This window comes from Lathyrus oleraceus, chromosome 2, assembly GCF_024323335.1.
Source record: "Lathyrus oleraceus cultivar Zhongwan6 chromosome 2, CAAS_Psat_ZW6_1.0, whole genome shotgun sequence".
Lineage (NCBI taxonomy): Eukaryota > Viridiplantae > Streptophyta > Magnoliopsida > Fabales > Fabaceae > Lathyrus > Lathyrus oleraceus.
This window is the reverse complement of record NC_066580.1, coordinates 402,844,335-402,916,423: the sequence shown is the minus strand read 5'-3', so window position 1 is coordinate 402,916,423 and position 72,089 is coordinate 402,844,335. Positions and strand designations below refer to the sequence as shown.

Below are 72,089 nucleotides of genomic sequence, written 5' to 3'. Positions count from 1 at the left end.
AAAATAGATGGATTTCATGCACTGTTCACGCATGCACTTCATGCATAGAGTGAAAAAGCCAATTTGCACTTACACCTCATTTTTGCTAATTCCATTTGCATTTGAGCTAAACATGATTAAAGAGTGATTAGCATGGCATATATAAACCAAAACCCTAACTGTTTTGCAGCATTAACAACTCATTTTTTCAGATCTAGAAAATTCTCAAAACTTTTTCTCTCAAATTTTCTTCAAATTTCTTCACACACAATCACTTTCTCTTGGTTGATTCATGCTTCTGAAGTGTTCTTGAGCAAGTTTGGACGTGGAACCAAAGCAAATCGTGCCTGTTTTGTTCATACTCAAAGCTTGAAGCATTAATGGCAATGTCAAATTCTGTTGGATTCAAGAGCAATTGAGCTTCAATATCTCATTCAATCATCCATACAAGTGTCATAGAGAAGCTGTTGATCATCTAAAGCCTTGAACCACACGAATTCCAGTTCTGCTCTTCAAGAGGTTACAGAATCGATTCTCTTAATTCTCAATTATGTTATGATGTTGTTATAGATCTCTTTATGCTGATTATTCTGAGCTTTGAACCACGAGATTTCGTGCAATATTGACTGAGATATGCTAGTTTGAAGTTTCATGCATGATTTTTAATGTCTTCGATCCGTGCTTGTTTTGGTGTTTTATGTTGAAATGATTATGGATTTTGAATTTGCATTGCATGATGAATCGATTGGTATGCTTTTGGATGATTTCTGGAACATTTTTTTGGATCTGGAAATTTCCAGATGAAGATCTTCATGATCTTCATCGTGTTCATGCATTTTCCAGTTTTCCTGCGAATTTAGCTAGGAAACACTTAGGTTTTGTTGCGGATTTTGCCATGAGTTCGTGTGATTTCCTGCGGATTCTGGAATGCGCGCCAGGCTAGCGTTTGGTGGTGAAACTACGTCGTTTGGCATGTGGCGCACATTTTGATTTGAATTGTTACCTAATTCGATTCCCAGCCGTGCCATATATTCATATGCTTCATTCATTTTCTCATATATTCCATGCCATGGCTTCATATGTGTTTTTATTTTTTCCTCATCTTGCAAAAATCATATCTAATTGAAAATCAATCCAAAAATTACCAGGTTTTTTGCATTGTGTTTCTTTTTCTGTCTATTATTTTTTGATCATTAATTCCAAAATTGTGCTTGGCTGGATTTCATTTTGTGCTAGGGTATGTGAGCATGTATCCATTTTGTACCTTGCCATGCTTATACATTTGTGAAATGCTGGTCTTTGATCCAATTATTTTGAAAATCTGCATGATGAAACTAGACACATTGCTTGACATTTTGGTGTTGATTTGGTATTTTTACCATTTATCATTTCTGTCTTATGATCATGCTAAGTTGGTGTGACAATTTGTGTCACACCTTTTGATGTTCAACTTGAATGATGTGTTTGCCATGCCAAATGATCTCCAATTGTCCTGATCTTTTGTGTGATGCATGTTATGAATGTTGTGATTACTCATGATTTTTGTTGGATTTATTTGAATCATTTCTGATTTAATTGAGATTTTTCATTCTGGTTGGTCACATCTGAGCTTTAAAATTGCATTGAACTTCAATTGATCATGAAATGCTTTTGGTTAATGATATTGATGTGAGACCTTTTGGATTGTTTCAAGATGTGTTTGAAGTTGATTCATGTTAATTTTCAGCTTCTGTTTTGAATTTTTTCTCCACCTTTGACCCTAGGCTTTGACCTAGTGGTTTGCCTCTCATATTTGAGCTTTGATTTCAGGTTGAACATCCAAGTTTCCATAGTTGTTGATGCTCCATCATTTGAGCATTGATGTTTGCATTTGATTACTAATCTTTGTGTGTTTTGTAGGTTGATGTTGACTCATTTGAGTTTGACCTTTGGCTTACACATTGTGTACATTTGGGATTGTTTGTTGCTTATTGACTGTTGTTTGGTTGTCTGAGCATTGTACTGATTTGTTTGATGTTTCCACAGGTACATAAGTTGCTTTAAGTTCATCTTGAACTTGCTTTTGCTTGGTTGCTTAACCGCTTAGGTATAACCTCTAATCTTCATGTAGTCTGGAAGACCTACTGTTATTGGTAGGCACCTGTCTGAAGTCCTCCTTAAGAGGCAATGCTTGTGTTTGTTTATCTTTGTGCCAAGCCGGAAAAGTCCTCTTATGAGGAAATTGGCAGATAAAAGAGATGTGTAATCCATCTCCTGCTATTCAGTGAGTCATTCACTTTGCTCACACAATGTGTTGATGCATTGTGGATAATAACCCAAGATCTTATAGAGTCAAATCACTTGTGGAGAAGAGTTCCTACTTTCTGAACTCCCACACCTTCTAATGTTTAAAACTCTCCCAGGCCAGGGATAAGAGCTATGAGGCACACCCCTCATCTCCATTTCATCTGCTTCACCCTAACTCTCAATGTTAGGGTTAAGAGCACAAATTACCCCATTCCAGTTGGCTGTAAAAGCCTAACCTTGCTTGAGCCTAATTGCTTGTGTATAGTGTGTGCTAATTGACTTGTTTGTCTGCTTACCCGATTCATCTGTGCATATTTGCTTATGTGTGCCTCTGTGCATTTATCATCATTAATTATACATCATTTCATGATAATTGTTCATATCTTTGTGACACCTTTGTTTGTCCATTGAGGAGTCAATTGTAAGTACATTTATTGGCAGTTGTTTCCTATGATCTGGAAGGAGTTGGGACTAAGGCCATTGATTGGCATCCTATTTCCTTGGAGTCGAGTGTAAGACCATTTATTGGCAATTTGTTTCCTCTTGCTTATTGCATTTGTTTTGCTTGTTGTATGTGAGGAGTCAATTGTAAGTCCATTTATTGGCAGTTGTTTCCTATTATCATTCTTTGGAGATTGGTATAAGTCCAGTTGATTGGCATCTGATATCCGTGTGTTGTTTTATTTTGGGAGATTGGTATAAGTCCATTGATTGGCATCCGGTATCCATGTTTGTTTTAGGAGATTGGTATAAATCCATTGATTGGTATCTGGTATCCACCTTTGTTTGTGAGATTGGTGTAAGTCCATTGATTGGCATCCGGTATCCATGTTTGTTTTAGGAGATTGGTATAAATCCATTGATTGGTATCCGGTATCCACATTTGTTTGTGAGATTGGTGTAAGTCCATTGATTGGCATCCTATATCCATTTGTTGTTGATCTGTTATTGCTCATTGCCTATTCCAAAGGAATCACTTGGATCATCTACATATGATCTCAAGAGGTGAACATCTAAGAAGTTTTACACTCCCTCACCTTCCATCCTTTTGTTCTAAACCTCCATTTGCATGTTAACTCAAACTTGAAAACTATTGTGCAAACATTTTGACATGATTTCAAATTAGAAACCTAGGCCTTAAGCTTTTGATTTTTTAAACTTCATTTTCATAATACTTCTTTTGAATTGAATTCTAATCATACTTTGACCACTTTTGTGAATAAACCCTAATCGGTTAATTTCACTCATTCAATTGTTTTGTGGCTTTGTCCATTCTTGATAAGTTTTCATACATTAGCCATAGATCTCAATTATCTTAGTGGTTGATGTTAATCTCACCTTTTGTCCTTAGTGATTGAATTGTAAGACTTCCTTGCTTATTATAGGGTTAACCCCTCACTAGCAAGTTGAACCTTTTCTCACATGGTGGACTTGTTGTTTGTATAAGGTTGAGTTTTCTCCCGTGGATAATTAAAGACCTTAGGGCTTTTGTTTAAAATGAACCCACTCATATTTTGGAAATCTTTTAGCCGAACTACGGGGTTTTGATCCTGTAAAGGTACGTAGGCAATGGTTATCCATCCAAACACAAAAATAATAACTTGTATATTCTTTTCTCATCCCTTTAATCATGTTTGCACAATAAATATTTCATAAACAAATAACATTTCGTACAACAAGTGTGAAAAGGGCTCCCTAGGAGTACCTAGGACGTTTTGGGTGCCTAACACCTTCCCATTGCGTAATTTACCCCTTACCCAGATCTCTGATCTTTTCATTAGTTTTCTATGTGTAAAACTTCTTAGGCTTTTGTTCGCTTTTTAGCCATTCCTTTGGATAAATAAAAGTGCGGTGGCGACTCGATTCTTTGTATGCTTTGCTTTTGGTTTAATCAATAAATCATAAAGTGACGAATACACCGCTACACACTAGATAAATTTCGTTCTTACTTGGTCGGAGCTAAAATAATCGTTTACACTGACCACGCCGCCATTAACTACCTCTTAACAAAAAAGGATGCTAAACCTAGACTCCTAAGGTGGATCTTGTTGCTACAAGAATTCGATCTGGAAATCAAAGATAAGAAAGGAACTGAAAACGTAGTAGCAGATCACCTCTCTAGACTCGAAAACCTGGAACCGGAAAGAACTTCGATCAATGATGATTTCTCGTACGATAAACTTATAGCTACTTTGGAAGAAAATAAAGCTGATAAACAGGTAGAGACCACCTTAGCTATATGTGTTACACCATGGTACGCTGACTTCGTCAATTATTTAGCTGCCGGAATAGTTCCACCTAATTTATCTTACCAACAAAAGAAACGATTCTTCCATGACATAAAACATTATTACTGGGATGACCCTTTACTTTTCAAAAGAGGCCCCGATGGTATTTTCCGTCGATGTATACCTGAAGAAGAGATAGAAAATATAATCCAACACTGTCACTCCCCTCCTTATGGTGGACATGCAAGTACATCCAAGACCTGCTCCAAAATCCTACAAGACGGTCTTTATTGGCCAAACATATGGAAGGATGTGCATGCGGCTATCAAGAAATGTGATAGATGTCAACGCACAGGAAACATATCTAGACGTGACGAGATGCCACAAAAGGGCATTTTGGAAGTAGAGATTTTCGACGTGTGGGGAATAGATTTCATGGGACCTTTTCCACCTTCTTTCGGTAACAAGTACATACTCGTAGCGGTTGACTACGTATCAAAATGGATTGAAGCTATAGCTTCTCCAACAAACGACACACGAGTAGTAACTAGACTCTTTAAGAATATAATATTTCCGAGATTTGGTGTCCCAAGAATAGTAGTCAGTGATGGTGGATGGCATTTCATATCTAAGATACTCGAAAAACTACTGTTTAAGTATGGTGTAAGACATAGAGTAGCGACACCTTACCATCCTCAAACCAGTGGACAAGTGGAGGTGTCTAACAAAGAAATCAAACAAATATTGGAAAAAACAGTCGCCACCTCAAGGAAAGACTGGTCATCGAAACTACCGGAAGCTTTATGGGCATATCGAACCGCTTACAAAACTCCCATAGGGACAACCCCATTTAAGCTTATTTATGGAAAATCTTGCCACCTCCCGGTAGAATTAGAACATAAGGCCTACCGGGCTATTAAAAATCTAAATTTAAACTATAAGTCCGCTGGTGAAAAGCGAATTCTTGACATAAATGAATTAGAGGAACTTCGACAAGACGCCTACGAAAATGCCAGAATCTACAAAGAAAGAACGAAAAAATGGCATGACAAACGTATATCTAGAAAAATCTTCAAACAAGGCGATATAGTCCTTTTGTTCAACTCTAGGCTTAAATTATTCCCGGGAAAACTACGATCTAGATGGTCAGGCCCTTTCCAAGTTACTAATGTTTTCCCTATTGGAGCTGTGGAAATTAAAGGCAAATCTATGGAACCATTTATCGTAAACGGGCAGCGTCTAAAACATTATCAATATGCAGAGAACAATGAAGATTCGCAAGTCCTGCACTTAGACGTAATGCCTCCAGAATTTATAGACTATATTTGATAGTTTTTATGTCGAGCTTGCAACATTAAACAAAGCGCTTCGTGGGAGGCAACCCACAAATATTTTTATTTTTATTTCTTCTTTAATTAGTATTCATTCTTAATTTATTTTAACTTATAAAATTTTTCTTCTTTTCTTCTTTCGGCATTTGGCCAAATCCTGACTAAAACTTTTGATTTTCTTTTCTCTAGCTAACACTAACCTGATGGGACAAATTGATCGTATGGGTATCAAATTCAGAGGGAAAGCTCAGAAACAAAAGTTTGAGGAACTAGCAGAGAGAGAGATGCTACCTAGTTTGTATGCTGATGATTGGGCAATGACTGCCCTTGGACTAAGAGAGAGTGTCCTGTATTTGCTAAGTCAAATAGGGTGGGAAACCACTCCTATCCGAAGACAATTCGTTACTTACCGGAGACTAACGTTAGAATTCCTTAGCTCCCTGATCTATCTACCCAGCCTTGGAAAAGGAATAAGCAGAGGTTTCATTCAGTTCAGAATGTTCAACATGGAGTATCAATTTAACATTCAAGATTTTACCAACCTTTTAGGTTTCCCTACCTCTTTTGATATATTCACAGTGAGCCAAGAAGACCTTTTTGAATATAGAGAACTTGAACATTTTTGGGGAAGCTTGACTGAAAATGACGACCCCGAGGAACATGAGTTTCTCTCTGGAAACATACATAACCCGACCTTTCGTTATTTTCATAAGATCCTGGCCCACACCCTTTTTGGGAAGAAGTCAAATATTACTACAGTATCACGTGATGAACTCTTCATCATGTTTTGTTCTTCCCAGAACCGTCCTATGAATGGTGCCACTTTTATGTTGGCGAACTTTGACCGCCTTATCCAAGATGAACGAGCACCAATTCAAATAGGCGGATTGATAACCATGATTGGTAATGCTATCGGATTACGTCAACCTATGCTTGACCTAAGCCCTTTCTGTGGCATTGCGACTATGAGTATACCCTTCCTCTTCAACATTATGTTTATAGCAAACCTCGGGCCTGAAGAGTTTGAGCTTATAATTAACAACCAAGTTCTTTGCCTATTCACCTTGCCTAGTCCGAGGACTAGTGTTCATAACCGCAATAACTGGCTCTACAATCTGAACGGAATACCCTCTCCTGCTAGATCTACTGAATCCATCCAGGACTATGAGATTTGTGACGACCAGATTCCTTATGATGAGTCTGACCCTCAGACACCATCTGGTTATTATAATATTGACCCTCCTCCTCAACCCATCCCGACCGAAGAGTTGGCAATACCCGATCCTAGACATCATATGCCCGAAGATAATTATAACACCATCATTCAAGTCTTGATGTCAGAACAAGACGCCCTCAGAGAAGAGTTAGCTAACATGGGACAAGAATTTCTGGGATACATGAGCAGTATGACAAATCAATTCCACGAGTTGCTAAACCGTGTTAACTCCTTTGCTCCTCCAGCCAGAGATCATGCAAGTGGCTAGAAGTTGTTTTTCTTAGTTACTTAGTTTTAGTTTAGGCTATTTATTAATTTTGTTTCACATTATTTTTAATATTAGTATTTGTTTTTCTTTCACATGTTTGCTTTTGGTCTTCCAATGTTACATTATGATTATTTTATGAAGCTATTGCATTATTGGTTTATTTTATTTTGATCTATGCAATTTCTATAATGACAAATAATGATATCCACTATATGCTAATAATTACTATGCCTGTTAAAGAAATACACATATTATGGTAGTAGAATAGCATGAAAGGAAATTTAAAAGTATCACAATAGCAAAATAAAATAAACAGAAGCAAAACAAAATAACAAAAAATAAAATATAATAGTAAAAAAACAAATTATGAAGAACGCAAGCAGTGACCGTTGCGAACGTACTGTGTGACGAGCGTCACACACACCATCACGGTCGTCACACCAAGTGCCTGTGACGCCCGTAACACATCTGTCACGAGCGTGACACCTTCAGACTAGGTGAACGTTAGTAACCGTTGGAGACACGACCGTTGCACCACCCCACTTTTTACCTTCCCCATTCATTCACCCATTTACTCACATTTACCCATATTTATTTATTTTTCACCCACTCCCTTTCCAACTTCCAAATTTTTTCCTATAAATACCCACCATACCTTTCTTCATACACCACAAACCATTCTATAAAATACATTTCATTTTCTTTCCTTTTACTTCTTTCAACCCACTTATCAGTATGGCGGGAAACCAAGAATTCGGAAATATCATCTTCCGATCCGAAGATGATAATTATCAAAGGGAGCAGTTTGAGCGGTTCCAACAGCGAGGTGTCGTATCCACCAGGTATCCTGATTCAACTTGTTTACAAGAATTAGGATTACTTCAAGGTATACAATGGATGCTCCGCCTTGCTGATTTAACCTTTCTATGCACACACAATTAACCTACCTACCCATCTCTCACCTCAGAAGTTTTAAGTTCTTATTCGTACAACACTCCTACCGGTGAAGACGAGTACTTAACCGACACCGCAACCTTCCGCATGTTCAACACCGAATACTCACTATCCCAGGATCAGCTGAGTGTCATGCTGCAGTTCCCTGTAGAAGACCGCGTCCACCCAAGAATCCCTCTGAACTCCTAGTGGCAAATAAACGCCTTCGACCTCTTTAGGAAAATATTCGTTGTGGAAACCGATAATTGGGATGCACTACTTGCTTCCCATATACATAACCCAACCATCCGGTATTTTATCCGCATCCTGCAAAACACAGTTTTTGGAAGACCGAACAACAGCAAAGTCAACGCCAAGGAATTATTCTTCCTCCACCGCGTCTTTGAAATGGATACAAAGGTAAATGCTGCTCCTTTCTTATTTCATCATATCCGCACCCTATGTGCTAGAGGCCGCCAACCTTTTGTGATTGGAGGATTAATAACCTCCATAGCACTTGGTTTGAATCTAGGGGACCGACTTCAAAATTTACAAGCTCTCCCACCTCTATTTATGGATATAAGCTATTGTCGGTCCAGCCGCCTAATCAAAAACAGGGTAGGCGGAAGGTATTATCTTATGGTGAATAATCACGAAGTCCCAAGCATTGTTTTACCCAACATTGCCCTCACAGATGTCACCAACCCCAACCGCTTCATCTACTATCTGAGTGCTCCCGAAGCTACCGAGCCTTCACACGCAAACCTGACTCCAGATGAGTTTGAAGAAATAGAGCAAGGTGATCAGGTTCCTGCACAACAATCAGTCCCGCTCAACCCCTCCGATAACGCAGCTGGTCCATCCTCACGACGTCATCGACGAAGAAGGCCAGCAACCAACGACGACATCATGGATGCTATTGATGGTATGCAAGCGCAGAATCTCGAAATGATGCAAATGATGCGCCAGATGCAACAACAATAGGAAGCGAGAAATGCCATAACCGACCAGCGGTTCACTGAGTTGCTCAGCAGGTTTGACGACTTAGAAGTACGTCAACGATCACCAGGTCCAAGAACAAGAGGCGGCAGACAACATTGACTTTAGTTTCTTTTCCTTTTTCTATTTCTTTTGTTTTCTTTGAAACATTGGGGACAATGTTTCAGTTAAGTGTGGGGGGGAAAACCTTGTTCTTTCAACCTTCCCTTTTCAAGTATGTTATTTTCCGTTTCATTGTTATTTCCTTTCCTTTAAAAAAAATTTATTATCTATTCCCCTTAATTTTCTTGAGCCATAACAACAATTTAATACACTCAATAAGTATAAAGGTTGCTTATTTTACAAAACTTGAGTAAAATTAAGACAAAAATTATTACCTCCCCAACGCTCTAAACAAACCTCAACATGTTAGATCAGGAAAAGTACCTATTATACCAATCCCTTGAACTTTTAGTTTTATAGTAACCCCGAGAAGTTTATACAAGAAGTCAGCACCATCTTAATAGCAAACTACGTGGAGAGCCGATGAATATAAGTGAATGATTCCCAAAACAAAAAAAATATATATATATATATATCAGGAAATGCACTAATTAAGTTAGGTGATCCTTACCAGATCATTTAATCTAAAGGTTACAGATCATACAAAAGCATGATACGAAAGATCCATTATGAGTTGGTTCAGCAGGTATCTGGTGCTGAACTTGGTAGGGCGGACTACGGTCTGATCCCCCGCAATTTGCAATGGACTAAATAACGAAGTTATCCAACTTATGTACCAGAACTTCAAGCAAAAAAGAGGATCAGAATCACTAACCGGTCACTCCACTATGTGCGCGAAATGATAAAGGGCTTAATGTGATTTCGCTAGAATGAAAACTGGTGAAATAAGAGTAAAGGAACTAGGCTAGTTATAATAGCATGACTCGAACTGGTTTGCATATGGTGAGGTTATCTGAGGTTGTAACGGTAGTTGTTGATGTCAAGATTAAACCCATGTTACTTCTAAACAAGGTTTACTTTCAACCTAGTACGAATTGATGTGTGTTTTGAAATTTCATTTGGCTAAATTTTTAAACGATTTCTATATTGTATCTTGCTTGAGGACAAGCAAAGGTCTAAGTATGGGGGAGTTTGATAACATGAAATAATATCACATTTTTGGACTCGATTTAATTAAATTATATTATTATTTGTTTCGATTTATTTCATTTTATTCGATATTACTTGGTATTTTTCCTTCTATTTGTCTCAGGTAACTTATTTGAAGCATAAGTGAAAAAGGAAGAAAAGGGGGTGCAAAAAGATAATGAGAAGCAAATTTCACTAAAGCCCAGCCCACAATCACAAGCCAGGAGCGTTGAAGCTGTGAAGACCGCCACACAAGGTGTGACGAGCGTCACGCCCTGCTACCTTGTGTTACGAGCGTAACACATGGTGTGACGAACGTCACACCCCTCTCCTATATTTTTGGCTTTTAACGCGCAACAGAGGCACGTTGAAGCCTATTCTTCCGCTTGACTCTTGGAACGTGAAGACTAATTACAGAATGCATTTTCGGAAACCGTTACAAAAGTGGATTAATATAAATAGTTGCTTTTATCCAACCCTGAACCCCCGTCTCTTTCCGCCGTGCAAGCATATTTTACAGCATTACTTTTCTACAGCTTTCTATTTTATTAGCGATTTTTATTTCTTTCTTTTTCGATTCAATCTTTCAAGCACTTAATTAATTTTTCACACAATAGTTTCTACACCGGAAACTATTGTGTATCTTTTACTGGATCTAACCTTACGTTAGATCTTAGTATTTTATTCCTTCGCTTTTATTTTCCTGTCCGATTGAAGAGTTCAAGAACAAATCCAACCGGTCTGTGGTGGAGTGTTCAAGATTGCTATTAATTATCCAGGTTCTTTAATTTATTGTTTTAATTTATATATGCTCTGCATTGCTGTTTATTTATACTGTTTTCCTGAGATGGTTTTATTTAAGCATGATGATTGTTTAGACCCGTTTAGCATGTCCGGCTAAGTATTTTAGATATCGGTATGTAAAGTAAGCGGAATGAAGGAATCAAAACTAAGTTGGTTTAATTTCATTTAAAAATAAAGTCACTCTTTTTATGGTCTCAATTTACAGGGTTAATCCCAAAGTTTTTGTACGAGAGTAAAAGACATAAAGAAGTTAAAATCAATAGAACGAAAGTTTGAGTTTTTAACTGGACAGTGTAATTTGGACATTAATTCTAAATCAGGGCGAAAGCAATTTTTAGAGTTAATTAAATTCTAATCTTTTTCAAAAAGTATTTTTAAAGGTTAAATGTGAGGACGAGAGTTAAGCATTTAAGTTTAATTATATAATCTAAGTCAATAGAGCGAGAGTTTGAGACGAGCGTGTTTAAACGGTTAGTGTTTTCTTAAAAAAAAGTTTCTATAGATTCTGTTGTTTTCAAAAAGTGATTTTGGACTTAACTAATAAGTGACAGCTACGTTAATATAAAGTCATGGTCTATTCAACAGAGCGAGAGTTTGAGAAAAGGCTTTTAATCAATAGTGTCTACTGAAAAGATTTATTTTAAAACCAAGAAACCAACGAGGATTTGATTCCCTAATTACGACGAACTACATACCGATATCCACTTAACTGATATTTAATTTAGATCTAATTTTAGTTTTACTTTTCCCCCAAACAATCAAAGTATCATCCGCCTTAGCTTTACGAAGTAACCTTAGAAAACGGTATATCGATTCATAAGTCCCGGTGGGATCGATATCTTTTAAAACTATGCGATAGAACTGTGCACTTGCAGTTAGTACCCCAAATCAACTCATAAAATCGCGATCACTTACTCACCTGTAGTAGAAGGAGTTAACGTGTTCTTAGGAGAAGAAAAATCAATGGGTTTGTTTGTGTTTTAGGAATGCTCATGCAAAAAAGGAAGTCCCAGACGAAGGAACCGTGCTACCTTAATTGACATGCAGACGAGAGACTATACGAAGTCTAGCAATCCTATGGGGAGATGATCACACCATACAAAACAAACATGCATAAAGTAAACACACCAACAAGGGGGCTCAAACATACATGGGTAGGGCTTTAGTCAAGAGGGGTCATATCAACCTCGACAAACAAGCCATGGAAAAGGTAATCAAATGGGCTCTTAACCACTGACATTGAACGTCAGGGTGAGCAGATCAAACGGGTAATGAGGATAAGACCTCATAGCTCTTAACCCTGGACAGGGTGAGCTCATGACAAAGCGTGGGGATTCAGAAAGGTGGAACCCTCTCCACTGACCGACCGGAAAAAAGATCTTGGGCTTTTGTTTTGAAGCATCGACACGTAGTACGAGCATGAAGAACGACACACTAAATAACGGGGGATTGACTACTAATCCCTTTTATCCGTCAATTGCCTCTTCGTGGAGGTCTTTAGCACTGGTTCCTCTTCTTGGAGGTCTTTGGGCACAAAAGTAAACACACAAAAACATTGTCTCCTATCGAGGTCTTCCAGCTAAGAAAACGGTAAAATGCTGGAAAGATGTAAAGGGGTCAAGAGGTCTACCACACGGATAAAAATCCGAAGTAATAACAACTAAAGGAGCAAGAAACCCGGTGATCTCTCAAGCTAGCACCATCAAAGAAAGCAAGTCAGCAAAGTAATCGGAATAAATCTCCAAATGGTATCCCACAAATAAAGTGGAATACCAAGCAAGCTATCTCTTCAAGAGTCATGTGAGCCCTCACAAAAACTCAACAAACAAGTTAGAGAAACAAGATGGGGTGCAATCAAGAGTTGCACCAAACCAGAATCAAAATATAGCCATATGAATCATGCCATTAAAATTCACAAAAAGCTCACAAAAAGCAACCAAGGACAGGAGGCCTAAACCTCTTGTCAAACAAATGCATCAAAAGGGTATCGAAACTCAAATTCAGGGGGCAAGGATCCACACGTCAAAACATGACATACATACTAAAACATGTGCCCGGGTGCAATAGAAAGCATGTCATAATAAACACAAAACAGATTGGAGAGCAAACGGAAAAAGAAGCTACTGTCGCGATCGCTACTGCTTCGCTTAGCGAAGCTTCGTTACATGTTCGCTTAGCGAGGTGCTAGCGAATGTCTGCGGGTTCTGGGTTTTTCTTTGATAACAATGCAATTTCAGAAACCCCAAACCCTATGGTGCTCATTTCAGAAACTGAGTGATCAAACATTCGAGGCATTATTCTACACATTCATACACATCTAAACCCACATGCAAAACCTAACGATACCCACTATACCAAATTCAACCATAATACCTCATACATTCAGAAATTTCAAATTGAAAGCATAGAGTAATGGAAATAAGGCAAACCTAGTTGGAGAGATCGAATGAAATTGAATTCCACCGTTGGGTTTGCAAAGCAATGTTAGGGTTTATATGAGATGGAATTGATAGAGGCGATTCAGAGTGAAAAGTCTCAGAGTCCGAGTGAATTTTTCTCTTCAGTGTCTGGAGGCTGCTGCAGATTAGTTAGTTTACTCTCCAGGGTTTTGTTTCAATGAAATTTAGAATTTATACTCTGATTTTCGTCGCTTGGTGGGCTCAGAATGAAGGCAATTCAGGCCCATGATCTTTCTGTTATACCTTTTTATTTTTAAAACGCGTGGGCTTCGCCTAGCGAAGGATCTGCTCGCCTAGCGAGCATGACAGTTCAGACTCTGGTGGCTTTTCTTGCGACTCGCTAGGCGAACCATTCTGCTCGCCTAGCGAGCATGACAGCTCAAGAACGGACTTTTGCTCCTTCAAGATAACGTTCTGAATGATGAATAGACCCCGTTTGAACATGTTGGAAGTAACTCAAGTCATTCGCTAGCCACTAGACCTTCAGTTTGACCAACAGTTGACTTTTGACTTCGCAGTTTAATTTTGCTGAAATGCAATATGAAATGTAAAATGACCTAAAAATGAATGCATGAACGAGGGGGGCAAATTTGAGGTGCTACAGTATGGTACATCCTTATCAGATGAATACGAGATTAGGCCCGCTAACTGTATTACCAACGGCGATACTGATCTTTGACTGACATTATTATTGTTGTTGTTGTCATATTGAATTACCAACCGCTCTTCTTGTTTGAAAACGGGAACTATGACATTGACTTCGTCATCTACATGACAGGATTGAACAATTTGGATCATCCTTTCATCCATCAGACGTTGGATGTCCCTTTTGACTACAACACACCCTCTTGGGTTCACACTACAAACAACACAACCAACATGGTCATGTCAACAGTGACTCACCAGACAGATATCCTTGTGCATCTGCGCCAAGGATCTTCGAATAAACCAGACGTCATAAATCTTATATTCCCCAGGACAACCGTCCACCATATTCACTGAAGAATTCCCATGAGAGGGCAAAGGGTTCGCTTTCACATTTGAAGCGCGGTCCTCAAAGGATACCATGCCACTCTTCATAAGCTTTTGAACCTCAAACTTCAATGGATAGTAGTTTTCCATGTGGTGTCTGGGTGCTCCTTGATGAAAAGCACAACGTAGCTCAAGTTTATACCACCAGGGAAGTGGTTCTGGGATCTGCGGTGGGTTCCTCGGTTGAATTAAGTTCTTGAGAACTAACGAAGGATACAACTCTATATATGACATTGGAATCGGGTCAAAAGAGACCTTCTTCCTCTCAAAGTTCTACTGATGATGATTGTTGTTGGTATTGTTGTTGTTGTAGGTGTTCAGTCTTTGTTGCGATTGTTGTTGTTGTTGACGTTGATGTTGTTGTTGTTGTTGAATTGGTGTTGCTTGTTGATTAGAAAATACTGGAATTACTGATGACACTTGATGATGATTATGTTGACGGGGTGGTGGATTCCTTCTGATCTGAGGCCTCCTCTGCCTCCCACTGATTACTGCGTTCATTTCACTGTCTTTCTTCTTACCAAAGTTGCTACCATATTTCTTGCCTGTTGACACCTCATCTCTTGACAACCGTCCCTCACGGACTCCTTCCTTAAGTCTCATCCCCATGTTTACCATTTCGGTAAAGTCACTGGGGGCACTAGCGATCATGCGTTCATAATAAAATGAACTCGGAGTTTTGAAGATGATTTTTGTCATCTCTTTCTCCTCCAAAGGAGGAGTGATCTGGGCAGCCAACTCCCTCCATCTTTGCGCGTATTCTTTAAATGTATCTTTGTCCTTCTGAGACATAGACCTCAGTTGGTCTCTATCAGGCGCTATAAGACCCCAATTTTGTCCCTAAGATCCCTCATGGCATCATAACATTTCATTTGCATAGCCTCGAGGATCATAAGCATCTTGGTTCCCTTTCCCTTTCGGTGGGACCTTCTGTGAGTTGTTTGAGATCACCAAGCAGGCTTGAATTATATATTATTGCTTTTCTCATTTTGTTTACTAACCAAAAGCACAAAATATGTCACTAACATTTTTGTTTGTAGCTTGAGCAATCACAAGGTCCAAAGCTTCTAGGAGATCATTGGTACAAAGACATCGTCAAGAGGAGATGATAGCAAGCATGGAAATGGTTCCCAAAGCTCTCATCCATCAAATATTCCTCCCTAGTACCTCAATGCATCATTTTGATCAAAGCAAGTCAAAGGGTTTAAGGTCTTGTTCTTCAGAGAAAACCTAATTCATTTGTGCATCACAATGCCTTGTTCATGAAGCAACCTCAACCCATGGTCAAATACAATCAAGGGAAGTTCTTTAATTCATCATTTCATGCATATTTGAACTTATTTGAGTGTTCTCAATCATAAATTCATCAAGATATGAGTTGTGGACTTGAGAAGTTGATCAGTCAATTCATCTAACTATTTTGAAATGCACTAAGACCTAACTTTTTATGTGTTGGTCAAATGGAGATGGTTACAAAATAAAAAATAATCATAAGGACAATATGAACAACTTTCATGTTCATCAAAAATTTATTTGAAGCTTGGAAGGCCATCTGCCATTCCAATACATTATAGGTCATTTTGACTGAAACCCTAATTGTTGGTCAACTTCCCAAGGATATAACTCATTCATTTTTTATGACTTTGAGGTGGGATCAAATGCATTGGAAATATTAAGATGTCTAATTCAAATGTTATGTTGAATAAAATTTCAAAATATCAAAGGAAATACATGTGATAATGCAAGACATTATAGGTCCTTTTTGACCAAATGCATTAAAAGTCAAAAAGGTCCAACTTCAAGTGCCCATAACTCTTTCATCAAAAATCCAAATGATGCACAATTTAAGTCCATTTTTATTTTCTTGAAAAGATCTACAACATTTATGTTGAAGGTGTTTCCATTTAGGGCTTGCATCTACCAGAATTCAAGCTTACATTCCAACTGGTATTTTCTTCGATTCTCATCATCCATGGACCTTTTTGCTTGGATCTAATGTTTTTTGAAGTCCTCACTTGAGAGGCGAGCTAGTGGTAGCTTCAATTTTGCTTTTCCTTGATCTGTATTTTGCATACTTGAATCTTCCACCTCAGATTTCTCAATTTATAGGAATCTTGAGTGTGATTCAAGGTTACAGGGGTGATGTACATCACCCTAGCTTCATTTTGGTATAAGGATCGTGCATTTCCATGAAGGTTTGAAAACCTGCAAAATTGACCGGAATCTGCAGGCTCACCGGAGAAGAAGGTGGCTCTGGTGGCCGCCTGTTGCCAGTTTGAATGCTGGCCGTTGGATGTGATTCCCAGATCGAATCCTGACCATTGCTTGTTATGACTTTTTATTCTTTCCCATGTGATTGCATTGACTTTGGTGTTCCATGGGTGCGCGCCTCTGGGTCCTTGGATCTGCCAGCTCAATTAATGAGCTCAGATCCAAGGGCTCTCGTTTTTTCCAATTTCTATTTTCTGTTTTAATTCAATTTTATTTTCTTAAATTCCATTTTATTTCAAAAATAATATCTCTTTCATTTTTTATCCAAAAATTATGGGACCAATTGCATTAGTCTCCAAATAATTTCTAGTTTCTATTCCTGATTTTTAATTATTTTTATTTTGTCATTTGATATTTTTTGTGAATTTTCTCTTTTCTGGTTATTTTTAATTCATTTTAAATAGTTTTTGATATTCAAAAAATACAAAAATATTTTCCTAACCTATTTGAATGATGATGGATCTATGAAAAATATTCTCCTAACCTATTTGAATGATGATGGATCTATGAAAAATATTTTCCTAACCTATTTGAATGATGATGGATCTATGAAAAATATTTTCCTAACCTATTTTCCTAACCTATTTGATTTGAGATTTATTTGAGATTTTAGTTCATTTAGGTTATTTTTATTCATTTTTAATTGATTAAAAATAGTTTCTGACTTTTAAAAATGCTGAAATTTTTTGTCAAACTTTGTTTGACCTTGTTGAACTTAGGATAAATTACTTGGACCTTTCAAGGTTGATTTGAAGTAAATTTGAAGTTTGACCTTTCCATTTTATTTTTATTTCAAGTTTAATTAAATATTTAAAATGCCAAAAATAGTTTATTCATTTCTTGACTCCCAATCTTCATCTCACTTCTGTTTTTGATTGTTTGACCTTGACTTTCAATGTTATTGGTCAACATATGAGGATTGGTACATTGTATTTTCATTTAATGCACTTTAATTTTGCCATTTCCATTTCTCTTATCCATCTTCTCCTTCTTCTTCTTCTATTTCTTTTCTTTTTGATCAATGAGTTGAAGGTTGATACGTTAGCATTGGTTAGGGAGATTTAATCTTCTTTGATTCAAATCTAATTCATCTTGATCAATTGATCAAGTGAATGGCTTTGCATTAAGGATATGTTGTCTTTTAAATCATGCAAAAGGCTTAAACCAATACAAGATCAATCCTCATTTTCTTTTTTGGCATGGCAAGTTTTTGGGACTTGGTTCACTAATCAAGACTCCTAACTTGTGTTTGTTGCCTACATTATTATTGACCGGCCTCAGATAGTTGTGACTTCTACATAAGTCCAATTACGATTGCTTAACATAGCGCTAAATTTGCCTTATGGCACACTAACTACTAACACTAACCATTGACAATTAACATTTACTTTATGCAATTTACTTTTATGCAATTTATTATTCTTGCACATATTATCCATTTGCTTTTCTCTTTGCTCATTTGAGCACATGTTTATGTTAATGCCATTTGCCGTTTGCTCACTTGAGCACATAATTGTGTATATATTATTGTGCTTGTGTTTTTGTTTTGATTGTTGTGGACCAAATGCAAAGAAATGGACTTAGTTTCTAGGACATTCCCTATGCAAAAAAATGGAGAATTGGACTTAGATTCTAGGACCTTCCTTATGCAAAATTGGAGTAAAAGGATCTTAATGATGAAGATGGATTGGAAGGACCAAATCTCTAAACTCACTCTTGTCCATTCTTGTTTTACTTCATGGAATCTTTGATGTGTGTGCTTTTGTGCTAGGAGTTTCCATTTGAGCTTAATTGAAGGACCATTGCCATGATCATCCAAAGTGAAAGATACAAGACACATAGAGGATCTCTTAGAAGACTTGGTTTGATTGCTTATGCTTTGTGTGATTGCTTATTCCAAAGGATGAGAGCTACTTGGATCATCTATATGATCTCAAGAGAGGAACTCCATTGTGGTTTTGATTCTTCATCCCTCATCTTTTTGTTTTACTTAGGACTTAGCCCTTCTTCTTCATCTCTCCACTCTAACCCAAGCCAAAACCTTTTGTGCAAACATTTAACCTTTGCTTTCAAACATTAGAAACCTAAGCCTTATGCTTTTGATTTTCAAACTTTCTTTTCAAAATACTTATTTTGAATTGAATCTTTAAGTCAACTTTGACTATTTTGTATATACTTCTAATTGGTAAATATAACTCATTCAAGTATCTTTTATGGTTCCAATGGCCACTTCTTAATCAAATTTTCCATAACCTTTAGCTATTAGGTTTGAGTTATCTTTGTGGTAGATGTAATACTCACCTATGTCCTTAGTGATGGACAATGAGTCTTCCATGCTTATTATAGGGTTAACCCCTCACTAGCATGTTGAAGATATCCTCACATGGTGGATTTATGGTTTGGTTGAGTTTTCTCCCTTTGATAACAAAAGACCTTAAGGCTTTTGGACCAATCAATTCACCAACTTGTTTTAAGATTTTTATCCCGAACTACGAGGTTTTGATCCTAATCTTTCTTTTAAGATGGTACGTAGGCAATGAGTGTATCCATCCAAACACAAAATGTAAATAACTTCTTCTCATCTCTTCAATCATGTTTGCACAAACAAATTTTCACAAAACAAACAACCTTTGCAACAAGTATGAAAAGGGCTCCCTAGGAGTACCTAGGATGTTTTGGGTGCCTAACACCTTCCCATTACATAACCAACCCCCTTACCCAGATCTCTGTTTCTCTTTTACTAGTTTTTGTTAAAACTTTTAGGTTTTTGTTCGCTTTCTAACCATTCCTTTGGATAAATAGAAGTGCGGTGGCGACTTGACTTTGTATGATTTACCTTGGATTTAGTCAATATCTCGAATGGTAACGAATACCCCGCTACAGAAAAGTGGCGACTCTGCTGGGGAATTTTGTTTTGCCTAGTGGGTTTTGCCAACTTTTCATGCTTGTTGTATTGTATTTGTTTTGTGACATATTTTTGTGCAATTTGGGATTACTGTATTGTATGTAATGATTGAATTGCTTGATATTAATTCCTTGTATGCTTGGTGATCTTTGTGAAATGAGTTCTATACCCGGACTCGAGTGCACTTAGAATAGGAGAATGGCGTAGTCTTGTTGACTTGTGTGGAGTTATTCCTTAGCAAGTTTACTTGCAAGTCCATTCACTTGGTGGAGGTTATGTTGGGATCAATAATGTCACACAAGTAAGTTGTGGTTAGACATTACTCTTTCCAATATAGACCTTAGAAGCCAAGGACCTTAGTTTACCAAGCCTATCTTGGCCTATTCTTAGGATGTAGTGCGAAAGTCGTTCAAGTGTAAGATTTGATACGATTGTTACGCGATACTACACTCATAAGAGTCTCTCTTGAGAATATTTTTGGAATACGAGTAGTCGTTTCTCCGATAATATCCGAAAGATGGGATGATGACTATGGGAACCTCTTGTAGAACATGTTTGACAGGTTTAAACCCTACTACACTCCCTTTTGGGTGGTTTTCAACCTAACTCCATGCTCGTGACTTACAACAAACCCTTGATTCATGGTTGATCTGTTCATGAATCCTTAATATCAATGGAACTTGGGTGTTGATAAGGTGTAAACCATAATCCACCAAAATGGATGATTGATATTAAGGATAACATGATCCATCCGATGACCTTTGTTTGGTGTGCTTTACATGATCCTTGAGTGTGATTGTTGCATTCATGCACTCATTTGCATCCATATCATCAATAAAGAAGAAATTTTTGAAGGAACTTAAGGGGTTTATTTGCAAAATTTTCAGACATGGAAAGACAAAGAAGGAATACAAAGAAGTACAGCTTCAGACAACTAGATTTGAAAGAGTTAAGGAATCTGACATCCTATGTATTGGATCCCTTGGGTTTCAAGGCTCGTTTTGGGAAGCTTCTTTCTCTTCTGACTACTCAGGTGGATGAAGGATTGATGAGTGTATTGGTGCAGTTTTATGATCCCTTGTACCGTTGCTTCACGTTTCCGGATTTCCAGCTTTTGCCTACCCTTGAGGAGTATGCCTACCTGGTGGGCATACCTATCCTAGACCAGTTGTCGTTCAGTGGCTTGGAAAGTATTCCTACTTCTCAAGAGATAGCTGACATGTTGCACATAGATGAATCTCTGGTTGGTGCTCATATGACTACCAAAGGTGGAATTCAAGGTCTCCCTTCTGAGTTCCTCATTGCTCAAGCTACTATATATGGGAAGGCCATGAGTGAGGATGCCTTTGAAGCCATATTTGTACTTCTCATCTATGGATTGGTATTGTTCCCCAACATCGACAAGTTTGTGGATGTGAACGCTATTAGGATCTTTTCTACTCTTAATCCCGTTCCGACTTTGTTGGGTGATGCTTATTTCTCTTTGCATATGAGGAATGCAAAGGGTGGTGGTGCCATTGTGTGTTGTTTGCCTCTGTTGTATAAGTGGTTTATTTCTCACTTACCGCAGACGGTCGCCTTCAAGGAGAACAAAGGATGTCTACGGTGGTCCACGAGACTTATGTCTCTCACTAATGATGATATCTCTTGGTACAACCGTGTGTATGATGGTGTGCAGATTATCGACTCTTGTGGTGAATTCTCCAATGTGCCTCTTCTCGGTACATGTGGTGGGATTAACTACAACCGTATTTTGGCACGTCGTCAGCTTGGGTTCCCCCTAAAGGATAAACCTAATAACATTCTGTTAGAGGGTGTGTTCTTTCAGGAGGGTAAAGATCCCCAAGGCTTGAAGTGCATAATGGTCCGCGCTTGGTGCAAGATTCATAGGAAAGGAAGGAAGGAGTTGGGTCCTAAGAACTGTGTCGCTTTGGAGCCTTATACTGCTTGGGTTAGGAAGAGAGCTTCTGAGTATCTCATGCCCTACGAGTATCCGAGACCTACACCTTTGGTTATGGTTGGGCCTTCAACCCTCCCTAATCAAGGAGTAGAGGAGTTGAGAGACGAAGACCGTTCACGTGCTTGGATCCGTGAACGCGAAGAGTTGCTTTAGCAGATTAGAGAGAAGGACGCTTTGATCGAGTTCCTCGAACATCAGGTTATTGATGATCCTAATGATGCATGGACTTCTCTACTTCCTCAGTCTTCCAAGTTTTGGATCAGGAAGTATGATCGACTCGCCAAGGAGAAGGCGGATATGGAGGCAGCCTACGAGAGAGAGGTGAAGAGGCTTCGTGCATCCTATCTTCCTGTGTCCCGAGCTTTAGATGATTGTTTCTAGGGATCCATAGGATGATTACTTTCCTTTTCTCTTGTGTATGATTGACAATGATGTACTTCTTTTCCCTGATATTATTTGATGAGATATTTCCATACGTAATAAATGTTTAGTATTTCTAAATTTGCGAATAAAACCCTAGAGTTCCTCTGAAATAAAAAATAAATCATATGCACAAACATTGCATGCATCATGTGCATAAGCAGGTTTTGTTTCCAGCTTCTTGTCCTGTGGTCTGACTCTGTGTTCTTCATTTATTTTGAAGACAAGCTGACTCACCGGTACTACACTAGAGCCAACATTTCGAGATTGATGGATCACCTAGAACAAGAGAACCGTGAGCTGAAAGAGGAAGTGACCAGACTGAGTGCCTTGACGGAATCATTCTTGGCTGCCCAGAGCCAGTCTTCTCTGATGCCTTCAACTCCTCCCCAGAGGACAGTCATCTCTGAGATTGTTTCCTCAATTGTACCTGCAGCCAGTGCATATTTTGCTCCAGCGGCCATGCCAGCCGGATTCCCGTGGGGGATGCCTCCCAATTTCATGCATGAGGGTCCTACTCCAAGTTTTGCTTCTATGCCGGCGTCTAGCCCGGTCCTTGTTGTTCCTCCTCCTGTCGTGCATACCATACCCAGGGTAGACGACACCATCTATCATTCTGAGCCGTCTGAAGGCCCAGATGTATATGAGAAGATGGACGCTATGAATGATCAATTTCTTGAGCTTCGCAAGGAATTGAAAACTCTTCGAGGAAAGGATCTTTTTGGCAAGTCTGCTGCCGAATTGTGTTTGGTTCCTAATGTGAAGATCCCTGTAAAGTTCAAGGTCCCTAACTTTGAAAAATACAAGGGAAATACTTGTCCTCTCAGCCACCTGGTAATGTATGCCAGGAAGATGTCAACTCAAACCGATAATGATCAGTTGCTCATCCACTACTTTCAGGACAGCTTGTCCGGTGCCGCTTTGTGTTGGTATATGGGTTTAGACAATGCGAACATCCGATCCTTCAACGACCTTGGCGAGGCCTTCGTCAAGCAGTACAAGTATAATGTGGATATGGCTCCCGATAGGGATCAATTGAGGGCCATGTCCCAGAAGGACAAGGAAACATTCAAAGAATACGCCCAGAGGTGGCGAGAGTTAGCAACATAGATTGTGCCTCTACTAGAAGAGAAGGAAATGACCAAGATCTTTCTAAAGACTTTGAGTTCATTCTATTATGAGCGGGTGATCGCTAGCGCTCCTTCTGACTTCACCGAGATGGTGAATATGGGGATGCGTCTAGAAGAAGGGGTTAGAGAAGGACGTCTAACCAGAGAAGAAGGCTCTTCTGCCAAATGTTATGGGGCGTTTGCAAAGAAGAAAGATGGAGAGGCACATGTCGTGACTTCCCATGTAAAACCAAGAAGACCCTCTGTGAGGAGGAAGACCGTGCGTCCCGCCGGTTAGCAGCACCAGGTGGCTCATATAGCACCTGTTTTCAGAGACAATCAACAATATCAGCAACATAGTAACAATCAGCAACCACATCTGCAATATCAGCATCAACAACATCGTCCGCAACAGCAGGCCTACCAGCCTCAAAACAGTAATCAAACTAGCACGAGTTACGAGAGGAAAAGGGTCACCTTTGATCCTATTCCAATGACGTATGCAGAATTATATCCCTCTTTGATAGAGAGGAAGTTGATTACTCCGAGAGACCCACCGGCTATACCTGCTAACCCCCAGTGGTGGTATAAGCCCGAGTTACATTGTGTTTACCATTCTGGTGCTCCCGGCCATGACGTGGAGAATTGTTACCCTTTGAAGACCAAGGTTCAAGACCTTGTGAGGTGTGGCATTCTGTGTTTTGAGGACGTAGGTCCTAATGTGAAGAAGAACCCATTGCCCGAGCATGGGAAATCTGTCAATATGGTCCAGGGCTGCCCTGGCAAGTACAAAGTCAAATATGTCAGTCATATTCGACAGTCTCTTGTCAAAATGCATCGTCTGCTATGTGATTATAGTCATTATGAGCACGACCATGATAGATGTCGAGTATGCTCTGTTAACTGATTGAGTTGTCGCCAGGTGCGCAAGGATATTCAGGAAATGCTGGATGGAGTCATTGAGATTCTTCAGAATAGGAATGTTGACGAAGATGAGCCTAAGGTCAACGTAATTTCCCCAGTATTCCGGATGCCGGAGCCTGTTATCATCAAGTATGATGGTAGCAAGAAGAAGGCTTCTCCTGTTCTTATCATTAAGCATGCCGGTCCTATACCGTATTCTTCCGAGAAAGCCATCCCCTTTCGTTACAACGCTGTTGCTGTAGAAGATGGGAAAGAGGTGTCCTTGCCATCTTCCTCTGTTGTTAATATCGCGGATGTTAGTGGTTTGACCCGCAGCGGACGTGTGTTTTCAGCACCTCCCAAGCCTCAGGCTAATGCTGGTTTTGTTGAACGCCCGATTAGGAATGCTGTGAGCACCCCGAATCTGGCACCTGTTGTTAAGCCCTCCTCTATATTGATAACTTATACTTCTGTTGCCCCGAGTGGCAATGTGAAAGAAGACTGCGATGAGATGCTGAGGCTCATCAAGAGAAGTGAGTACAATGTTGTAGACCAGCTTCTACAAACACCATCCAAGATATTTGTGTTATCATTACTTCTGAATTCAGAACCACATAGAGAGGCACTGCAGAAGGTATTGGATGTGGCATATGTAGATCATGATGTCACAATAGAACAATTCGATAGCATTGTTGCAAACATTACCGCTTGTAACAACCTGAGTTTCTGGGACTCTGATCTCCCTGAGGAGGGAAGAGACCACAATTTGGCTTTACACATATCTATGAATTGCAAAGACGACGCCATGTCCAATCTGCTGGTGGACACTGGGTCATCACTGAATGTATTGCCAAAAACCACTCTCTCGAAGCTGTCATATCAAGGGCCTCCTATGAGGCAGAGTGGAATTATTGTGAAAGCTTTCGATGGGTCGCGTAAAACTGTAATTGGGGACGTTGATCTCCCAGTCAAAATCGGACCGAGTGATTTCCAGATTACCTTCCAGGTTATGGATATCCACCCATCGTATAGTTGTCTCTTAGGCAGACCATGGATTTACGAGGCGGGCGCCGTGACATCCACCCTACACCAGAAACTGAAATTTGTGAAGAATAAGAAGCTAGTGGTGGTAGGGGGAGAAAAGGCTCTCCTGGTTAGCCACTTGTCTTCCTTCTCATATATAGATGCTGAGGATGAAGTTGGAACTCCTTTCCAAGCTTTATCTATAGCTGAGCCTATTGAGAAGAGAACTCCTTCATTTGCTTCCTACAAAGATGCAAAGTTGGCCATTAAGTGTGGTGCAACTACTGGTTTAGGAAAAATGATTGAGCTAGAAGACAATAAGTCTCGGGCTGGCATAGGCTTTTCTTCTGGGGTCTTCAACACTAAAGGGTTATTCAAGAGTGGAGGTCTCATCCACGCCGGTCAGGATGAAGAAGCCGCTGCTGTCTTGGAAGAAGATACAGAGGATTCTGGCAATTTCATCATCCCTGGGGGAATCTGCAACAATTGGGTCGCTGTGGATATTCCTACAGTTATCCACAAGTCAACGTAATGATCACTTTGTTTAAAAAACTCTTCTCCCATGCCAAAAGGAGGAGTGATGACATTGTTGGCAACATAAATACAATGATAATTTCATTCAATAAATTCATGTTAAATGTTTGTTTTTCCAATCATTTTCCCTTTTCGTTTTTTGCATGAAATTGGTGATCACATAAAACCCTAAAAAATAGAATAAAATCAATCTTTTCATCTGCATAATGATTTTCCTTGTTTAATTTCTAAAAGCTTTTCATATCCAAAATCATTATGCAGGTTGATCAAACCCATTGAACATAATGATCCAACACCATCTCCCAATTTTGAGTTCCCTGTATTTGAGGCGGAAGAAGATGATGTTGAAGAGATTCCTGACGAGATTACCCGTCTACTTGAGCATGAAGAGAAGATCATTCCGCCGCATCTCGAGAATCTGGAAACAATCAACTTGGGGTCTGAGGATTGTGTTCTTGAAGTGAAGATTGGGGCACTCCTTGAAGAAACTGTTAAGAAAAGGTTGATTGAATTGCTACGAGAATATGTTGACATCTTCGCTTGGTCGTATGAAGACATGCCAGGTCTAGATACTGATATTGTGCAACATTTCCTACCTTTGAAGCCTGAGTGTGTGCCTGTGAAGTAGAAGCTCAGAAGAACTCATCCTGATATGGCAGTGAAAATCAAAGAGGAAGTTCAGAAGCAAATTGATGTAGGGTTTCTGGTGACTTCTACATATCCTCAATGGGTTGCCAATATTGTGCCCGTGCCTAAGAAAGATGGAAAAGTCCGGATGTGTGTGGACTATAGAGACTTGAATAAAGCTAGTCCGAAAGATGATTTCCCTCTACCACACATTGATATGTTGGTAGACAATACAGCTAAATTCAATGTCTTCTCATTTATGGATGGATTTTCCGGATATAACCAGATCAAGATGGCACCCGAGGATATGGAGAAGACAACATTCATCACACCTTGGGGAACATTCTGTTATCGAGTGATGCCCTTCGGTCTGAAGAACGCCGGAGCCACGTATCAACGAGCTATGACCACCTTGTTTCATGATATGATGCACAAGGAGATTGAGGTATATGTTGACGATATGATTGCTAAGTCAAGAACGGAAGTTGAACATGTAGAGCATTTGTTGAAGCTTTTCCAGCGTTTGAGGAAATATAAGCTTCATCTGAATCCCAACAAGTGTACATTTGGAGTCCGTTCTGGCAAGTTATTGGGCTTCATTGTTAGTGAAAGAGGTATTGAGGTTGATCCTGCAAAGGTCAAAGCAATACAAGAGATGCCTGCGCCCAAAACTGAGAAGCAAGTCCTAGGTTTTCTTGGCCGCTTGAATTATATGTCTAGATTCATATCCCACATGACTGCCACATGTGCGCCGATATTCAAGCTCCTCCGGAAAGATCAGTCCCATGATTGGACCGAGGATTGCCAGAAAGCTTTCGATAGTATTAAAGAGTATCTGTCCGAACCTCTGATTCTGTCTCCGCCTGTAGAGGGAAGACCTTTGATCATGTATCTGACTGTTCTTGAAGACTCAATGGGTTGTGTCCTCTGTCTGCAAGACGAATCAGGGAAGAAGGAGTATGCTATTTACTACCTAAGTAAGAAGTTCACTGATTGTGAGTCTCGATACTCAATGCTGGAGAAGACATGTTGTGCTTTGGCTTGGGCTGCTAAGCGCTTACTCCCGTATATGATAAATCACACGACTTGGTTGATATCCAGAATGGATCCAATCAAGTACATCTTCGAGAAGCCTGCTTTAACAGGAAGAATTGCCCGTTGGCAGATGTTGTTATCTGAGTATGATATTTAGTATCGAGCTCAGAAGGCTATTAAAGGTAGTATCTTGGCTGACATTTAGCACATCAGCCTATTGAAGATTATCAGTCAGTTCAGTATGACTTCCCGGATGAGGAAATTCTGTATTTGAAAGTGAAAGATTGCGATGAGCCTACACTCGATGAAGGGCCAGAGCCTGGTTCCAGATGGAGTATGGTGTTTGATGGCGCTATAAATCAGTATGGAAATGGTATTGGGGCAGTGATTATTACTCCTCAGGGCACACATATTCCTTTTACAGCAAGGCTAACTTTCAAATGCCCGAATAATATGGCTGAGTATGAGGCCTGTATTATGGGATTGGAGGAATGATTTGATCTAAGGATCAAGCATCTTGATATTTATGGTGATTCGGCCCTCGTTGTTAATCAGTTTAAGGGTGAATGGGAAACGAATCAGCCTGGTCTCATTCCATATATAGATTATGCGAGGAGGATTTCAACGTTCTTTACTGAGGTTGACTTCCATCATATTCCTCGAGATGAGAATCGGATGGCAGATGCTCTCGCTACGCTAGCTTCAATGATTGTGGTAAAACTTTGGAATGAAGTCCCCAATATCACTCTGATGCGCTTGGACAGACCAGCTCGTGTATTTGTAGTAGAAGAAGCGAAAGATGACAAGCCATGGTATTATGACATCAAGTGTTTCCTTCAGAACCAAATTTACCCGCCTGGGGCATCTGTAAAAGATAGGAAGACTTTGAGGAGATTGTCAGGCAGTTTCTACCTCAATGGCGACGTACTTTATAAGAGAAATTTTGACATGGTTCTGCTCAGATGCGTGGATAGACACGAAGCAGACCTGTTAATGACTGAGGTCCATGACGGTTCATTTGGTACTCATTCCAATGGACATGCCATGGCTAGAAAGATGTTGAGAGCAGGCTACTATTGGCTGACAATGGAGTCTGACTGCTGCAAATACGTGAAGAAATGCAACAAGTGTCAGATTTACGCGGATAAGATTCATATTCCTCCGACACTTTTGAATGTGATTTCATCACCATGGCCTTTCTCTATGTGGGGAATTGACATGATTGGCATGATAGAGCCAAAAGCATCTAATGGGCACAGATTCATTCTCGTAGCAATTGATTACTTTACTAAGTGGGTTGAAGCGGCATCGTATGCAAATGTGACCAGACAGGTGGTCGTGAAGTTTATCAAGAATCAGCTCATATGCCGCTATGGTGTGCCAGATAATATCATTACTGATAATGGATCTAACTTGAATAACAAAATGATGAAAGAACTGTGTAGCGAGTTCAAGATTGCGCATCATAATTCTTTGCCTTATAGACCCAAGATGAATGGGGCTGTTGAAGCTGCTAATAAGAATATCAAGAAGATTATCCAGAAGATGGTTGTCACGTATAAAGATTGGCATGAGATGTTGCCATTTGCTTTACATGGATATTGTACATCTGTCCGCACTTCAACAGGGGCAACCCCTTTCTCTCTTGTTTATGGCATGGAGGCTGTACCCCCAGTAGAGGTGGAGATCCCATCAATGAGAGTCTTGATGGAAGCCAAGTTGACTGATGTTGAATGGGTTCAGAGTCGTTATGACCAACTGAATTTGATAGAAGAGAAGAGATTGACTGCCATGTGCCATGGTCAGTTGTATCAGCAGAGAATGAAGAAAGCTTTTGATAAGAAGGTCAAGCCTCGTGTGTTCCGAGAAGGTGACCTTGTGCTCAAGAAAGTCTTGTCTTTCGCGCCTGATTCCAGGGGCAAGTGGACTCCAAACTATGAAGGTCCATATGTTGTTAAGAGAGCCTTTTCCGGCGGTGCATTGATACTTACAAATATGGATGGGGAGGATTTCACTCGTCCTGTGAATTCAGATGTAGTCAAGAAATACTTCGCCTAAAAATAAAAACAGAATAGCTCGCTAAGTTGAAAACCCGAAGGGGCGGCTTAGGCAAAAATGAGCGTCTCGGTGGATTGAAAACCTGAAAGGGCGATCCAGGCAAAAGTTAAAGACATAAAAAATGAATATAGGTATCCCGGTAGATTGAGTACCTCATCCTGAGGCAATCTAGGCAAAAATTAGGGATTTGGCAAGTAAGTGCATCCTGACAAGACTTTGTTCTACAACTGTCATCCGTCGGGGGATCTTGCTCATTCGTCATCAACTAAAGCTTCGAATACAGCAAATTCAGAATTGGTGGAGAAATGGTCAGTATGTTCAATGTAGCCCTTTTCCAATATATATCACCAATTTCAAATTTGTAAAGATCTATGGAGTCTTGCCATTTGCAGACTACCATTCCATCAAATAAATTTGAGCCTTTTATCCAATTATTTGCACGCTTTGCATGCTTTTAATTGAGAAAATATAGTTGTTTTGAAAAAATGAATTTTTCATAACTTGTTTTTTAAACAAGGTGAACATTCACAATGATGAAAAGGATACTTAGGAGATCCTCAGTGCTCTCCCAAGGATGGTATGATCTCCAACAGGGTAAGACATTCGTTCATATTCCTGGTGTGACTGTATTTTCTTTCTCCGGAACCCCAAGTGGTATGCTTGTTGAGATATTCACCACTCTTCCCTTCAGCGGGGTAGCAACCTTTTCTCCTCAGCACGCGTGATCCCCTTGGTGGGTACGGTAGTTGGTGGTTGATCCCCGGAATCCCTTTATCCCTCGGATAGATTCCCCAGTAGAGTTGTTTATGTGGCAGATTCTACCTGTGCAATAAACTCTTTTCCCCAGCCGTGACTGATGATTCATCCCCTGCGGAGGTCTTTGCTCCCTGGTATCTCTGATTCGCGGCAGATTGGATACCCTCTTGTGATTTGGCTCTCTCTATTGAGATATAGTACCGGATGTTTGTATTCCTGTGAAGCCTGTTCGTGTTAGAAATGTCTGTTTGTCAGCATTCAGCATACATTAACCAACACACATGTGTGCATATAATTTGCGAACATTTGGATATTCATATTGCATTTTTTGCCATATATCATTTGTTTGTTATCCTCTTCTAGTTGGTAATATATTTCCAAGCAGATGTCGGTGGCTGATCCCTCAATATAGAGAGTCAGCCCATTAAGCAGAAAGTGTTTATCTTTCCTTCCACATTCCCCACTGAGTTATATCCTCGTGGACGACGGTTGTTTTCGCTTCCTCCTAACACACATATTGGGATGGGTTCCCCTATTGAGTTATATCCTCACTAGGGCGAGTCTTGATTCAGTTTGCCTCTTTGGTTTGATCCTAAATTGGCCTCTTGTGACTGTTTCTTGTGCTTCCCCGTGGTATAAATGAATAATTGCTCAGTAATTGGTAATCTTATCCCCGGCGGAGTCTGTGGTTTACTACCCCTATACCGGTAGTTGTAAGCCCTATTTTCTCTCCTTTGCAGAGTTAACCTTTTTGTTCATCCTAAGTTGATGACGGTTACTTTTCCGTGGTTTTCTACTTGGTATCCGGTAGATGTAATCCCCTCCTTGATGGTTATCATTATCCAATATTCGGTATTGATATTCCCTTCTTCTTTTGGATAATTACTCTGATCAGACAATTTATCCCCAGCAAGTCATCTTTCATACCGGTTGCCGGTAATGTTTGTTGCTCCCCTTGATTGGTCATCATTATATACCTAGTTTTGGTATCCCGATGCCTTTCTCTTTGTCGGTCGATTTATCCTTTATTAACCCAGCAACCGGTTGTGGATAATCTTCCGTGCGAGTGTATTATCTTTGGTCGAAGCTTTTGTTCTTCCCCAGTTGAGTAAGATTCGTATCCCTGTTTTGGAATCGAATGTCCATCCCTTAATCGAGTTTGCTTTTTTCCCTCTTTTTGGATGATGAGTGTTCTGGGAATATTCCCCAATTCACGCTTTGGTCGGTCACCTATTATATGCCCAGTAACCGGTATCCTTGGTGTTCCTTCCTTCCGCTCCCTATTATGACTTTTTGTCCCCTGTGGAGTCAGATTTTCCTGAGTCGAAATATACCTTTCTAGGTCTTCCTCAGATGATTTGGTTAATTGATATCTCTCACCCTTATATCGGTCTTAGATATTCATTCTTCCCGAGCATGTTGTTCTCTCACCCTTATACCGGTGTTCAGATCACACGTCTCTTTGAGCTTATTACCCAGTAACCGGTAAGAGCTCATCCCGTTGCTTCCCCAGGAGATCCCTTTTTGGATCTCCCCAGTGAGGTCCCTTAGTGGATTATCCTCACCTGAGTTCGGATTTTTATCCGAAGTATCCATTGTGGATAATGTTGCTGTGTTGGCATATTCCCCAACACATGCACCTTCGAGTCAGCTCGATGTCTTTCCATTGGATTTACTCCCTTTAGAATTTTGTTCCCCAAGCTTTGAGTCGTGCCCTGCTCACGCATTTCCTTCTTATCCCCATTAGAGTCCCCAGAGTCTCTGTCCCATTTTATGAGCATATTACTCATATGGAATTTCAATTTCCTCCTGATCTTTACCTTCGTGGACAAATATCCCCACAGAGTGTTACCATTTTGCATACATTTGCATCATGAGGTCTCTTAGGGACCAAAATTCGTCTCTTTGTTATTATTTTAGCCCATTCTACCTCGTCGAAACAAAGATTTTAACCTTCACTTCTCCGGCTAGAATGACCTTAAATAGGGGCATCTGTACGACCCCAATTTTGTCCCTAAGATCCCTCATGGCATCATAACATTTCATTTGCATAGCCTCGAGGATCATAAGCATCTTGGTTCCCTTGGCCTTTGGGTGGGACCTTCTGTGAGTTGGTTTGAGATCACCAAGCATGCTTGAATTGTATATTATTTCTTTTCTCATTTTGTTTACTAACCAAAAGCACAAAATATGTCACTAACATTTTTGTTTGTAGATTGAGCAATCACAAGGTCCAAAGCTTCTAGGAGATCATTGGTACAAAGACATGGTCAAGAGGAGATGATAGCAAGCATGGCAATGGTTCCCAAAGCTCTCATCTATCAAATATGCCTCCCTAGTACCTCAATGCATCATTTTGATCAAAGCAAGTCAAAGGGTTTGAGGTCTTGTTCTTCAGAGAAACCCTAATTCATCTATGCATCACAATGCCTTGCTCATGAAGCAACCTCAACCCATGGTCAAATACAATCAAGGGAAGTTCTTTAATTCATCATTTCATGCATATTTGAACTTATTTGAGTGTCCTCAATCATCAATTCATCAAGATATGAGTTGTGGACTTGAGAAGTTGATCAGTCAATTCATCTGACTATTTTGAAAAGCACTAAGACCTAACGTTTTATTTTTTGGTCAAATGGAGATGGTTCCAAACGAAAACATGTTCTTAAGGACAATATGAACAACTTTCATGTTCATCAAAAATTGATTTGAAGCTTGGAAGGCCATCTGCCATTCCAATACATTATAGGTCATTTTGACTGAAACCCTAATTGTGGGTCAACTTCCCAAGGACATAACTCATTCATTTTTTATGATTTTGAGGTGGGATCAAATGAATTGGAAAGATTAAGATGTCTAATTAAAATGTTATGTTGAACAAAATTTGAAAATATCAAAGGAAAATGCAAGACATTATAGGTCCTTTTTGACCAAATGCATTAAAAGTCAAAAAAGTCCAACTTCAAGTGCCCATAACTCTTTTATACAAAATCCAAATGATGCAAAATTTAAGTCCATTTTGATTTTATTGAAAAGATCTACAACTTTGATGTTGGAGGTTTTTACATTTGGGGCTTGCATCATGGAAACAAAGGTGCTTGAAGGTTGGCCAAACTTAGAAACCTTGCCTTGACATATCATGCACCTTGCACTTTAAACTCAAATTTCATAAATTTCCACACTTCAAATGAGTTTTTGTCCAACATAACATTTGTTCCTTATACAAAGACCTTTCCAACCATTACCCATATGCCTATGTTTGGATTTTCTAAATGGTACTTTCGAAGAGATGATTGTTTAGGTACAATTGAGGAATTCACTTGAAATCTTGTTACATAAGCAATTGCCTTGCAAGTCACACGTCCAATTTCATTTGGCTGATGCTCAGAATTCATTTGGCATTGTTTTTGGGCCTTGTGCATGATCATACAAGCCCATGCAATGAAGCTCCACATGCCATGCACACGAATTGATCACATTCTCCTTGCCACTTCCTCTATAAATAGAGACCTCATTCCATTCATTTCACACCTGATTCAACCTGAAATGCGACAGAATTCTCTCCATAGCCATCACTAAAGAAGCAATTGTATTTCTCTCAAATTTTTCAGATCTAAAATTTAACTTCATCTGGTTGAATTCTTAGATCTAATGCTTCTAAACCTTCATCATTCATCTCATTGAACTTCTGTTTTAGCAAAGCAAGCAAGGCATCGAGCTCAAGCTACCAGAATTCAAGCTTACATTCCAACTGGTATTTTCTTCGATTCTCATCATCCATGGACCTTTTTGCTTGGATCTAATGTTTTCTGAAGTCCCCACTTGAGAGGCAAGCTAGTGGTAGCTTCAATTTTTGCTTTTCCTTGATCTGTATTTTGCATACCTGAATCTTCCACCTCAGATTTCTCAATTTATAGGAATCTTGAGTGTGATTCAAGGTTACAGGGGTGATCTACATCACCCCAGCTTCATTTTGGTATAAGTATCGTGCATTTCCATGAAGGTTTGAAAACCTGCAAAATTGACCAGAATCTGCAGGCTCACCGGAGAAGAAGGTGGCTCCGGTGGCCGCCTGTTGCTAGTTTCAATGTTGGCCGTTGGATGTGATTCCCAGATCGAATCCTGACCATTGCTTGTTATTACTTTTTATTCTTTCCCATGTGATTGCATTGACTTTGGTGTTCCATGGGCGCGCGCCTCTGGATCCTTGGATCTGCCAGCTCAATTAATGAGCTCAGATCCAAGGGCTCTCGTTTTTTTCAATTTCTATTTTCTGTTTTAATTCAATTTTATTTTCTTAAATTCCATTTTATTTCAAAAATAATATCTCTTTCATTTTTTATCCAAAAATTATGGGACCAATTGCATTAGTCTACAAATAATTTCTAGTTTCTATTCCTTATTTTTAATTATTTTTATTTTGTCATTTGATATTTTTTGTGAATTTTCTCTTTTCTGGTTATTTTTAATTCATTTTAAATAGTTTTTGATATTCAAAAAATACAAAAATATTTTCCTAACTTATTTGAATGATGATGGATCTATGAAAAATATTCTCATCAATTTTTGAATTGATTTGAGATTTATTTGAGATTTTAGTTCATTTAGGTTATTTTTATTCATTTTTAATTGATTAAAAATAGTTTCTGACTTTTAAAATTGCTGAAATTTTTTGTCAAACTTTGTTTGACCTTGTTGAGCTTAGGATAAATTACTTGGACCTTTCAAGGTTGATTTGAAGTAATTTTGAAGTTTGACCTTTCCATTTTATTTTTAATTCAAGTTTAATTAAATATTAAAAATGCCAAAAATAGTTTATTCATTTCTTGACTCCCTATCTTCATCTCACTTCTGTTTTTAATTGTTTGACCTTGACTTTCAATGTTATTGGTCAACATATGAGGATTGGTACATTGTATTTTCATTTAATGCACTTTAATTTTGCCATTTCCATTTCTCTTATCCATCTTCTCCTTCTTCTTCTTCTATTTCTTTTCCTCTTGATCAATGAGTTGAAGGTTGATAAGTTAGCATTGGTTAGGGAGATTTAATCTTCTTTGATTCTAATATAATTCATCTTGATCAATTGATCAAGTGAATGACTTTGCATTAAGGATAGGTTGTCTTTTAAATCATGCAAAAGGCTTAAGCCAATACAAGATCAATCCTCATTTTCTTTTTTGGCATGGCAAGTTTTTGGGACTTGGTTCACTAATCAAGACTCCTAACTTGTGTTTGTTGCCTACATTATTATTGACCGGCCTCAGATAGTTGTGACTTCTACATAAGTCCAATTACGATTGCTTAACATAGCGCTAAATTTTCCTTATGGCACACTAACTACTAACACTAACCATTGACAATTAACATTTACTTTATGCAATTTACTTTTATGCAATTTATTATTCTTGCACATATTATCCATTTGCTTTTCTCTTTGCTCATTTGAGCACATGTTTATGTTAATGCCATTTGCCTTTTGCTCATTTGAGCACATAATTGTGTATATATTATTGTGCTTGTGTTTTTGTTTTGATTGTTGTGTGGACCAAATGCAAAGAAATGGACTTAGTTTCTAGGACCTTCCCTATGCAAAAAAATGGAGAATTGGACTTAGATTCTAGGACCTTGTGTCATACCCCGATTTTGCTCCTGAATTTTTTATGTTTGCTTGGCATGCTTGGCCTAACCTAACTTTGGTTTTACATGAGGTTTGGTTTTGATCCAAAGTCATGGTGTTGTGATTGTGGATACCTCTATGGTCTGGGTCATCTGAACAACCAAGTTTCTTGTGTTTCTAACCACTTGCCAGTCATGTTATTGGTTCATGGATACTATAACCTTATGGTCTTATTTCATGGTTTTGTTCATACACATTATCAGTCAAGTTATCTTCTTCTCAAGAGTCGAACATTCAAGCCAATTGTGAAAACAATCTCCAATCATTTTTTCAAACCATTTCAATCTATTTCATGTCATTGTAAACCATTACATGTGAGTCCATACAAGAAAAATACAAAATTCGGCATTTTTGACCAACTGTTGACTTTGGTCAACAGTTGACTTTTTGGTCAACTTTGACCAAAGTCAACCCAAATTCATTAAACCCTCAATTCACCCATAATAGTCCATTGAATTCCATTTACAAGAAAAATACAATAAAAAAAGAGAGCACGGAAATGGTCGGGTTGCTCAACGTTGCACCTCATTTACTTCACATGACATAATCAATTCACCTTTCACCCTTTCTCTCTTTTATCAATACTAACACTACACTCATGTTTCCACGTTCAAGAACTGAACTGAAGTTGTAGAACAAAATGGAACAGTATGAAGTTCTAGAACAGATTGGTAAGGGCTCTTTTGCTTCTGCTCTTCTTGTAAGACACAAGCATGAAAACAAAAGGTATGTGCTCAAGAAGATCCACCTTGCTCGTCAGACTGAAAGAATCCGTAGATCTGCTCACCAAGAGATGGAGCTTATTTCTAAAGTTCGTAATCCTTTCATTGTAGACTATAAAGATTCAGGGATAGAAAATGGTTGTTTTGTATGTATTGTCATTGGCTATTGTGAAGGAGGAGATATGGCTGAAGCTATTAAAAAGGCTAATTGTGTTCATTTTTCTGAAGAGAGGCTTTGCAAGTGGCTAGTTCAACTCTTGATGGCACTTGATTACTTGCATACAAATCATATTCTTCATCGTGATGTCAAGTGTTCAAATATATTCTTGACAAAAGATCAAGATATACGTCTAGGTGACTTTGGTCTTGCTAAAATGTTGACAAGTGATGATCTTGCTTCTTCGATTGTGGGGACTCCGAGTTATATGTGCCCCGAGCTTCTTGCTGATATACCATATGGATCTAAGTCAGATATCTGGTCTTTGGGATGCTGCGTATATGAAATGGCTGCGCACAAACCAGCTTTTAAAGCTCTCGATATGCAAGCACTAATTAACAAAATAAACAAGTCGTTAGTGTCCCCACTACCAACAGTTTATTCTGGTACTTTTCGAGGCATGGTGAAGAGTATGCTACGGAAAAATCCCGAGCATAGGCCAAGTGCTGCGGAGCTACTAAATCATCCACATCTTCAACCTTATATACTTAAAGTTCATCTGAAACTAAACAACCCCAGAAGAAGTACTTTTCCATTCCAATGGACCGACTCGAACCATGCTAGGAGAAGTCGATTTGTAGAACCGGAATCTGTTTCCACTTTCTCTGGCAGAGTTAAGCGATTGTCATGACAGGGCCTTGAATCCTAGTATTTCTGGAACTGAAGTAGGTTCTCTGTGTTCTACTCAAAGAGCTCAAGGATTTTCTACTTATTCAAAACATTATGAGCTATCCATTGGCTGTGTCCGTGAAGAACAGAATGCTAACAAATCAAGAGACACCAAGTTCTCAATTGTTCGTCAAATGGAAGGAGTGGAGCAGATTTCCTGGGTCCCTTGCTCCCTGCAGTTGCTGCAGTTTGTTCTGATTTTGATCCAACTTCAAATGTGGAGCCATCAGTTTTAAAGCTGTTTCGAAACCTTTGGTTCTATGTTGCTCTTTTTGGCTTAGCCCCTCCTATACAGAAGGCTCACGTAACGACAAAGTCAGTTTCCAGTATACTGAACAGCGTGGGAGGCACGGGTACAATTTCCCTTCAAGCTGTAAATGGACCATATATGTGGAATGTGGAGTGGTCTGCTGCTGTTAACCGAATTGCACAAGGGACTCCTCCACTAGTTGTTAGCTCAGCGAAATGGCTTGAGGACGAGTTGGAATTAAAAACCCTGCATATTAAATAAAGATCATTCATTGCAATACATATTGATTATCAAGCATGAACAATTAACAACAACAAAATCTTACCATCAATGCTCCTACAGTTAGCTCTGCAGCATATGAGTTGGAACCAGGACAAGAACCCTGCTATGAGACTAAGCACACGTCTGAACTTGACCGAGGTATCAGGGTCCTGCAGCATAAGGTTTCCAGCAACATGTGTGCATCCAAAATCCCGCTAATTGCAAAACATCCTGCCCAAGCTAAACATTGTGGAACCTTGTTGTAAATCCACTACTGCAACAACCTTGCTACAGGATATACTCTTGCCATCATCAAACATCTACTGCCTAGGATTCTTCCTCCAGCTTTCCTATCAGAAAATCCTAAGGAAGCTGGCTTTTGTCTTTGGCTGCTGCATCCTGAACCATCATCTGAGAAGATTATTTCTGATAAACCAGAGTTACCAAACATTGCAGCACATGGTGGTGACATAGCAGAAAGTCTTCTGAATGGCTTGGTTTATGCCTCCAAGATGCCTGCAAAAAGGAGAATGACAAATTGCGAAACATCCAAATCTCATGCTCCTCGTCACTCTACATCGCTCCAACTTCTCCACCAACCCAGGGAAGTGGACTTTATATAAAGAGAGAAAGAGGTTGTAGCATTGATCCAATTCGCATAGATGATCCTCTTTTTCCAACAAATAATGTGGGAAGGAATTGCTTCAGAATCCATCAATGTATTAAGGCATTTTCAGAAGCTTATAGTGTTCTTGAAAATGAACTCACGCACCTAAATAGTGATGGTGAGTCATGTTCTAAGCCATCCTACAGACTGCTTCCAAAAATCATCCCAAGTCTTGATGTATCGTAAAGATTCTTGTTACATGAAGACTGAATCGTTTTGTCTGAAAGGTTTTCGGTTTGTGCAAAGTTATTCATGCCAAGATATTGGGCTGTTACTCTAGTGATGCAGAGTATACATTGAATGATGAAAACTGAATCACTATGTGAAGGCTTGCATTCCATGCGGTGGGTCAAAAGTTAAACAGTGCAAATATTTGTGAGTTGATCTCCAGGCACTGCCGAAAGATGATCACAAATTTTTTCATTGTACTTGGTGCCAAGAACTAGCTTAGGACTTTATCATTCTGATATGGTGGATCATCTTAGGACTGTAAACTTGGTACTCCTTGATCACTGGTTCTCCACCCTCTGCCGGTGAGCTCTTTAATGCTTAGTGAATTGCATCAGTGGAGTTTCTCGGAACATAAGTCGTATTGCTGATGCCACCACAATTGTATGCATACTTCTTGTTTCGATTTGAAGAGTAACAGGTGGAAGGAAATCTTCTGATAAGCATCTAAGCACCGCCGCCTGTGAAATCCTATCTTAAAAGTTTGCAGACAAGGAATCATGCCTTATGTTTGCATGGATGGCAATTTTGGAAAAAAATCAGTTGCATGGTGATGGTAATGGCTCATCATGATTTTGCCAATCTCACTGGTAATCCAAATATGCGCCAGGCACTCTCCAACGAACATCATAGACTACTTGATGTGGGACTTAGACACCACTTGGATTTAGACACTACCTTTGAGAGCGATGTTTCACCACTTGGACTTCGGCACTAGCTTTGAGAGCGACGTTTCGGGGCTGCACTCTACAATGCTTCACATTTTTCAAGTTATTTCCTCTGTATGTGGCCTTTTTTGAGACGCTGATGATCAGTTCTGATACCATATGATAAACCTCCAAACACTTGGGATTCCTTCCTTTAAACGTTAACTTTCAAGAGGGAAGAATCAAACAACTCAAGTATACTCTATCAACTGCCCTTTACTACATGTTGAACATCTTCAGCATCCCAAAACAGATGATTGGCAGGTTGAAGTTGCAGTCCCTAGAACACATACTGTAGTGGAATTCCATAATGAAGAATTTGAGACTAGTTCTGTCACCAAGCTCACCAAATTCACTGCAGTAAAAAATGTACGATTAACAGCAAGGCAGTTAAATTCCAGAAATATCCCAATTTGGCATAGAGACAAAAATGAAGAAGAAAGCGTGGCTCAGATTACCTGTACGAATCCATACATCAAAGGGGTCGATCCAATTTCTGAACATCCAAAGTGCTTTGCAGAGTTACTCTTTTGGAAGAAGATACCAAATTGAAGCCCTAATTCACAGAACATAAATAGGGAAGAGAATCAGTAAGAAAAGGGGGTTGTTAGAGGCGGCCACTGTTCACAGAAAGACTTGGAGGCGAAAATCGGAGAAAAAACCCTAAAGACCCCAAAATCGTTTACCTGGAGGCCGGCTTCTGCGCATCCTTCACCACCACCGCAGTGACGCTTTGTAAGAACCTCTCTTTCTTTCTCTTTATCCTTCCCATATGCTTGTTGATTGAAAATATTTGTGAGAGTTGAGAGAGTTTGACTCGCTGAGAGGGTTTCGTTGATGAGTGATGTCATAAGAGGGACGAGAGGGGCGAGTTTGTGAGATTGCCATTGTTGGGGAAGGTTGAGTTCGTAAGGTGGGGGAGAAGAGAGGAAGACGAGTTCCCGTTTCGTCGTCTCCATTTCGTTATTTTCGTTTTTTTTTAATCTTTTTTTAATTTATTTAATTTAATTTGTTTTAATAGAAATAAACAAAAAAAACATAAAAAGGTTTTATATGTTAGTATTTTCTGTTTTTTTATCTTAATCTTTTTTTATTTTATTTTTATCCCGGTTTATATATTTAACGTAGCATCACAGTAGTAGGTAACCATGAGTGGTCTGGTGGAGAAGGGTAGTATCATAGTCTTGAGTGGGGTGGGTTCAATACTCATGTGTGGTATTTTTTGACATTTTATTTCTTTTAGCTATATTACTTTTTCTTTTAGCATTTTAGTTTCTTTTTATGGTTATGCCTTTATTACACTCATATGTTCATTTTGTTAATAATGTAAAGTTGTTGTATTTTAATTTAATTCAAAACCATTTTAAAACTATAAAAATCATGTTTTTTCTCGATTTAATATCGAGTCCATTTTTACACCCTTGTAAGTTGATTGCTTTTTAAGCATCGCCATCAACCTCACATAGCTTACTCTTGGGCTTTCTTACAATGAGTCGGTTCCTTCGCTTTTACACTCATACATTGTTTAATGCTTCATTATTTCATTCTTTGATTATTTGATTCGATCATATACTTGTTTAAATATCTTATTGTTTGATTGTTGCCTACTTGTATGAGGTATGAGGCATATATTTATATTGCTTGATTGCCATGACCACCCCCATTCATAACAAATGTATCCCTCTCCCATGAAATGTATAATATTTATTCTTTCATTCTTTATTCATCTGTTAATACAAGAAATAAAATGAACATTCGATAACCATTTCAAAGCAAGATCAAAACCTCGATCCAACATCGAGTAATCATTTTTCAAAACCTAACAGAACCAGCACGTATTCATCCACCCTTTTGTAAGTCGATTGCTTTATGCATCGCCATCAACCTTGTAAGTCGATTGCTTCGTGCATCGCCATCTACCTTTACCCCACACTTCTCCTTGCTCCATTCGTCGATTCTTGTTCCGATTAGGTAGCACCCATTAGATAGAACCCTTTGTATGATAACATAGGTAGGATTCCCATATTCCTTTGCATGCTAACATTAGGTAGATATTCCCATTTGTAAATCCTAAACACTTAAGTACATATTGCATGACAACTCTAGGGCAGAGCTTCCCCACTTCTAGACCTTTCCGAGCGTCTCCAATTTTGTGGCATGTAGTCCGTCCTATTGCAAAGAGGTAACTGCCTAAGACTCGATTCAGCGAGCTGCGACACCTACTGCTAGGATGTGAACACATTGCCCACTCTCCTTTGACATAACTGGTGTCCTCCTTTTGTAAGTCCATGTTCAGATGGCAATCCCCACCAGGGGAACTACATCGCCCTGATCCTTGTTCCAGACGAGGTATGTAGGCAGGTGGTCGTGCGAGACCACTCCGGGCACCTTTCTTCTTCTTTTTGGGTGTGTTTTGGTTCGGATGCTGATGTAAGTCCAGTGATTGGCAGTCGGGCTCCACGTTTGCCCTTTTGTGTGTGTTTTGGTTCGGATGCTGATGTAAGCCCAGTGATTGGCATTCAGGCTCCACGTTTGCCTTTGCCTGTGTCTGTTTTGTTTGCGTGTTAGCCGAACTACGGCAACTCTGATTCTCATGTTCAGATGAGATACATAGGCACGAGATGCGATGTTTTGTCGAGTTTGACTAACAACTAACACTAATTCTTTTCTCTCGCCCTCGTTGCGATCGAGACCTTCCTTTCTCTCGCCCTCGTTGCGATCGAGACTTTCCCTTTCTCTTTCCCTAGTTGCAATCGAGACCTTTGTTCCCGTAGTTAGTTGAACTACATTTTGCTCTGATTCTCATTCCCGATGAGATACGTAGGCATAAGACGTGACGTCTTAGCGAGCACACATCTCTTTCACCCATAGGTGGCCGAGCTACGAAGACTCTGATTCTCATTCCAGATGAGATACGTATGCAGTGGATGCGACATCCGTGCGAGTCATTTTCTTTGACCCTTGCTTTTAGTAAATAGTACATTAGATAAACACACACCCTTTAGACAAGAAACAACAAGAGTGGATCCCGTAGAGTACTACGGATGCGTAGGGGTGCTAATACCTTCCCTTCGCATAATCGACTCCCGAACCCAAGATTTGGTTGCGAGACCTTGTCTTTTCCTTTTCCTTTCTCCAGGTTTACTTCGAGCGTTTCCTTTCCCTCCTTTGGGATAAATAACGCACGGTGGCGACTCTTCTGTCTTTTTTCTCGCCGGTTGTTTTTTTTCGCACCTCGGTATTTTTCGGGCTGCGACAGCTGGCGACTCTGCTGGGGACCTGGTTTCCCTAAGCGAGTCCCTCCTAGCTTTTGTAGATTTCTTGTTTGTTGGGTGTTTATGCTTTTGTACAGTCGTTTACTTTCCGTATTTACCTGCTTTATCTTATTGCATTCATGTACATATGCTTGCTGTATCTGTGGGTTGTTTGTTTGTTGGGTTGGGACTGTTCTATGAGAGATAAGCCCACTACCCAGGCTTGAGTGTACACATAGGTATTAGAGTGGATAGTCATGAGGCTTGCGTGGTATGTTGCTACGTTAAGTCGTTCATGAGACCCACATTCCAGACGAGGTTTCTGTTGCATATATTTTGTCCTATGGGTGTTCCATAACGACAGATATTCCTTTAGAAATCGTCGACTCTGGTGACCATTTCCCGAGAACTCAGTCGAGGCCTCTCCTCCGAGACGTGATTATGTTAGCTCTGGTGGGCGCATTCTCGCTGCTCAATCCGAGGACCCCGAGACTGGGAACTTGCTTTAGGATGTCCTGTTGAGGGGAGTCAGCAGAGGTCTTTTATCCCGTAATAATGCCAACCCTTCAGTGGTAAACGTATTATTCTCGACTGAAGGGCTGAAGCTGACAAACTTCTGTTCTTAGAACCTACCAGTAAGGGGAGGGTTTGATCTCTACAGATACGGTTTCTGCCAGTGGTGCTGTGATGGTGACTTTGGTTCAACCAAATTTATGGACATTTATTTCTGGGACGCTGGAGTTTTGTCCGTGGTTTACCAATGGGTTCCGTTTATTTCGGATCCCCGGGTTGAATTTGAAAGTACCTGTTCAGAGGATCGGACTGTCGTCCGTTCAGTGGATGTTCCTGTGATGATAGTGATGTAATCTCCAGTTCCGTTTATTTCGGAACTCCCCAAGTCGGATTTATGGTGACTTAGTCCCGATGATTGTGACTAGTTCAGAGAATGGGTCTTCAGATGACCTGGTGGCGCAGTGACTTGCATTCATGCATTTGCATCGCATTCATCTGCATTCAACTCGTGTCTATCCGTACTCAGGGCCCACTTTTTGATTAAGATTCTGGTTGAGAGATATCCAGATGTCAGAATGTTATTGATGGAAAAATTATCTGTCTCTGTGAAACCAAAATCAAAGGAATATTCTTGGTACGGATAAACATTGCATGCGTGAGTCATACTAACCCATTTGCTGTTTTGTAGGTGTTAACCGGTGCGCATAGCTCTTCCATTCAGACATACAGTCAGACTCAACAAATCCAAGCTGATGGATCTTCCCAACGCCGACATCCTTGAACTGAAAGAGATGATGAGGGGATTGTTCAGTATTGTGCAAGGGCTTGCCTTGGGGCAGAAAGCCATGTCTGAGAGATTGGAAAGGATTGAGAGTTGGATGATCAAGGAGAAAGTTCAGGGAAAGGCTCCATCATCCGATGTAACAAATCCCTCTGGCTCGGTAGCAAAGAAACTCTCTGACAGTGGTCCGCTCAAAAAGGAGGTTGAGTCAAGTGGTGTGCCGGCAAAGAAAGAACGCAGTAAGGATCGTTATCATCCTTATGCTGTTGCTGTAACCACTCTTGTTGGTAACTCACCCGTACCCCCGCAACAACCACCACCTCAACAGAAGGCACCGAGAGCTAGGAGCCTGGTGAAGAGAAAGAAGGAAGATCGTCAGTTTGAGGAGCCACCTGTGACCTACACCCTTCTGTTCAGGAGATTGAGGGGTTTGGGGTTAGTCCAGCCAAGGATTTTGATTCCCATAGCACAACAGAAGAGGCCTGCACACTATGATGAGAATGCCAGGTGCGAGTTCCATTCTGAGGCACCCGGGCACAGTGTTGAGGGTTGTAAAGCTTTCAAGCATGTCGTCCAGGACATGGTGGACTCCAAGACCATCAGCTTGGCCCAGATAATGAGTGGGGATGTCAACCCGGTACCCAGGCAGGGTCCTGTAAAAGTGAAGATGGTGAAAAAGGTCAAGAAAGGAATGGAGATGACTGAGGAAGATCAGCTAAAGGTTCCCCTGGCTGTGGTTCCAAAACCTCTGGTGCAGGATGGAGTCTTCCCTGTGGTTGATAATTGCTGTGCAGCCGTTGCCACAGAGGGGTGTGTATTGATGGGAGACACGACCCAGAAGATGAAAGAAGTAGAAATGGACATTGGAAAACTCGAAATACCCAGTCAAGCAATCGAAACCGTCCAGGTGGAGAGCGCTCTTGTTGTCGAGAAAGAGAAGAAGCTGTCCATTTCTTCTTATAAACAAGCTCTAGAGGTGGTGAAGAACCAAGAGGCCCGAGATTGGGGCAGGATCATCGACATAGTGGTAAAGGCAGACATGTTCGGGATTGGTTATCCAGATCAAGAGTCGTCTAGACCAAACAGAGGACGTCGTCCACCGTACATCTTTGTCAGTGCAGGAATGCTGGATTCTGATCATGCTTGTTCAGTGAGTGAAGAGATCGACCGCGACCGCGAGCTCGAGCTGTGGATAAAGTCGTGCGTACCAGGCAACTGGAGGGCCTCCAAAATCATCATTGTCGCTCATCCGGAAGTGTAGTATTTCTGTTTTAATTCTGTTTGCATGAAAGCCATACGTTTTGCCCGAAACGTACTGGTCCATTGTAAGGGCCATCTCATGTGTTTCATTTTGCAACGTTTTGCATCAGTAATAAATGGATGTTTTTGTGATTAAAAGCGGTGTTCCCTGTTTTTCATTTTTTACAGTTTGAAAAAAAAATATAAAAATGGCAATGTTTTTCGTTTTTTCTTTTGAACTTGTCTCGTTCCAACCTCAAAAGTGATTACCCTCCTGATCTCATCGATAACAATTTGGTTACACCTTTGTATGACTTCGACAATTCGATTTATCATGCCGAAGGAGAAGGCGAAGAAGATTGTGATTTGTTGGAATTAGCCGGGTCGTTGAAACCAGAGGAGAAGGTGATTCAACCGCATGAGGAGTGCTCAGAACTGTTGCTCCAAGCACTGCCGAGGTCAGAAAGCGAATATTGAGGCCGCTTCAGAGACAAGTCAAGAACAAGATGGTATATGTGCGCCTGGTTGTATCTAGATACACCAAGGTAGGATACCAATGTTGTGGAGGCACGAGTTACCATGGAGAGAAGACTGTCCTCCAGGGAAGCAGAAACCGGTGCTGAAAGATGAGAATGTGTGTGGACTGTCGAGATGTGAGCTGAGCTAATCTGAAAGATGAATTCTCGGTACGTCACAACGAGGTATTGGATTGATTATAATGCTCAGTTTATCTTCATGGATGGCTTCTTGGCCGAGACAAGATTGAACTGTTGCCAGATGATATGACGTAAACCATGTCCATCACACAAGGGGCACCTTCTGGTTATAAGGTGATGTCGTTCAGTATCGAGAAGGCCGGTGCCAAGTATCAGAAGTCTAGGGTGACTTTGTTTCATGATAGGATTCGTCGTGAAAGCAAATTCCATGTTGATGACATGATGGCAAAGTCCCAAGCAGAAGAGGGGCGTCCGGTGGACCAAGTTGTTTGACAGATAGAGATAACTCATACTGTTGAGTTCGAATTAGCGCACTTATGGAGTGCTGTCCAGCAAGCTGCCGAGGCATGTTGCAAACGAAAGAGGAATCAAGGTTAATCCTGCAAAAAAAAAAAAAAAGAAGGAGTAGCAGGAACCTTTGATTCTGATACCTTCCGGGGAAGAAACGACTGCTAATCTGGTACCTGACAGCCCTTAAGGGGTCTATGAGGTGCGTATTGAATCAGTATGACTAGTCTTGTCGAAAAGAGCACGCAATTTACCTAAGCAAAAAGTTTATCGACTGTGAAACAATACATTCACTGCTCGAGAAAACTTGATGTACTTTGGCATAGGCTGCTCGCCGATTGAGACAGTGTATGCTGGTTCATACCACCTTGTGGATGTCCAAAATGGATCTGATCAAGTATGTGCTTGAGGAGCTAGCATCGAACGGACGGGTTGTGAGAGGGCAAGTGATGTCGACTGAATACGATATTTAGTATACCTCCTAGAAAGCAACCAAGACGAGGGTATTGTATGGTTATCTCGCCCAACAGCCCACTGATGATTGTCAACCAAGGAAGTCTAAAGTCCCTGATGAGGACATCTCGAGGTACTCGAATCGAAAGATTGAGAGTGACCGATCTCGGAGGAGGGGCCTGACCCCGAATCCGAACGGGTTTTGATGTCTGATGGGGAGAGTTTAAAGAGAGTGAGCTAGTGCTTCCCCGATAACATGTGAACGCACCAATGATAGTGGCTGAGTACGAAGTTGGTATCCTGAGTATCGTACTTTGGTACGTGCATCTACTGGGGCAACACCTTCCTCATGCGGTATGGGATGGAAGTGATATTGCCTGCTGGAGGCTAGATTTCATTGTGAAGAGTCCGGATGGATGAGAAGTTAGAAAAGGGCGAACAGATGAGGACTCGGTATAACGTATTGAGCCTGATTGAGAAAAAAGGCTGATAGTTACTTGTCATGGGGCAGTTGTACCCAGTAAATGAAGCGTGTTGTTGACCGAGAAGTGCGACCTCGTGGGTGGCATGGAAGAGATGTGGTGTTGAAAAGGATCCTTCCTCCTCAAGACGATCGTGGGGCAAGTGGATAAACAATTATGAATGTCCGTTCGTGGTCAAAAGGGGTTTTCTCTGACAGAGCCTTGTTGTTGACGACCACGGATGATGAGGATTTTCCATCCCCTGTGAATGCGGACGCAGTTAAAAGATACTTCGTGAAAAAGAGACCCGCTGGACAAAAAGAATAAAAGAGTCCAGGCAAAAAGGGGCATCCCGGCGAACCAAACAAAAAAAGAGAGAAAGGTTCGGGCAAAAGTTAGGGATAATAAAAGAAAAGAACTGTACACCCGGCAAGTCGAAAACCCCACAAAGGCGACTTGGGCAAAAAAGGGTATCCCGGTGGATCGAAGATCCGAAAGGGCGGTCCATCCAAAAGAGGGATTGAAACGAACAACTGCGTCTAGCATGATCGTTTGTGCTTTGGTTAAGACATCACGGCTAATCTCCGGCAGAGAACCAATCGGAAGCATCTTGTTCAGAAGACAGAAAGTGCGGAAAGTCTTTAGGACATATGAGGTGTAACTGAGTTGGAACCCGATGAGATCACAGTTTCACGTTGCCATTAGGATAGATTTTTTCCTTTTATGTGCAATCACCTCTTTCCAGGGTTTGCTTCCTGTGTGTTGCTCGGTTGTGAGCCATCTTTTATTCCAGTCAATAAAGTGCGTGTTCAGTCAAATAATTTTTGTTTTTGTTTTCATTACCGTTTTGATTACGAAAACATCCATTCGTTTTGATAAGAATAGTTGTATTTTGAAACATAGAGGTCCCTTCCGATGCATGCTTATGAGGTTGAAATCTGGAAATCTTATTCGGAAGTTTGAGTGACTTAGGCGTTGAAATATCGGAACACCTGGGGCATACCTGGGGCACGCTTTTATCTAACAATCTCTTGTGCAGGTACCGTTAGATATCTTCATTCACTAGCATGTAGTGGTATGAAACCTTTTGACAAAAGAGATCCCTGCAGAGCCCGACCAGGGGCAATGGATAGACTAACGGTGAAAAGCCCGTGACAGAGTTGCGACAACGATCCTGAAAGCTAATCAAGAAGACTCTTCAAAGTCTAAGGACTGGAAAGTTTGTGTGAATCCCAGGAATTCGATCTTCGTGGGATGAATCAGAGGAGTCTAGGCGAGTCTGGGTGTTCTCAAAAGAGGAAAGCCGACACTGTGGGTGGAGGATGGATGCCGCTGTTCGGCGACTCGACAGGTGTTCCGTGTCCAATAAGCTGTATTTCCCCAGTGGGTGTGAGAGGGTTACCTCCCTAACAGATTTGGGATCAGTGTCTCCTCAGCGAGCCTGAAGGTTACTGCCTTCCCAGTAGGGTTTGTGTTGATGGTTTTCCCTCAGCGAGGTCCCCAAGCGGATCGGGTTCGGAGAAAATCATCCCCAATAGAGATAAGAATGGGTTGCCTCCCCTAGCGGGGTAATCTCCAAGCAGTTCGGGTTCGATGGAGTGCATCCCCAGCAAGGTTTGTCTTTCCCCAGCAGGGTGGAAGTTGACGTGATTATAAGATCCTCAGCACAGTTCCTGGAGTTCCCCGGTGTTGTCTCTGGAGGAGACGTGTGTTTATGCATTCATCATTTAGATAAGCATAGCATATTGCATCATTAGTGCATAGCATTTCCATGATCATGGGGCATTGTGTAAAACAAAAAAAAAAACTCATGCATCAACATTGCAAACATGTCCATTAGCCCTAGGCCGTGGTGACCAGCCGAGATTGGGTTGTTGGAAAGAGTTTAGCATCGCGCCATTGGATCGGCTTCAGAATTGGGTTCATCAGCATGGTTGAGAAGTTGGTGCTTTCCCAACAAGTGACTCCTTAGTTGAGTGGGTATCCCCAGTAGTGTTACTCCTTGAAGTTGGCAGCATCTTGCGAGCTTGGTTCATTTCCCATAGCATATGTGGGCGTGTCTGATCTCTCCATATAGAGTCGACCCCTTAAGCAGAAAATGTCCACCATTCCTTCTGCGCTCCCCACCGAGATACATCCTCGTGGATGACGGTTGCTTCCGTTCCCTCCCTAATGGGATGGGTTTTCCCTATTGAGTTCTTTCCTCATTAGGATGAGTCTTGATTCAGGTTGCCTTTCTGGATCGATCCTAAATTGGCTTTCTTGTTCGCTGTCTCTTGTACTTCTCTGGGGCATAAATGAATGGTTGCCCACTAACCGGCACTCATTCATCTGATCCTCAGCGGAATTTTGGGCCTCTACCTACAAACCGGTAGCTGTAAGTCCTATCGTCGTGGTTTTCTACCTACAAGCTGGTAGTTGTAAAATCCCACTTTCACCCCCTAGCAGAGGTAACCTTTGTGGTTCATGCTGTTTGTGGGCCTCTACCTACAAACCGGTAGCTGTAAGTCCTATCGTCGTGGTTTTCTACCTACAAGCTGGTAGTTGTAAAATCCCACTTTCACCCCCTAGCAGAGGTAACCTTTGTGGTTCATGCTGTTTGTTGGCTTCTACCTACAAACCGGTAGTTGTAAGTCCTATCTTTGTGGTTTTCTACCTACTAGCTGGTAGTTGTAAAATCCCACTTTCATCCCATTGGCAGAGTTAACCCTTTGTGCTCATCCTATCGACGACTGGTTACCTTTTTGTGGTTTTCTGCCTACAAACCGGTAGATGTAATCCCCTCTTTGCAGTTATCAGTATCCAGCTTGCGGTATTGATACTCTTTTCCCCTCTGGATACTTGCCTTGATCAAGCAGTATTGTCCCCAGTGGGTCTTCCCCTTTCTTTTGGGTATTTGCTCCAAGTTAGCAACTTTAGCCTCTTTTGATTGGTCATCTTTTGCATGCCTAGTCCTGGTACCCTGATACCTTTCTTTTCGGTCGATTATTCATTTAACAACCTGCAACCCGGTTATGGATAATCTTCCATGCGAGTGTATTATCTACGTTTTGACGGCTACAGATAATATATCTCATGCACTCTTTGGTCAATCTTTCGATTGTTATCCCCAGCATGGGTCTTTGGCATGCGTACCGGCTCATTTATCACTGTTTTGTTATTTTCGCCGATGCTGATAGACATGAAGAGTTCCCGGTATCCAGACCGAAGTGGTATTCAGGCCAGTTTTCCCGGTATCCAGACCGAAGTGGCATTCAGGCCAGTTTCCGATTTCCAGATCGAAGAAGTTCTCAACAATCAGGACGAAGAACTTATGGTATTCAGATCAGTTTTCCCGGTATCCAGACCGAAGTGGCATTCAGGCCAGTTTCCGATTTCCAGATCGAAGAAGTTCTCAACAATCAGGACGAAGAACTTATGGTATTCAGACCAGTATTCCAGTATTCAGACCGAAGTGGTATTCAGGCCAGTTCCCGGTATCCAGACCGAAGTGGCATTCAGGCCAGTTTTCCCGGTATCCAGACCGAGGTGGCATTCAGGCCAGTTTTCCCGGTATCCAGACCGAAGTGGCATTCAGGCCAGTTTTCCCGGTATCCAGACCGAAGTGGCATTCAAGCCAGTCTTTCCCGATTTTCAATCGAAGAAGTTTCCGGTATCCAGACCGAAGTGGCATTCAGGCCAGTTTTTCCGATATCCAGATCAAAGTGGTGTTCAGACCAGATTTCCGGTGATCAGACCAACACTGATACTCTCATATTCCGATGCTTAGTGCGGCGTTCAGGCCATGAGTATTCCTGTGTTACCATTTATTTTGGTATTCAGGTCAACTTCCTGTTTCGGTACTCAGGCCGATTTTCACCGTACCAGATGGATTCTTCTTTTGAGATTGCTTCTTTGACGATGCTGACAGGCATTGTTTCATAGGGATTCACGATCAAAATCCGGGTCTTCTTAGTATTTAACCATCTCCCACTACGATCATGTGAAGAACATCCTGCTTCATATTCTCTAGTTGAAGACGCTTAAATAGGGGCAACTGTCATACCCCGATTTTGCTCCTGAATTTTTCATGTTTGTTTGGCATGCTTGGCCTAACCTAACTTTGGTTTTACATGAGATTTGGTTTTGATCCAAAGTCATGGTGTTGTGATTGTGGATACCTCTATGGTCTGGGTCATCTGAACAACCAAGTTTCTTGTGTTTCTAACCACTTGCCAGTCATGTTATTGGTTCATGGATACTATAACCTTATGGTCTTATTTCATGGTTTTGTTCATACACATTATCAGTCAAGTTATCTTCTTCTCAAGAGTCGAACATTCAAGCCAATTGTGAAAACAATCTCCAATCATTTTTTCAAACCATTTCAATCTATTTCATGTCATTGTAAACCATTACATGTGAGTCCATACAAGAAAAATACAAAATTCGGCATTTTTGACCAACTGTTGACTTTGGTCAACAGTTGACTTTTTGGTCAACTTTGACCAAAGTCAACCCAAATTCATTAAACCCTCAATTCACCCATAATAGTCCATTGAATTCCATTTACAAGAAAAATACAATAAAAAAAGAGAGCACGGAAATGGTCGGGTTGCTCAACGCTGCACCTCATTTACTTCACATGACATAATCAATTCACCTTTCACCCTTTCTCTCTTTTATCAATACTAACACTACACTCATGTTTCCACGTTCAAGAACTGAACTGAAGTTGTAGAACAAAATGGAACAGTATGAAGTTCTAGAACAGATTGGTAAGGGCTCTTTTGCTTCTGCTCTTCTTGTAAGACACAAGCATGAAAACAAAAGGTATGTGCTCAAGAAGATCCGCCTTGCTCGTCAGACTGAAAGAATCCGTAGATCTGCTCACCAAGAGATGAAGCTTATTTCTAAAGTTCGTAATCCTTTCATTGTAGACTATAAAGATTCAGGGATAGAAAAGGGTTGTTTTGTATGTATTGTCATTGGCTATTGTGAAGGAGGAGATATGGCTGAAGCTATTAAAAAGGCTAATTGTGTTCATTTTTCTGAAGAGAGGCTTTGCAAGTGGCTAGTTCAACTCTTGATGGCACTTGATTACTTGCATATAAATCATATTCTTCATCGTGATGTCAAGTGTTCAAATATATTCTTGACAAAAGATCAAGATATACGTCTAGGTGACTTTGGTCTTGCTAAAATGTTGACAAGTGATGATCTTGCTTCTTCGATTGTGGGGACTCCGAGTTATATGTGCCCCGAGCTTCTTGCTGATATACCATATGGATCTAAGTCAGGTATCTGGTCTTTGGGATGCTGCGTATATGAAATGGCTGCGTACAAACCAGCTTTTAAAGCTCTCGATATGCAAGCACTAATTAACAAAATAAACAAGCCGTTAGTGTCCCCACTACCAACAGTTTATTCTGGTACTTTTCGAGGCATGGTGAAGAGTATGCTACGGAAAAATCCCGAGCATAGGCCAAGTGCTGCGGAGCTACTAAATCATCCACATCTTCAACCTTATATACTTAAAGTTCATCTGAAACTAAACAACCCCAGAAGAAGTACTTTTCCATTCCAATGGACCGACTCGAACCATGCTAGGAGAAGTCGATTTGTAGAACCGGAATCTGTTTCCACTTTCTCTGGCAGAGTTAAGCGATTGTCATGACAGGGCCTTGAATCCTAGTATTTCTGGAACTGAAGTAGGTTCTCTGTGTTCTACTCAAAGAGCTCAAGGATTTTCTACTTATTCAAAACATTATGAGCTATCCATTGGCTGTGTCCGTGAAGAACAGAATGCTAACAAATCAAGAGACACCAAGTTCTCAATTGTTCGTCAAATGGAAGGAGTGGAGCAGATTTCCTGGGTCCCTTGCTCCCTGCAGTTGCTGCAGTTTGTTCTGATTTTGATCCAACTTCAAATGTGGAGCCATCAGTTTTAAAGCTGTTTCGAAACCTTTGGTTCTATGTTGCTCTTTTTGGCTTAGCCCCTCCTATACAGAAGGCTCACGTAACGACAAAGTCAGTTTCCAGTATACTGAACAGCGTGGGAGGCACGGGTACAATTTCCCTTCAAGCTGTAAATGGACCCTATATGTGGAATGTGGAGTGGTCTGCTGCTGTTAACCGAATTGCACAAGGGACTCCTCCACTAGTTGTTAGCTCAGCGAAATGGCTTGAGGACGAGTTGGAATTAAAAACCCTGCATATTAAATAAAGATCATTCATTGCAATACATATTGATTATCAAGCATGAACAATTAACAACAACAAAATCTTACCATCAATGCTCCTACAGTTAGCTCTGCAGCATATGAGTTGGAACCAGGACAAGAACCCTGCTATGAGACTAAGCACACGTCTGAACTTGACCGAGGTATCAGGGTCCTGCAGCATGAGGTTTCCAGCAACATGTGTGCATCCAAAATCCCGCTAATTGCAAAACATCCTGCCCAAGCTAAACATTGTGGAACCTTGTTGTAAATCCACTACTGCAACAACCTTGCTACAGGATATACTCTTGCCATCATCAAACATCTACTGCCTAGGATTCTTCCTCCAGCTTTCCTATCAGAAAATCCTAAGGAAGCTGGCTTTTGTCTTTGGCTGCTGCATCCTGAACCATCATCTGAGAAGATTATTTCTGATAAACCAGAGTTACCAAACATTGCAGCACATGGTGGTGACATAGTAGAAAGTCTTCTGAATGGCTTGGTTTATGCCTCCAAGATGCCTGCAAAAAGGACAATGACAAATTGCGAAACATCCAAATCTCATGCTCCTCGTCACTCTACATCGCTCCAACTTCTCCACCAACCCAGGGAAGTGGACTTTATATAAAGAGAGAAAGAGGTTGTAGCATTGATCCAATTCGCATAGATGATCCTCTTTTTCCAACAAATAATGTGGGAAGGAATTGCTTCAGAATCCATCAATGTATTAAGGCATTTTCAGAAGCTTATACTGTTCTTGAAAATGAACTCACGCACCTAAATAGTGATGGTGAGTCATGTTCTAAGCCATCCTACAGACTGCTTCCAAAAATCATCCCAAGTCTTGATGTATCGTAAAGATTCTTGTTACATGAAGACTGAATCGTTTTGTCTGAAAGGTTTTCGGTTTGTGCAAAGTTATTCATGCCAAGATATTGGGCTGTTACTCTAGTGATGCAGAGTATACATTGAATGATGAAAACTGAATCACTATGTGAAGGCTTGCATTCCATGCGGTGGGTCAAAAGTTAAACAGTGCAAATATTTGTGAGTTGATCTCCAGGCACTGCCGAAAGATGATCACAAATTTTTTCATTGTACTTGGTGCCAAGAACTAGCTTAGGACTTTATCATTCTGATATGGTGGATCATCTTAGGACTGTAAACTTGGTACTGCTTGATCACTGGTTCTCCACCCTCTGCCGGTGAGCTCTTTAATGCTTAGTGAATTGCATCAGTGGAGTTTCTCGGAACATAAGTCGTATTGCTGATGCCACCACAATTGTATGCATACTTCTTGTTTCGATTTGAAGAGTAACAGGTGGAAGGAAATCTTCTGATAAGCATCTAAGCACCGCCGCCTGTGAAATCCTATCTTAAAAGTTTGCAGACAAGGAATCATGCCTTATGTTTGCATGGATGGCAATTTTGGAAAAAAATCAGTTGCATGGTGATGGTAATGGCTCATCATGATTTTGCCAATCTCACTGGTAATCCAAATATGCGCCAGGCACTCTCCAACGAACATCATAGACTACTTGATGTGGGACTTAGACACCACTTGGATTTAGACACTACCTTTGAGAGCGATGTTTCACCACTTGGACTTCGGCACTAGCTTTGAGAGCGACGTTTCGGGGCTGCACTCTACAATGCTTCACATTTTTCAAGTTATTTCCTCTGTATGTGGCCTTTTTTGAGACGCTGATGATCAGTTCTGATACCATATGATAAACCTCCAAACACTTGGGATTCCTTCCTTTAAACGTTAACTGTCAAGAGGGAAGAATCAAACAACTCAAGTATACTCTATCAACTGCCCTTTACTACATGTTGAACATCTTCAGCATCCCAAAACAGATGATTGGCAGGTTGAAGTTGCAGTCCCTAGAACACATACTGTAGTGGAATTCCATAATGAAGAATTTGAGACTAGTTCTGTCACCAAGCTCACCAAATTCACTGCAGTAAAAAATGTACGATTAACAGCAAGGCAGTTAAATTCCAGAAATATCCCAATTTGGCATAGAGACAAAAATGAAGAAGAAAGCGTGGCTCAGATTACCTGTTACGAATCCATACATCAAAGGGGTCGATCCAATTTCTGAACATCCAAAGTGCTTTGCAGAGTTACTCTTTTGGAAGAAGATACCAAATTGAAGCCCTAATTCACAGAACATAAATAGGGAAGAGAATCAGTAAGAAAAGGGGGTTGTTAGAGGCGGCCACTGTTCACAGAAAGACTTGGAGGCGAAAATCGGAGAAAAAACCCTAAAGACCCCAAAATCGTTTACCTGGAGGCCGGCTTCTGCGCATCCTTCACCACCACCGCAGTGACGCTTTGTAAGAACCTCTCTTTCTTTCTCTTTATCCTTCCCATATGCTTGTTGATTGAAAATATTTGTGAGAGTTGAGAGAGTTTGACTCGCTGAGAGGGTTTCGTTGATGAGTGATGTCATAAGAGGGACGAGAGGGGCGAGTTCGTGAGATTGCCATTGTTGGGGAAGGTTGAGTTCGTAAGGTGGGGGAGAAGAGAGGAAGACGAGTTCCTGTTTCGTCGTCTCCATTTCGTTATTTTTGTTTTTTTTAATCTTTTTTTAATTTATTTAATTTAATTTGTTTTAATAGAAATAAACAAAAAAAACATAAAAAGGTTTTATATGTTAGTATTTTCTGTTTTTTTATCTTAATCTTTTTTTATTTTATTTTTATCCCGGTTTATATATTTAACGTAGCATCACAGTAGTAGGTAACCATGAGTGGTCTGGTGGAGAAGGGTAGTATCATAGTCTTGAGTGGGGTGGGTTCAATACTCATGTGTGGTATTTTTTGACATTTTATTTCTTTTAGCTATATTACTTTTTCTTTTAGCATTTTAGTTTCTTTTTATGGTTATGCCTTTATTACACTCATATGTTCATTTTGTTAATAATGTAAAGTTGTTGTATTTTAATTTAATTCAAAACCATTTTAAAACTATAAAAATCATGTTTTTTCTCGATTTAATATCGAGCCCATTTTTACACCCTTGCAAGTCGATTGCTTTTTAAGCATCGCCATCAACCTCACATAGCTTACTCTTGGGCTTTCTTACAATGAGCCGGTTCCTTCGCACTTACACTCATACATTGTTTAATGCTTCATTATTTCATTCTTTGATTATTTGATTCGATCATATACTTGTTTAAATATCTTATTGTTTGATTGTTGCCTACTTGTATGAGGTATGAGGCATATATTTATATTGCTTGATTGCTATGACCACCCCCATTCATAACAAATGTATCCCTCTCCCATGAAATGTATAATATTTATTCTTTCATTCTTTATTCATCTGTTAATACAAGAAATAAAATGAACATTCGATAACCATTTCAAAGCAAGATCAAAACCTCGATCCAACATCGAGTAATCATTTTTCAAAACCTAACAGAACCAGCACGTATTCATCCACCCTTTTGTAAGTCGATTGCTTTATGCATCGCCATCAACCTTGTAAGTCGATTGCTTCGTGCATCGCCATCTACCTTTACCCCACACTTCTCCTTGCTCCATTCGTCGATTCTTGTTCCGATTAGGTAGCACCCATTAGATAGAACCCTTTGTATGATAACATAGGTAGGATTCCCATATTCCTTTGCATGCTAACATTAGGTAGATATTCCCATTTGTAAATCCTAAACACTTAAGTACATATTGCATGACAACTCTAGGGCAGAGCTTCCCCACTTCTAGACCTTTCCGAGCGTCTCCAATCTTGTGGCATGTAGTCCGTCCTATCGCAAAGAGGTAACTGCCTAAGACTCGATTCAGCGAGCTGCGACACCTACTGCTAGGATGTGAACACATTGCCCACTCTCCTTTGACACAACTGGTGTCCTCCTTTTGTAAGTCCATGTTCAGATGGCAATCCCCACCAGGGGAACTACATCGCCCTGATCCTTGTTCCAGACGAGGTATGTAGGCAGGTGGTCGTGCGAGACCACTCCGGGCACCTTTCTTTTTCTTTTTGGGTGTGTTTTGGTTCGGATGCTGATGTAAGTCCAGTGATTGGCAGTCGGGCTCCACGTTTGCCCTTTTGTGTGTGTTTTGGTTCGGATGTTGATGTAAGCCCAGTGATTGGCATTCAGGCTCCACGTTTGCCTTTGCCTGTGTCTGTTTTGTTTGCGTGTTAGCCGAACTACGGCAACTCTGATTCTCATGTTCAGATGAGATACGTAGGCACGAGATGCGATGTCTTGTCGAGTTTGACTAACAACTAACACTAATTATTTTCTCTCGCCCTCGTTGCGATCGAGACCTTCCTTTCTCTCGCCCTCGTTGCGATCGAGACTTTCCCTTTCTCTTGCCCTAGTTGCAATCGAGACCTTTGTTCCCGTAGTTAGTTGAACTACGTTTTGCTCTGATTCTCATTCCCGATGAGATACGTAGGCATAAGACGCGACGTCTTAGCGAGCACACATCTCTTTCACCCATAGGTGGCCGAGCTACGAAGACTCTGATTCTCATTCCAGATGAGATACGTATGCAGTGGATGCGACATCCGTGCGAGTCATTTTCTTTGACCCTTGCTTTTAGTAAATAGTACATTAGATAAACACACACCCTTTAGACAAGAAACAACAAGAGTGGATCCCGTAGAGTACTACGGATGCGTAGGGGTGCTAATACCTTCCCTTCGCATAATCGACTCCCGAACCCAAGATTTGGTTGCGAGACCTTGTCTTTTCCTTTTCCTTTCTCCAGGTTTACTTCGAGCGTTTCCTTTCCCTCCTTTGGGATAAATAACGCACGGTGGCGACTCTTCTGTCTTTTTTCTCGCCGGTTGTTTTTTTTCGCACCTCTGTATTTTTCGGGCTGTGACACCTTGCTTATGCAAAATTGGAGTAAAAGGATCTTAATGATGAAGATGGATTGGAAGGACCAAATCTCTAAACTCACTCTTGTCCATTCTTGTTTTACTTCATGGAATCTTTGATGTGTGTGCTTTTGTGCTAGGAGTTTCCGTTTGAGCTTAATTGAAGGACCATTGCCATGATCATCCAAAGTGAAAGATACAAGACACATTGAGGATCTCTTAGAAGACTTGGTTTGATTGCTAATGCTTTGTGTGATTGCTTATTCCAAAGGACGGGAGCTACTTGGATCATCTATATGATATCAAGAGAGGAACTCCATTATGGTTTTGATTCTTCATCCCTCATCTTTTTGTTTTACTTAGGACTTATCCCTTCTTCTTCATCTCTCCACTCTAACCCAAGCCAAAACCTTTTGTGCAAACATTTAACCTTTGCTTTCAAACATTAGAAACCTAAGCCTTATGCTTTTGATTTTCAAACTTTCTTTTCATAATACTTATTTTAAATTGAATCTTTAAATCAACTTTGAGTATTTTGTATATACTTCTAATTGGTAAATATAACTCATTCAAGTATCTTTTGTGGTTCCAATGGCCACTTCTTAATTAAATTTTCCATAACCTTTAGCTATTAGGTTTAAGTTATCTTTGTGGTAGATGTAATACTCACCTATGTCCTTAGTGATGGACAATGAGTCTTCCATGCTTATTATAGGGTTAACCCCTCACTAGCATGTTGAAGTTATCCTCACATGTTGGATTTGTGGTTTGGTTGAGTTTTCTCCCTTTGGTAACAAAAGACCTTAAGGCTTTTGGACCAATCAATTCACCAACTTGTTTTGAGATTTTTATCCCGAACTACGAGGTTTTGATCCTAATCTTTCTCTTAAGATGGTACGTAGGCAATGGGTTTATCCATCCAAACACAAAATGTAAATAACTTGTATATTCTCTTCTCATCTCTTCAATCATGTTTGCACAAACAAATTTTCACAAAACAAACAACCTTTGCAACAAGTATGAAAAGGGCTCCCTAGGAGTACCTAGGATGTTTTGGGTGCCTAACACCTTCCCATTACATAACCAACCCCCTTACCCAGATCTCTGTTTCTCTTTTACTAGTTTTTGTTAAAACTTTTAGGTTTTTGTTCGCTTTCTAACCATTCCTTTGGATAAATAGAAGCGCGGTGGCGACTCGACTTTGTATGATTTACCTTGGATTTAGTCAATATCTCTAATGGTAACGAATACCCCGCTACAGGCGCCATGTCCACATTATACTTGTATTGCTTCACAAAATCCTCTCTCAAGTTATTGAAAGTGCAAATGCTTGCACTATCCAACCCCATGTACCAACGGAGTGCAGCACCAGTCAGACTATTTTGGAAGTAGTGAATAAGCAATTGATCATTGTCGGTCTAAGTAGATATCTTGCGGGCATACATCACAAGATGACTGAGCGGACAAGAGTTCCCCTTATACTTTTCAAAGTCAGGTACTTTGAACTTCACCGGGATCTTGACGTTAGGCACTAAGCACAACTCAGAAGCACTCTTTCCAAACAAGTATTTACCTCTTAGGATCTTCAATTCCTTGTGGAGCTCAAGAAACTGATCTTTCATCTCATCCATCTTCTCATACACATCCGGACCCTCATACGGCTCGGAATGATAGATGGTATCCTCTACGCGAGGCAAGGTGTGCATAACGGGAGGTGGCACGGACATGACTGGCTAGATGCTGTCATGGAAGCAAATTTAGGCGCAAAGCCTTCGGGCACAAAGTTGGGCAACATTCCCCACGGGAATCCGACAGACATATTCGGCGTGAAGTGAGCGGTAGCAGCAGGCATGGTAGAGGTAGTCACCTGTAAAGTAACAGTCCTCGCGGGAGGAGTTGTGGGCGTTGGAGAAACTTGATTCTGAGCAGCAAGAACTGACTCCATCATGGCAGTCAGGTGGGCGATCTTGTCCTTCAGCTCTCTGTTCTATTGCTCCAAATTGTAAGACCCCAATTTTGACCTTAAGTTCTCTCATGTAATTCCATCATAAGCACTAGCATTGGGATCATATCTTGGCATCCTCCTCACCCCTCCTTCATTGGGTTTGTTTTGGTAGAGATCACCAAAAACTTCGTGATTATATCATACTTGTATTTTATCATTTTACTAACCAAAATATCAAAAATATGTCTTTGCATTTGTCTCACTCTTTTGTAAGAAGGGCATGATTCCATTGATTCATCAAGTTCACATCTAGGGTTTGAGACCCTCATGAACAAAGTGCATAACCAAGATTTGATTCAATAATGGCTATTAACATCATATATGAGTCCTAATGTTCTCTAAATGTTATATTTATCAAGTTTTCTTCAAGAGTTTGAGGATGATTTTCCTTGGAAATCCTAGTTTAAATAGGTATCTTGAGTAACTTCTCCAACAAGCTATCTCACTAATTGATCAAATTTATCAAGGGACACTTCAAAATTCATAATCTTATGCATATATGATCTACCATGAGCCAAGAAAGTCAAGATAATTGGAAGTTAGTAAGTTGGTTGATGGTGGTTGGCCAGATGGATTCATCTAATCAAAACTGGATCTCCCTAGACCCTATCTCCTACAATTTTCACCATATGAAAATTATTCCAAGAGAAAACTTACTCTAAATAACATTCCAAACAACTTTCATTTTTATACCTAGAGCTAGTTTGGCTTGGAAATTTATTTTCTATGTTGAAACATTATAGGTCATTTTGTCTAAACTCTAATTTGAAAGTCAACTTCCCAATGCCATAACTTGCTCAATTTTTATGAGATGAAATATTTCCAAGTTTGAAAATCAAATTCAATATGTCTACTTCAACTTTTATGTTTTGAGTGGAAGCTAATTCAACTTTTTTCCGCATGTGATATGAGGTTACATTATAGGTCACTTTTGACCTATACCATTGACCAAGTGATTTTTCCAAACTTCAAAAATGCATAACTCTATCATTTCAAATCCAAATGACATGAAGTTGGTGACCATTTTAAAGGTATTTTAGATAGATACAACTTTGATGACCAAGGATCAAACTTCAAATCCAAATGCACACTTGCCTTGCAATCCAAGCTGAATTCAGATTATCTAACATTCATTTGTGGACTTATTGCAATGATTTTATAGGCCTATGCGCGCCGATCTGTAGCGGTGTATTCGTCGCTATATGATTTATCGATTAAATCATAAGCAAAGCATACAATGATTTTCGAGTCGCCACCGCACTTTTATTTATCCAAAGGATTGGCTAAAAAGCGAACAAAAGCCTAAGAAGTTTTACACGTAGAAAACTAATAAAAAGATCAGAGAGTCTGGGTAAGGGGTAAATTACGCAATGGGAAGGTGTTAGGCACCCACTACGTCCTAGGTACTCCTAGGGAGCCCTTTTCACACTTGTTGTATCAAATTGTTATTTGTTATGACATATGTATTGTGCAAACATGACTGGGATGATGAGAAAAGAATATACAATTTTTATTGGGTTTGAACGGATGAACCCGCTGCCTACGTACCTTCCATCAAAGGTAAGGATCAAAACGCCGTAGTTCGGCTAAAAGATTTCCAAAAGTTGGTGGATTCAATTTTAAACAATAGCACTGAGGCTTTTCATTATCAATGGGAGAAAACTCGACCAAGACCAACATCCACCATGCGAGGATAGCTTCGACGTACTAGAGGGGTTAGCCCTGTTTTCAGTACGGAAGTCTTACTGTCGACTCACTAAGGATAGGCAAGATTTACATCAACCACAATGATAATTGAAACCTATGGCTAATGCATGAAAAGATTAACAATGGACAAAGCCAAAACAAGTGAATGAGTGAAGTTAATTGATTGTGATTATGAAAATGGAGTCAAAGTATGATTAAGATTGATTCAAAGGAAGTATTATGAAATGGAGTTTGAAAAAAAAAGTCAAGGACTTGGGGTCCAGGTTTTTTGTTTGAAAACATGAAGATGTTTGCACAATATCAATGTCAAGTTTGAAAGCAATGTGTGAAAAGGTTTAGGACATAATGGGGATGAATGGATGGAGATGGATTGTAAAACTTCTTAGAAGCTTCACTTCTTGAGATCATATAGAAGATGATTCAAGTGTGTCCTTTGGAATAAGCAATGGATAATAACAAACAAAGAAGAAAGTCAACAAAAGCGGATATCGGACGCCAATCACTGGGCTTATACCAATCTCCTAAAACAGAATGGGATATCAGAGGCCACTCAATGGTCTTACACTAATCTCCTCAACACAGAAATAAAAGGTGGATACCGGATACCAATATATGGATTTACACCAGTCTCCTAAAACAGAAATGGATATCAGAGGCCACTCAATGGACTTATACTAATCTCCTAAAACAAAATGAAACTTGGATACCGGATGCCAATCTGTCTGGGCTTACACCAATATCCAACATATGATCATAGGAAAGCAAATGCCAACTTGCAGGGACTTACAATTGCATCCTCACATAAACAAACAAAAGCAAAACATGGATGTCAGATGCCAATCTGTCTGGGCTTACTCTAACCTCCACAGTATGGTCCTAGGAATACAAATGCCAACTTACAGGGACTTATAATTGTATCCTCACATACAAACAAACAAAGCAACTTATGATCACAGGAAAGCAAATGCCAACTTACAGGGACTTATAGTTGCATCCTCACATACAATCAACAAATGCATCAAGCAAAGATAAGATGAGTGGCCAAGGTGATGGTCTTATACTCACTTCCATATCCTAGGAGCAATGGCCAATGGATGGTCTTACAATTGTCCTCAATGGGTAAACAACAATGATAATGTCACAAAGACAAATGAGATGATTATGCATTAATGGGCAATTAATGATGATGATAAATGCATGAAGCATACAAGCAAACATGTGCATATGAAGTAACCAATCAATCAATGAATATCAAACAGCACACTCTATAGCCAAACAAGGAGGCTCACACAAGAGGGTTAGGCATTGAAGCCAACTGGAATAGGGTCAATGGTGCTCTTAACCTTGCCATTGAGAGGCTAAGGTGAAGCAGATGAAAGGATATGAGGGGTGTGCCTCATTGCTCTTATCCCTGATCAGGGAGAGCATATAAGAAAGTGTGGGAGTTCAGAAAGTAGGAACTCTCTCCACATATTAGACTCGATTGATCTTGGGCCTGGATCTCAATGCTACAACCATGTAATGGGAGCAATGAGAAGACTCACTGAATAGTAGGGGATAGGTTGCTTATCCCTTTGATCTACCAATTGCCTTACTTGAAGGACTTTTCCTGCTTGGGACAAATATAAACACACACAAGCATTGCCTCTTAAGGAGGACTTCAGACAGTTGCCTGGCCAAGTAACAGGCCAGGTCTTCCAGACTACATGAAGAAAAGGAATTATACCTCAAAGCAAATTGCTATTAAAGCAAAGCAAAGCAAGTTCAAAGAACTAAGCAACTAATGGTACCTGAAATAGTCAAACAAATCAGTACACAGTTCAACAGTTAAAGCAAAAGAAGGATAGAATTAACAGTCAAAACAGACAGGCAAATGTGCAAAGCACAAGGCACAAGGCTCATGAGCCAAGCAACCTACAAAACAAAGAGGTTAGCACATGATAAACAATCAAGCTTAAACAAATTGGATTGTTCTCTTTGAAGCATTTGTGCTTAACCTGAAACAATGAGCTCAAACATAAGCAACAAGACCACTAGGACAAGCCTAGGGTCAAAATGAAATGAGAAAGTCAAAACAGCAAGGGATAGTCAACCAAAATCAAGTTTAAACATTTAAGAAGCAAACTCAATTGGTCCCACATTCATATCATTCATCATCATCATTTCATAAGCAAAGGAAGTCAAAGCATGGCAAATGAAAGCTTATAGAAGTCAACAGCAAGACTTAGCTCAAAACCAATCATAATCAATTCCAAAAATCAGCAAATAAATCATGGTCAATAACAATCCATAACATGACATGCATATAAAATTTCAGCTCATTTGGATCATGGGAAGATAGTCAATGAAAATCAGAAAGTGAAAACAATTTCAAGCATGTACAAAGAAGTCAAACAAACATGTATCAACTTCAAAATATCATAACTAAATGAAAACAGATGAGAAATGAATGGGTTCAACACCATGGCAAAGCTTGAGATGTCTAGTATGCACATGTAAAATTTCATGATCATCCAATAAGATATGAGAATTTCACAAAGGATTTGGCAAGATGTGTCACACAAAGTCAACATTTGACTAGGCAGGGAAGAAAAATCTCAAACAATTAGGAAATGGCATAATTAATTCCAGAAACATTCACACATCAACTAGACATATGAGAGAGGGCTCATGCAAAATTTCACATTAATTGGGAGTCAGGAAGCATGTCAACAAAAATCATGAAATTGCATATCATTGGTGTGACACAAATTGTCACACCCTACTTCAAAAATTCATATCTTAACAACCAGATAAAATAAATTCATGACTCTACATCAAAACAAACATGAATGAGTGTAGATTAACCACAAAAAATTTCAGGGGCATTGGATATATCCTCATCATTTCACAATTGAATTGGTAAGATGTACAAAATATGCATACATGAGCAAAACCCTAATGCCATTAAAAATCCAGCCATTCAAAAAATCAGCAAAAATCATGATAAAAAAGTAGACATTCATATGAACATGATGAAAAAAATTTCATGAATTTTGGATTTGAAATGCACGAGTTATGATTTTTATAAGATGATGAACCAAAATGAAATGAATAATGAACAAATAATAATTTACCACATGATTAATTAAATAATTTAGGGCACGGTGGCATAATGGTAAATAAGTTGCCATTTAAATGAAACGGTGAGTATCGTTCATGAGCATGCTGCAACGTGATTGGTCGACGGTAATGGAATAGTGACAACAACATGCACACAAAATTTCCACACGAACAGAACATGAAATCTGGGAATTATTTTAGGGTTTTACTGTAGCATCAACACACATCATCTTCTTCAATCGAAATCGTGCAAAATTATTTCCAGAAATGGCCAAACAACATATCAATACAATCAGCAAACAACAAGCATCAAGAACATGGCATTCATTTTCATGGAAACACATTAAATAACATGAATCAAGCAAGAACAAGTTCATACATCAAACTTTAAATCCATATAAATCAGTGAATACTCAACCATTTCATGCAATCCATAGCTCATTAAAATCAGCAAGGCATAAACTATCTAAAGCATGGCACGATTTGGAAAAAGGAGAGGTTCGAAATGTTACCAAGATTGAAGAACAGTTGAGTTGTAGTGGTTATTTGGCCTTCAATGCTCGAAACAAATGTTCTTTATGCTTTGAAATGATGGATGATGAAGTTATTTCAACTTAAGAATGCATGAGATAGCTCGAACCAGAACCTGCCATTGTTGGAGCTTTGGATGAAACAGTGCTCGAAATGCTATTCCAGTAGGAAAATGAAGCTTGCAATCAACTCAAAATGGTGAGCACATGAGAAAACTATCAATACAGCTCGAGTTCTTTTTGAAGTTTGAGCAAAAATTGCAAAGATAAGAAAATAGTGATTTTGAGAGAATGAGTTTTTTCTGATTTTTTTGGGAGGCTGCAGCTTCTCTCTAGGGTTGGAAAATGGACAAAAAATAACTCTTTATACTTCTGTTTAAGCTTAGTTAATGATGTGCTAACAAAGATTAACTTAAATGAAGCTAAATGCCAATTTGCTAATTTGGAAAAAATGCACATGGAGGGTGTAAGGTCTGCACGAATTGGGCCTCAAGCAAGTTTCAAATGACATCTTAAATCAATCCCAAATGGCCAACTTGACAGAAATTACTTAAATCAAAACTTCAAATTTTCACTTCACTTGAAATTCAACCATGCTAGGTTCAAAAATGCCATTTTGATTGGCAATGTTTTGGCACATGAAATTTATATTTTTGGAAAGAGGAGGTAAAATGTGGTTTGTAGGAAAAAAACCCCACCAAAATTGGCCTTGTGGTTCATGAGATATGGCCCTTTGAAGTTCATGAAATTGTGAAAATGAATTGACCATATCTTGACAACCATACATGGGAATTGGGTGTTCTTGGACTTTTTGGAAATGGGAGAACAAGATCTTCAACTTTCATGTTGGGCAAATATTCATTTGAAGCTTGTATCATGATGTAAGTGTAAGATCAAGAAGTTTCCATTTTTGGCAAATTTGAATTACAGGTCAACTTTCTATTTTGGGAAATTTCCTGTCTGACTTTATTTTCTTCACTGTGGATGCTTGACATGATATATGGAGCTTGTATAAGCATGAATGAGACCTCTCAGACCAAATCCCATCATCAAATCCCTGATTAAATGGACAGTTGACCAAGTTTGACTTTCTAGGGTTTTGCTTGACTGAAGCACCTTCTGATGAATTCCAAACCCTAATTCCTTGAGATCTTGATTCCAAATGATGTCACAACATATAAGAACTCTTGATTATTGATCATGGTGCCCAAATTCTGCAAGAATGGCCACCAACCACTGCAATGCCTGACTTTGACTGATTTTGACCTAATTGGCTGATGATTGCTTCAGCTGCAAGCAACAAGGTTAAATGACAATATTTTTGTACTTTTTTGGTTAGTAAACATATGAAAAGCAAAGATATAAAAATGCAAGGTATGCTTGGTGATCAAGAACCACACTCACAAGGCAACCTACCCACTAGGAGGGAAGCTAGGGCATGCAATGATCCTTGAGGCCATGATATGATATGGGCCATGAGGGATCTTAGGGCCAAAATTGGGGTCTTACAGATGCCCCTATTTAAGGTCATTCCAGCCGGAGAAGTGAAGTTTAGAAATCTTCATCTCGACGCGGTAGAATGGGCTTAAATAACAGTAATGAGACAAATTTTGGTCCCTAAGAGACCTCATGATGCAAATGTATGTATGCAAAAGACACAAATTCTGTGGGGAATATTGTTCACACAGAAGAAAAGACGATCCATCGGAGTAATACACTCACCAGGAACAGAGACTCTAACAAGACTCTAGTTAGGGATAAACAAAACTGACACAGTGTGAACAAAACACGACTCTGATTAGGAAATAACAGAAAACAGACTGGAGAACTCACTGGGGAGTGAAGAACTCACACTGGGGAAAAGAATTCCAAAGGAAAATAAATCCATTGGAGAGATACAAGCTGACTCCTGGGGAGAAGCAAAAGGAAAACTTCACTGAGGAAGCACCAAAGAAAATGAGATGTCACCGGGTATAAGGGTAACAAAAATCAGGAAGGAACACCAAGGATACCGGGTTGTAGGTATGTAACAGGTGACCGACCAAAGCGTGAATTGGATTTCACTTCCAAAACACTCATCATCCTGAAGAGAGCTAGAAAAGCAAACTTGTTTATAGGATGGATATTTGATTCTGTAAAGAATGCAAATCTTACTCAGTTGGGGAAACAAACAAAGTGTTCGACAAGAGAGTGCATGAGATATATTATTCATAGCCGTCAAAACGTGAATAATGTACTCGCATGGAAAATTATCCTGAACCGGGTCGTAGGTTGTTTGTAGGATAAGATCCGAAATCGTGAATTGGTTTGTGTTCCAAAACACTCATCATCCTGAAGAAAGCTAGAACATCAGACTTGTTTATAGGATGGACATTCGATCCCACAAGGAATACGAATCTTACTCTGCGGAGAAAACAATCAAAAGATTGACCCAAGAGTGAACGAGATATAATATCCATTACCGTCAGAACGTGGATAGAATACTCACAAAGGAAGATTATCCTGAACCGGGCTGTAGGTTGTTTATAGGATAAGATCCGAAGACGTGAATTGGTTTGTGTTCCAAGACACTCATCACCCTGAAGAAAGCTAGAACAGCAGACTTGTTTATAGGATGGATATTCGATTCTACAAAGAGAAAACGAATCTTGCTCAGCTGGGGAAAATCAACAAAGGATTCCAACTAAAGAGCGCATGAGACATATTATTCATTACCGCCAGACCGTGAATAATATACTCGAAAGGAAAATTATCCTGAACCGGTTACTGGGTTGTTTATAGGATAAAATCCGAAAAGAAAGGCATCGGGATACCAGAATAGGTATATAATGATGACCAATCAAAAGGAGCAACAGACATTACCAACAAAAAGGGTAAATGAAAGAAGACTCGCTGAGGATACATTGATGAGAATCAACGATCCGGGGAACATAATCACTGACACAAGGTGAAAGGACCCGCTGGGGATAAAATTGCTAGCATACGGCAATTATCCACAAAAGACTTGCTAGGGATATAAGTGCTGATCTGAGCAACTTATCCAGGCAAAGGAAAATCAACATCAAGAACTAGATGAAGATAACCACAAGGGGGAAATTGTCATCGGTTGGGATGAACAACAAAGTTAACTCTGCAAGTGGAGAGAACGGGGTTTATAACTACCGGTTTGTAAGTAGAAAAACCGCAAAGATAGGACTTACGACTGCTAGTTAGTAGGCAGAGGGCCAAAATCTGGTGGGGATAACCACAAAATTAGGGTTTACATCTACCGAATACGGGGTAGAAGACCAAAACTCCGCGTGGGGATAGAATAAATCACAAATCCGCACGGGAAACCAAAATAGGGTTTATAACAAACCACAAACTGCTGGAGAGCAGGAAAATAGGATTCACAACTACCGGTATGAGGTAGAAAACCAACAACTCTGGCTGGAGAATAAAAGGTGTATAACCACAAATTCTGTCAAGAAAGCCAGGAAAAATAGGACTTATAACTACCGGTATGAGGGTAGAGGCCCGAAACATTCCGCTGGGGAACAACCCACTGGGAAGCACAAGACATTTGACAAATAACCAATTCGGGAATAATCCGAAAAGACGGACTGAATCAAGACATGTCCTAATGAGGATGTAACTCAAATAGGAAAATCCATCCCAATATATGTGTTGGGAGGAAACGGAAGAAACCGTCATCCACGAGGATATATCTCAGTGGGGAACTGCAAAAGGAAAGACAATATTTTCTGCTTACGGGCTGACTCTATATGGAGAGATTTATAACACCCGACATCTGCTTGGGGAGATCTGTAAAGAGATCTATATCACCATAGCAGGAGACACGACAAACAAAAGATATATGGCAAGAAATGCAACATGAATATCTGAATGTTTTATGAATATGCATGAATATGCGTGATTTATGTTTGATGAATGCTGACAAAACAGACAATTCTAACACGAACAGGTCCAGGAACAAACGTCCGGTATTATACTTCCAGGGGAAAAACCAGCTGGAGAGCCAATCTGCGGAGATCTATATGCTGAGAAGCAAAGATCTGCAGGTACTGCTGAAGAAGCAGCGAGTCGGAGATATCAGGAAACAACCCAATCAGGGTACAGAAAGTCACAACGGGCGAAACGGCAACCAAGACGAATCTGTAGGAGAACAAGAGAAAACCCAAGATATCTGCAGGGGATCCCAGTGTCAACTGAGAAACAAAGGGTGCATTGCACAAGCACGAACTGCTGTAGGAGCAACTCCACATAACTCCGCTGGGGGACAACCCACTGAGGGAGAATGATATCATCCAAATAGAATCTAACTGCATAAGCAACTCTATTGGGGAAAACTGTCAGCTACTCTCTTGGGGAACAATCCACTGAGGGAGGACAGATAAAACAAATAGATTCTGCAACGAACCACTCCGCTTGGGGAGAATATACAAAGCAAACTGATCGCAACAAGTAGACTCTGCAATATGAGCCACTCTACTGGGGATCACAGACAGTCAGGAAATCAATCCGTTCACTGGAGGCCAAAGCCATCATCCGACCATACTGGGGATTGAAAGAGTATTCAACAGGCAAAACTGTCATAACAAACGCTCTGCAGACTATGCTGAGGAAAAGATGGATGAACATATTGGGATGTCAACCCAAATCAACCACTGCATAGGAAAATAAATCCTGCTTTGTTGAAGAGAAAAACTCTGATGGAGAGATAGCAACAATTCCGCAGACGACTTCGCCGGGGAAAAGGTAAAGTACCGGGTATCAAACCACTGACTTACCGAGTCTTCAAAAAGAAAGCGATCGTGCTGAGGAAACAGACAATTCCTCTGGCAACTGCACTGGGAAGAGTGACAACAACTCTGCTCGCGAATCCGATGGGGATATCAATAACAGCTCTACTCATGACTGCGCTGAGGAGACACATAAAGTCTGGGGCAGGCGACCCACTGGAGAAAGTGACGGGGCACCAAGATGATAAACCATTAACCGCTGAAACTTCACAAGAAAACACCCATGCTGGGAAAACTGCTGCTGGAGAAAACGAAGTCTTCAACAACATTCTGCTTGCGACTATACTGGGGAACAACCCCAACAACAACTCTGTTCGAGGAACAGCCTCAACAAAGATCTGAAGAAAGAAGATACCACCAAACCAGGAATATGAACAAATCTCTTACCTGTTGGGAATCATGTCACCCTCGGGAGAGCACTGAGATATTCTTGAGTATCCTTTCAATCTTGTGAATGTTCACTTTGTATAAAACAATATTTTGAAAAATTTGTTTGTTTAAAACAATGACATTTTATCAATTTAAAACATGCAAAACATTTGTTGAATTGAAACAAATAAGAGTGCAAATAATTGGATAAAAAAGCTCAAATTGATTTGATGGAATGGTAGCCTGCAAATGGCAAGACTCCATAGATCTGTACAAATTTGAAATCAGTGATATATATTGGAAGAGGGCTACATTGAACATAATGATCCTTTCTCTACCAATTCGAATCTCGATGTATCCGAAGCTTCAGTTAACGACGAATCGAGAATCTTCTGACGAAATGACGACTGATGAAACAGAAAGTCTTGTCAGGATGCAGTTACTTGCCAAATCCCTAATTTTTGCCTAGATTGCCCCAGGGTGAGGTACTCAATCTAGCGGGATGCAAATACTCTTTTTTTTCCAAGTCTCTAATTTTTGCCTGGATTACCCTTGCGGGTTCTCCACCGAGACGCTCATTTTTGCCTAAGCCGCCCTTTCGGATTTTCAACTTAGCGAGCTATTCTGTTTTTTTTTTTTTGCATATACTTTTTTTTAGGCAAAGTATCTCTTGACTGCATCTGAATTCACAGGACGAGTGAAATCCTCCCCATCCATTGTTGTAAGCATCAAAGCACCGCCTGAAAAGGCTCTCTTAACAACATATGGACCCTCGTAGTTTGGAGTCCACTTGCCCCTGGAATTGGGCGCGAAAGACAAAACTTTCTTGAGCACGAGGTCACCTTCTCGGAACACACGAGGCTTGACCTTCTTATCGAATGCTTTCTTCATTCTCTGCTGATATAACTGACCATGACACATGGCAGTTAATCGCTTCTCTTCAATCAAATTCAATTGGTCGTAACGACTCTGAATCCACTCAGCATCAGTCAACCAGGGACTTGAGGGTATACTTTTCTTTTTTCCCTTGGAAAAATTTTGAAAAAATTTTCCTGGTTTTTTGATTTTTCATTCTTTTTCACCCTCTTTTTCTTTTTCACCCTCTTTTTTTTTTTTTTTTGATTTTTTTTTTGATTTTTTTTT

At 40.1% G+C, this 72,089-nt stretch overlaps 2 pseudogenes; both read left to right on the top strand.

Moving 5' to 3' along the window:
• Nucleotides 1-36,473: 36,473 nt before the first annotated feature.
• On the top strand, nucleotides 36,474-37,791 carry LOC127123434 (serine/threonine-protein kinase Nek4-like; annotated as a pseudogene).
• Nucleotides 37,792-51,937: 14,146 nt separating this feature from the next.
• Nucleotides 51,938-53,303, top strand: LOC127123433 (serine/threonine-protein kinase Nek4-like; annotated as a pseudogene).
• Nucleotides 53,304-72,089: the final 18,786 nt, after the last annotated feature.